Source organism: Pinus tabuliformis, chromosome 9 (genome assembly GCF_031772625.1).
Source record: "Pinus tabuliformis cultivar Carrire ecotype Pingquan chromosome 9, CPIR1, whole genome shotgun sequence".
Classification (NCBI taxonomy): domain Eukaryota; kingdom Viridiplantae; phylum Streptophyta; class Pinopsida; order Pinales; family Pinaceae; genus Pinus; species Pinus tabuliformis.
Window position 1 is genome coordinate 357301057 of NC_142307.1, and position 72089 is coordinate 357373145.

General features: G+C 39.8%; 1 protein-coding gene and 1 pseudogene across 1 annotated transcript; both read right to left on the reverse strand.

Annotated features, from left to right (window-relative positions):
- Window positions 1-18857: 18857 nt before the first annotated feature.
- Window positions 18858-19292, reverse strand: LOC149148678 (uncharacterized). The gene has a single exon (XM_089442249.1). The coding sequence runs from the start codon at window positions 19290-19292 to the stop codon at window positions 18858-18860; it is 435 nt and encodes a 144-aa protein (XP_089298375.1).
- Window positions 19293-42488: 23196 nt separating this feature from the next.
- Window positions 42489-45428, reverse strand: LOC149148679 (pentatricopeptide repeat-containing protein At1g11290, chloroplastic pseudogene; annotated as a pseudogene).
- Between the last annotated feature and the right edge of the window lie 26661 nt (window positions 45429-72089).

The following is a 72089-nucleotide window of genomic DNA, read 5'->3' on the forward strand; positions in this document are numbered from 1 at the left end:
GGCTGAAGCAAGCACCTCGAGCGTGGTATGAGAGGATCAATAGCTACTTGATGAAGTTGGGATTCACTAGGAGTGAAGCCGACCCTAACCTTTACTTTAAGGTTGAAGATGACAAACCTCTCATACTGGTGTTGTACGTTGACGACCTCTTTCTGACAGGTGCAGACCCTCTCATTCACAAATGTAAGAGGGAGTTGGCTTCTGAGTTTGAGATGAAGGACCTAGGACTGATCCACTATTTCCAAGACTGGGATTCTGGCAGAAAATAGGGGAGATTTTCCTATGTCAAGGAAAATATGTGGTGAAGATATTGGAGAGATTCGGTATGGTGGACTGCAAGCCCGTGACTACCCCGATGGAGCTTGACTTCAATAAGTTAAGCAGTAGTGTTGCCAAACCTGTTTTACAAAATGCTACCGAGTATCGTCAACTCATCGGAGCATTGATGTTCTTGGTGAACTCCTGTCCAGATATATGTTTTGCAGTCAACATATGGTTGAGCCTCACCACACACATTGGATTGGTGCCAAGAATCTATTGAGATATCTTCGAGGCAAAATCACTCATGGGTTGAGATACACTGCCGAAGATGTGAGACTACATGGATAGACCGATGTTGATTGGGTAGGCAGTGTGGTGGACTGAAAGAGAACTTCTGGGTGTTGTTTCTCTTTGGGATCTGCCTCGATATCCTGGATGAGCAGGAAGTAGAAGTTAGTGGTTTTGAGCACCGCCGAGGCCGGGTACATTGCTACTAGTATGGCCACTTGTGAGGTGTTCTGGTTGCGAAAGCTCTTCAATGAGTTATTTGGATTTACATTGGATACTACCATGATCCTGTGTGACAACCAGAGCGGGATTCGTTTATCATAGAATCTTGTATTTCATGATCGCTCCAAGCATATCGATATCAATTACCACTATATCCGGGATATGGTGCAGTGAGGAGAAATAAGGCTCCAATATATTGGCATAGATGAACAGGTCACCGACATTTTGATGAATCCCCTGGGAAAGGTCAAATTCTTGACTTTTTGAGAACGACTTGGTGTCGTTCAGAGACCCTCTTATGAGGGTCAAGTGTGATGCATACATTGAGCTCTGGGAGCTCCAGGGGGGCGCGGGGTACTTCTTGGAGCGACATGCGACCACAGGGCGACTCACCCTCCCCTGGTGGTGCGCTATGTATAGGGTGAAAGGTTCAACCTTCCCCTGTGACACCCCGTGGCAACTGTGGGATAGGATGATTAGTTCTCTTGTGGACCAGGATGATTAGTTCTCCCATGGTGACTGTTGGACAGGATGATTCATTCTCCTGTGGACAGGATGATTAGTTCTCCTGTCGAGGCATCCTACCCATGCAGTCTAGGACTCATGGGAAGTACCTCTCATCTAATCAATAAGTATGGAAATGGGGTTAGGGACCATTAGCAGTATTATCGATGGACGCATCATTGTATCTACCATACTCCCTATGCTAGGATGACCTCCATTGATCTGGGATCAGTGAGAGTGGTATGACACACTCTAAGACTGACTTCGGGTCAGTGGAGGATGGTATGATACATCCTCAATCTTTTCTTCTTCTTCATAGTTCAGCAGAGCAGAGTCGAGCAGTGCAGCGCAGTGCATTTGATGGTAGAGATAGTACCAACGGTTTGACAGATCAGCAGATGGAGTTCTCCCTAGTTGAGAGGGAGTGTTAAAATTGGAAACTAGGGCCAAAATCCATGTGGGTCACCTTATTTATGGCAGATGATATTTTTCCTAGATTCCTCTCATCGAGAGGTGTAGGATTGATCTAAAGATCATCCGATTCCAACAAGTAATTATGGAGATATGAATTTGTTTGTATTTACTTGACAAATTTTCAAAGTCGGCCAGCAGCTAAATGTGTGGCAAACATGCCCAGCGAATCATATAAGTACAAGTGAGGTTGAGTCATTATCAACTCATCTCATCTTACATCTTCTCTCTCTCCTACGCATTAGAAGGGCCTCTCTCTCTTACACGTGTGGCTGAAGAAGGAAGACAATGATTTCTGGTTAGGGTAGCGTTGACTTAGGTTGACTAGCTGCAAGTGGGCAAATTGGATTTCGTTGACCAGTGTGGAGGCCTTCTTGACTGCGGTTTGGGTTGGGCAACCTCTCCTAAGCTAGCAGCAGTTCTGTTAAGCTCTTTTGACTGGGTTTGACCACTCCTTTGACTTGCATTCACTGTCAAGACGCTGCCGCAGGTTTGACCAGATGTTGACCAAATGTTGACTAAGTATTGTGGACTGTTTCGAGCTGCTAAAGCTGGTTGTTGAAGACCGAGTTATTCAAGGTTGACTAGAAGTCAATTCGAGGCTGTTTTGACCAAGTTTGACTTTGCTGATTTAGGGTTTGTTACTGTTGTTATAAAATTACAGAATTTTAAATTGTGTTATTTCTCTCTGTTGAACTATTGAAGATTAAAGAAGAATTGATCAAAGGGTGGGGTTTGTCCCTAGCTAGCCGCCACATCTTGTGTCTCTTGTCTTGGCTTGTTTTCTGTCGATCATTTAATGTTCTATTTGCACTTTACTTTATGTTTATGTGATTGCTAATCAGTGGCTAATAAAAGGATTTGAAGTAAACTGCTCTAAGCATAGAACATACCATAATTTAACAGGGGTGTACGAATGGTTATTTTTAGAAAGATGGGAAAAATCCACGGCAGGTTATGGAAATAATGGCGAACCATTATCTCTATAGACTCGAAAGAGATTGGTTCATTAAATCCAGTATCTATTGATAAATTTGCAGAGTAAGGTAAGAATCATGGAGTGGACGTATTGGCACAAGATTTTTATGATGACCTCGACGAATCATTGTTGAAATTGATTACGTCGCCGTTTTTAAATATAGTTGTACCTCCCCGCAACTGAAAAATGATCGTCTGCGGTCACCTCAAGTCATGTCAAAAGAATTACTAATAAAAGTCGCAAAGTCTGCTCGAGGACATACCTGGCACTTACCTGGCAGAGTGACAGTCATTGAGGAGTAACCGCATTGATGGTGTAACGGCATCCGGGGAGTAACAACATCAGGTACTTAGAAGATTTTGTACCACGAAGTAGCAGCACCAGAGGAGTAACAGCGTCAGAGGAGTAATAGCATTGAAGGAGTAACAACACCAGGTACTTAGAAAAATTTTCACCACGGAGTAGCAGCACTGGAGGAGTAATAGCATCGGAGGAGTAACAACACCGAAGGAGTAACAACACCAGGTACTTAGAAAAATTTTCACCACGGAGTAGCAGCACTGGAGGAGTAACAACATTGGAGAAGTAACAGCACCGAAGGAGTACCAAATCCAGGTACTTAGAAAAAAATTCACCATGGAGTAGCAACATTGAAGGAGTAACGACATCAAAGGAGTAACAACACTGGGTACTTAGAAAAATTTTCACCACAGAGTAGCAGCACCAGAGGACTAACAGCATCGGAGGAGTAATAGCACCGAAGGAGTAACAGCATTGGGTACTTAGAAAAAATTTCTTGCCTCCATAGGATATAAACATCAGTGGTAGTACCTGCAAAAAAACAATTGAGTGGTAACAGTATTTATTTATATGTATATCTGCATATGTATTTATTTATTTTATGTATTTATTTTTAATTTTAATCAAAAGATGCAGAGGAGGAATTCTCTGCACTGACAACCTTCAAACCAAATTTATCAGAGAGATGTTTGATGAAGGCATCTTTAGAGGCTAGACGATGATACAGTCTGAGACGATGTCCATTTACAATAAAAGAAGCATGTGTATCATCAATCGTGACAAGTCTGACAGTTCCATTATCAAATACCTCATCAATCTCATAAGGCCCCATCCAACGAGAGCAAAGCTTTCCCTTAAAGTCCTTAAAACGAGAATCATACAGTAATGCCTAATCCCCTTTATGAAACACCTTATTCTTAATAAATTTATCATGCCATTTTGTCCTCTGTTGTTGAATCGCAGTAGTTCTCTGGACAACCATTAAACGAATTTCATCTAGTTCATTTAGTTGTTCCAGCCAGTGTTTCTAAGCTTCCGAAAGGTCCAATCCTACTTCAAGAGTCGTTCTAAGCATATTGATCTCAAATTCTATTGGAAACAACAGAGATTTACTGTAGACAAGCTCAAACGGTGAAAACCATGTTGTATCCTGCCATGATGTTTTGTACGCCCAAAGAGCTTCAGGAAGTTTTTCATCCCAATCTCGGCGATGCTTTGCCACAGTCTTTGTGAGAATGTTTTCTAATACCTTGTTCGTGCTTTCCACTTGACCGTTCGCCTGAGGGTGGTATGGAGATGTTATTCTGTGCTTGATCCCATACTTGTTCATAAGCCTTGCTATCATATGTGATGTAAATTGTGTTCCCCCATCTAAAACTATCTCTCTCGGGGTGCCATATCGAGCAAAAATCTCTTCAAACAAAAAGTCTGAGACAACCTGTTCTGTGGCTTTCGCCACAGCCCTGGCCTCAACCCACTTTGTCAGATAATTTGTGTAGACTAAAATATAAACTTTCTGATGTGAAGACGGATTAAATGGGCCAATGAAATCAATAGCCCATTTCTCAAAAGGTTCAAGGACCACTTGAGGCTGTAACGACATTTCATCTGATCGACCAGGCTGACCCATCCGCTGGCAGCTATCACATCTTTGGACATAATCTCTCGCATCCCAAAAGATGGAGGGCCAATAATATCCCATCTGTAACACCTTATGTCTAGTCCATTTGTCTGCAAAATGTCCCCCATGAGGGTCAGCATGAGCATCCTTCAGGACATCATAGATGTCATCTTTTGCTACACAGCGTCGAATCCGTTGGTCAATTCCTAAATAAAACAAATATCATGTTATCCATGAATAACAAGTACTATGACAAATGATCTTCCATTGTTCCCTATATGACAAATGATTGGGTACCTTCCCTGTAGCAAGATAATTAGCAATACCTGCATACCACGAAGTGTGAGCAGAAATTGCAAAAAGATATTCATCTAGAAAATTATCTTCTATAGGTGTACCTTCATCATTAGTATCTAATCTAAACAGGAATTCAGCAACTACATTATCCTTGCCTGGTTTATCTATGATGGTAATGTCAAATTCTTGAAGTAATAATAACCACCTTGTGACACGCCCAAGAGTTACAAGTTTATTCATCAAGTACCTGATTGTTGTGTGGTCAGTATGCACAAAAGTAGGATATCCAGTAATGTAATGCGAAATTTATTAACAGCATAAATAACAACCAAAAACTCATTTTCTGTTACCATATAGTTTAATTCAATAGGTGTCAAATTCTTGCTGACATAGTATACCGCATACGGCTTCTTGTCCTCTTGCTATCCCAAAACTACCCCTATTGTTGTTTGAGAGGCATCAATGTGGATGTGAAACGGGAGTTCCCAATTAGGACCTCGCAAGATCGGAGCTTGGCAGATTAGTTCCTTGATTTTTGCAAAAGCCTCTTCACACTCATCTGTCCACAAAAATTCTGCATCTTTAGTTAACAGCTGAAAAAGTGGGAATGCTATTCTAGAAAAAAATTCTATAAAACGTCTATAATAGCCAGCGCAACCAATAAAACTACGTACCTGCGTCGATGTCTTTGGTACAGGAAAATGAAATATTACCTCTACCTTGGTCGGATCAACTTGAATTCCAGCAGCTGAAAGCAAGTGTCCCAACACTATACCCTCTTCTCTCATCATATGACACTTAACTGTACTTAGAGAAACATGCATTTGTATGCATCTTTTAAGCACCTTCTCCAAGTTTTCCAACCCTTCCTCAAATGATCCCCCATATGGTGTAAAATCATCCATATAAATCTCAACACTGTCATCGACTAGATCAGAGAAAATCCCTAATATTTCCCTCTGGAAGGTAGCAGGGGCATTACAAAGACCAAATGGAAGGACCCAGTATGCGAAAGTCCCCCAAGGGCATGTAAAAGTGGTTTTATCCTGATCTTCAGGAGCTATTCGGATTTGGTTATACCCACTAAACCCATCCAAGAAGGAAAAAAACTTCTTCCCAGCTAAGGTATCAAGGACTTGGTCAATGAAGGGTAAGGGAAAATGATCCTTCAAGGTTGCTTTGTTCAACTCCCTATAGTCCACACAAATCTGCCACTTACCATTATTTTTAGGAACAATAACTAGCGGAGACACCCATTGACTATCCGAGATAGGGTAAATAAATCCTACACCTAACAACTTCTAAAGTTCGTCTTTGACAATGTTTTTCAGGGCAGGGTTCATTCTTCTCTGGGGCTATCTCACAAGTTCACAGTCTTATTTAATGTATATATGATGAGTGCATAAATCAGCAGGGATACCCTTCATATCTGTATAATCCCATGTGAATGCTTCCTTATGTTCATGAAGGACTTTCAGGAGTTGTTCGGTCTAGGATGGTGAAAGATTCGGGTTAATATTCAATGTCTTCCCTGGCTCAATTTCTATAGGGATATTGTCACAAGGTGCAATTACAGGAATATCTTCATCTTCAATTCCTGATTCAATAGTTTCCTGTGTTTCACAGCTCATAATAGATTCTAGAAATTGACGAGTTGTATCAAAAACGGCATGGGGGCTACTGATAAAAGTATTAATAGTGTCATCTTCTGTTTCATTTTTAAAACAAAGGACCTGACTAATAGTAAGGACTGGTCTGGTTTCCTCGCTTTTGGTTTCAAGTCCTTCTAAAGGTAGGGAATTTTGTTTAAATGTTGTTTTACCTAATGAACTTGGTTGCGCAGGGGGGTAAAGAATAAGGTTATTTGTACTTTCCCCATTAGATATCACCATATTTCTTGACTGACATCCGATATAGGCGTCTGCAGTTGTTAAAATTGTTAACTAGGGCCAAACTCCATGTGGGTCATCTTATTAATGGAAGCTGATATTTTTCGTGGATCCCTCTCATCGAGAGGTGTAGGATTGATCTAAATATCATCCGATTCCGATAAGTATTCATGGAGATATTAATTTATTTGTGTTATGGGACAATTCGTCAAGGTCGACCAGCAACCAAATAAACCCCACTTGTGCTCAACATTTTAGTATAAATAGAGGTGGCCTTCAAGTCATTTCAACACACTTGGGATCTCTTCCTCTCTACTTGTCTTTGGGTTTTAGTAGGAGGAGAGATTCTAAGGGATAATGCTGCCCTAATCCAGAAGGAAGAAGCCGGAACTGCCGGGAATAGCCAGAATTGCTGGAACTGTCGGATCTGCTGGAACTGCCGGAACTGCTAGGAAAAGACGAAACTACCGAAACTGCTGGAACTACCAGGAATTGTCGGGATCTGCCGGAACTACTGGAACTGCCGGGAAAAGTTGGAACTACCGGAACTGCTAGAACTGCTGGAACTGTCCGAACTGCCGAAACTGCCGGGAATTTCCGGAATTGTCAGAACTGCTGAGAACTGTTGGGAACTGCCGGGAAAAGCTGGAACTTCTGGGAAAACCTGGAACTGTCAGAACTGTCGATAAAAGACGGAATTTCCAGAATTGTTGGGAACTACCGGAACTGTCGGTAACAGTTGGAATTGTCGAAACTGCTGGAACTATCGGGAACTGCCGGAACAGGCAGGAAAGCCAACGCATAGGACAGAAGCCGGAATTTCCGGGAACAGCCGGAATTATTGGAACTGCTAGAACAGCTGGAATTTCTGGAACTACCAAGAACAACCAGAATTGCCAGAACTGCTAGGAACAATCGGAACTACCAGGAACTGCCAGAACAGCCAGAGCATCTGTCTCCGAAGGAGAGAAGCATGCAAGGGACAACTAACTAACATTGGGACAGTTGTATGGTACTTAGCAGCAAATACACCAAGCATGCAATGTTACAGCTAGCATGCAACAACAAGCATGCTAGGGACAACAAGCAAGAAAGATGCAGCCAGCACATAGGTCAGTATGGCAACGTGGTGCAGCAATGGCACATAATGCAGTACAGTGATGGGTACAATCATGATTAATGAAGCATGATGAGATGCAGCATAGTGATGATGGGTGCAGCACGGTGAGGTGCAACATGATGACAAAATGCAGCACAACGATAGGTCAAGGAGTCGCCTTGGAGAATCAATTGAAGCAGCATGTCTTCAACTGATCTCATGTATCATCTTCTTAGAGATGATCTATGCTCTTATCTAGATAGGTCAAAGTGTTGACCTCTGTTGTAAACTTACTATCTCTCTCTCTCTCTGCTGAACTATTGAAGAACATATAAGAAGAATTGATCAAGGGTTCCCCACATTGGGGTTTGTCCCTGGCTAGTGCCACATCTTGTGTCCTCTCGTCTTGGCTTGTCTTTTGCAATTTATGTTTATGTTATATCTGCAGTTTACTTTAATGCTGATGTGATTTCTAATCTGGAAAAGATATTGAGCTAACTGTGAAAATTGAAATAAATTGCTCTAAGCATAGAACACACCTAAAAATAACATGGTATCAGAGCTGAGGTGAAGACAATGCCCAAGCAAGAGTGAAAGAGCAATCACCGAAGACAGTTGGGAAAGGAGAAAAGGATCAGTGGATTCCTCATTCCTCTTCAAATTCACCGAGGGTGAAGTTGAAGCAGGGAATATTATCATAATAGCGCAGCAGAAGTTTCTGATGGCCTACCTAAAGATCACTTCATTGGGAAGTCCGGATCTAAGGGTGGAAGGAAAGGCAAATGCCTTGGTTGTAATAATTTCAGCCATTATGCGAAGGAGTGTCCAAATGGCAGAGACACATCTCTTGATGAACATAACAATCATTCTAGGGACATCTTCAATGATAAGAGGAATGACAGGTAATGCAGGTCATCAAGGAAACAGTCGACTCTTCAGAGAAAGCAAGGAATCGCGGGTATGAAGAATCAAATGTTGTTTCTGATAAGATAAAGAAGCATTATCTTGTATTGGACCTCTCCTTCAGATTCTTTGGGAATCTGGCTTATTGATTGTAGTGCTTCAAGGCACTTCATTGGATAGAAGGGTGCACTCTCTAATTTGATAGAGATGGAAACAATCATGGGATTATACTTGGAGCCGATGCCACCTATTCCACAAAGGGTGTAGGGAATGTTACCCCTCAATTGAATGAGGGTAACTCGATTCATTTACAAAATCTCTTTTATGTACCTGATCGCAAGAAGAACTTGGTGTCCATTTCGACAATGGAGGTCAAAGGTTACATGGTGGCACTCATCAATGGAAAGGTATGTGTTTGAAAATAGAATTTTCAAAGATGTTTTTGAGTTCAGGGTTGTATCAAGTTGCAGGATGGTCCATTGGGGATCATGTCAAATGACATATCGCATCTATAACACCAGAGGTCTACCTATGGGGCCCTACCCGATGTGAGTCAGATGGTGATAGGGATGCCTGAATTCAAGAAGAGCGTGAAGGTACATGTCTGATATGTATCGAAGGAAAATCTTATAAGGGGACCATTCCCCTCATGTAGTAGGTCCACAGGTTTGGAACAACCCGAGGAGTTTGAGATTCATGATCGGGAATCTCATGTATACAGGTGGAAGAAAACCCTCTATGGCTTGAAGCAAAACACCCTGAGCGTAGTATGAGAGGATTGATAGATGTCTGAGGAAGCTGATATTCACTAGGAGTGAAACCGATCCAAACCATTACCAGAAGGTTGTGGATGCTAGACCTCTCATACCGGCACCTTATGAGGACAACCTATTTCTGACAGGTGCAGACCCTCTCATTTGCATAAGAGGGAGTTGGATTCCGGATGTGGAATGATAAACTGCAAGCCAATGACTACCTCGAGGATCTTAACTTTCAGAAGTTATATGGTAGTGATGTCGAACCAGATTTGGGAAATGCCTCTGAGTTTCATAAACTCATTCGCGTTAATGTTCTTGGTGAACTTCTATCTGGACATATGTTTTGCAGTTAGCATGGTGAGCTCATATTTGGTTGAGCCTCACTGGATTGGTGCTAAGAATCTTCTGAGATATCTTCGGGGCACAATCTCTCATGGATTGAGATACACTGCCAGAAATATGAAACTGCATGATTATTCGAATGCTGACTGGGCAGGCAGTGTGGAGGATCACTAGAGCACTTCTTAGTGCTGGTTCTCTTTGGATTCTGCTTCAATATCATGGATGAGCAGGAAGCAGAAGTCGGTTGCTATAAGCACCGCCAAGACCGAATACATAGCTACGAGTATGATCTTGTGTGAAGCTGCATGGTTGCAGAAGCTCTTAAGTGAGTTGTTTGTACACATGATGAATACCACTGTGATTCTCTGTGACAACCAGAGGGGGGATTCGATTATTGAGGAATCCCGTATTTGATGATTTCTCCAGCAGATAGACATCAGACACTGCCTTATCAGGGATATGGTAAGTCAATGAGCGAGGAGGCTCCATAGCATTGAGATTGATGTACATGTCGCAATCATTTTTTCAAAGCCCCGGGGAAAGGTCAAATCTGTGACTTTCCCGAATGACTTAGAGTCGTTGAGAGACATTCTTATAAGGGTCCTGCATTTTGCATGCATTGAGCTCTGGGAGCTTTGGGGCGCTAGGGGTACTTACTGGAGCAACATACAACCATAGGGCGACTCACCCTCCCCTGGTGGTACGCTATGTACAGGATGACAGGTTCAACCTTCCCCTGTGATACCCCGTGGCAACTGTGAAACAGGATGATTAGTTCTCCTATGGGCCGAGATGATTAGTTCTCCTGTGGCAACTGTGAAATAGGATGATTAGTTCCCCTGTGGGCCGGGATGATTAGTTCTCCCATGGCGACTTTGGGGTAGGATGATTCGTTTTCCTATGGGCTGGGATGATTAGTTCTCCCATGGCGACTTTGGGGCAGGATGATTCATTCTCCTGTGGACAGAAGATTAGTTCTCTTTTCGAGGCATCCTACCCATGCAGTATGGGACTCATGGGACGTACCTCTCATCTGATCAATGAGCAGGGAAATGGGGTTAGGGACCATAGTAGTACTATCAATGGATGCATCGATTTATCTACCGTACTCCCTATGTTAGGATGACCTCTATTGATCTGGGATTAGTGAGTGGTTTGCGACACTCTCTTGTGATATTGATCTGGGATCAATAAAACTGACTTCGGTCAGTAAGAGTGATGTGACACACTCTCTTCAGATGAAATTGACTTCAGGTCAGTAGAGAATGGTATGAGACATTCTCAATCAATTCTTCTTCTTCATGGTTCAACAGAGCAAAGGAGAGCTCAGTAGAGTAGAGAAGTGCAAGGCATTGATGGCAGAGATAGTGTAGTCGGACATATGGATCAGCAGATGGAGTTCTCCCTAGTTGAGAGGGAGTGTTAAAATTGGCAACTAGGGCCAAACTCCATGTGGGTCATCTTATTAATGGAAGTTGATATTTTTCTTGGATCCCTTTCATCGAGAGGTGTAGGATTGATCTAAATATCATCCGATTATGATAAGTATTCATGGAGATATGAATTTATTTGTGTTATGGGACAATTCATCAAGGTCGGCTAGCAACCAAATAAACCCCACTTGTGCTCAACGTTTTAGTATAAATAGAGGTGGCCTTCAAGTCATTTCAACACACTTGGGATCTCTTCCTCTCTACTTGTCTTTGGGTTCTAGTAGGATGAGAAATCCTAAGGGATAACGCTACCCTAATCTAGAGGGAAGAAGCCAGAACTGCCAGGAATAGCCGGAATCATCGGAACTACCGGGAAAAGCCGGAACTGCCGAAACTACCAGAACTACTGGGAATTGCCGGAATTGTCGGGATTTGTCGGAATTGTCGGGATCTGCCGGAACTGCCGAAACTACTGGAACTGCAGGGAAAAGTCGGAACTATCAGAACTGCTGGAATTGCCGGGAACTGCCGGAACTGCCAGGAACAGCCGGAATTTCCAAAAATGCCGAAACTGTCGGAACTGTTGGGAACTGCATGAACATGCAAGAAAGCTAATGCAAAGGGCAAAAGCCGGAATTGCCAGGAACAGCGAGAATTGCCGGAACTGCCGAAACAGCCGACACTGCCGGGAATAGCCGGAATTGTCGGAACTGCCGGAACTGCTAGGAACAGCTGGAATTGACGGAACTGCCAGAACTGTTGGGAATAGCCGGAACTGCCAGGAACTACCAGAACAGCTAGAGCATCTGTCTCCAAAGGAGAGCAGCATGCAAGGGACAACTAAGTAACATTGGAACAGTTGTATGGTACTTAGCAGCAAATACACCAAGTATGCAATGTTACAACTAGCATGCAAGGGACAGCTAGCATGCAAAGGACAACAAGCATGCTAGGGACAACAAGCAAGCAAGATGCAGCCAGCACATAGGTCAGTATAGCAACATGGTGCAGCAATGGCACATAATGCAGTACAGTGATGGGTACAATCATGATTAATGAAGCATGATGAGATGCAGCATAGTGATGATGGGTGCAGCACGGTGAGGTGCAGCATGATGACGAAATGCAACACAACAATAGGTGAAGGAGTCACCTTGGAGAATTAGTTGAAGCAGCATGTCTTCAATGGATCTCATGTATCATCTTCTTAGAGATGATCTATGCTCTTATCTAGATAAGTCAAAGTGTTGAATTCTGTTGTAAACGTACTATCTCTCTCTCTCTCTCTCTGCTGAACTATTGAAGAACATATAAGAAGAATTGATGAAGGGTTCCCCACATTGGGGTTTGTCCCTAGCTAGCGCCACATCTTGTGTCCTCTTGTTTTGGCTTGTCTTCTATGATTTATGTTTATGTTCTATCTGCGGTTTACTTTAATGCTGATGTGATTTCTAATCTAGAAAAGATATTGAGCTCACTGTGAAAATTGAAATAAATTGATTTAAGCATAGAACATACCTAAAATTAACAACAGTTTCTGTTAGGATATTCCGACACATAGGATATAGTTAAGTTCAACTTGGTCTAGTATAGAGTTAGGTTAGAGTTAGGTAAAGTGTGTTTCTTTACCGTTGTACATTTTGTAACTTACAATCCGACGGTTCACTCTCACCTCGGTATTACCAACACTTGATCCGTGGCTTGACACCCGATTGGTCCATGAGTTCTATTTAAAGCGCATGGAGGGTCATTGTTCGGGTAATCCGTGCATGAGAGAAGCTTATGTAAATTTTCATTCTTTGATTAATAAATTGCCTGTAGTACCCACGTTGGGACAGGCCGTGGACTGTTTCCCTCCTTGCACTCTGAGGGTTTTAACCACGTCAAAAATACTGGTGTATTGATTTGAGATCTGGTTGTGAGTGGTGTCCTTTTGGTATTCTTTCTATGGAACTTACCCTGTAAATTCCTACATGGTATCAGAGCTATTTGAGGGCCGTGTCCGTTGGTGATCCAAATCTGAAGCCGGTAGAACTGCATGCGGCTGTCGTTTCCTAGATCTGCTGTTTCTGACTGCTTTCAGGCCGAGAGGACTGCTCTGTTGCGTTCGGAGCATCTGTTCCAGTGAGGAACCCCTTTCGTTTCACGCGAAAAGGTTTCCGGTAGCCCTAGCTGCGTCATTTTTCAGATCGGGAGGTATACAGTGTTTTTTTTTGCAGTTTACTGTTATTTTCTCTCTGCTTATTTCGGTCTCAGTTTATTTAGCCTTTTTTTTAACCGGATCTATACCTTTCATTTCTGCGTATGCTCTTTGCCCTGCGACTCTGTGCGATCTGGGCAAATCAGAAACAGAAAGGAAGGATTTTTCTCATGCGTATGCTCTTTTCCCTGCACCTTAGTGTGATCTCGGAAAATCAGAAACATTGAGAAAAATATTTAGTTTTTCGGCTAAAGCTAACTTTGAGTTTTTTTTTTTTTAAATTTCTCGTTTTTTGGCTAAAGCTAACTTCGAGCCGCAAGGTTCGTTTTTCTTTGCATATTCGTGTTGGGTTTTGTGTTTTGTGTTTTGTAGGGAAAAAGAGCTTTCTCAAGGCAAGCACGCAAACCAAGGCCCCCCCCCTCCCCCCTCTCTCTCTCTCTCAAATTTTTTGTATAGATCAATTGGTTCAAAGCTATTTTAAGAGAGTAGAGGTCTTGGGTTCAAGTCTCCATTTTGTGGGGGCGGATTTTTTCATTCCCGCACATTCGCGCACTTTGCCGGCAACATCAACAATTTTTTTTCAAAAAGCCATAACTTCTTCATCCGGAAGCCTTTTTCAGAGCCGTTTTTTTTAAAACTGCCTATTTTTTCGAGATCTATCCGTTGGAACACTTACTTTCAGCATCTTCAGCTTCAGTTTTTTTTTTTAAATGGAAAGTCCATGCCAAGTCATTCTTGACAGCACTAACTACTTCCAATGGGTAGAATACATGGAAGATTTACTTAGAAGTAAAGGTCTCTTCAGAATAGCCACAGACCAAGAGAAGAAACCAAAAGATGAAGACAAGGCGGCAAAATGGGAAAATAGACAAGATCAAGCACGTGGTTTGATAGGGATGTCTATTTCTCCTGATCTTAGATTCCACATTGCAGGACTTGAGACTCCTCATGAAGCATTAGAAAAACTTGCTAAAGTTTCTGGGATTAAAAATGAAATTAGAGCCCATCAACTTGAAAATGAGCTGCTTACTTTGGATCCTAATAATTTTTCTTGCATTGAAGATTTCTTGTCCAAATTCAAGACCCTTAGATATCTCTTGGAAGGTGTTAAAGTTAAGAAAGAAGATGGTAACCTTATTTATTCCATCCTTACTAAGTTGGGACCAGCCTACTCTGTATTTTTTTCCACTTTCCATTCTACAAGGGAAGCTTTCATTTGTCAAGGACAAGACTACAAGGCCCCTTCCTTTGACTCCTTTTGTGATTCCTTAATAAGAGAACAAGAAAAACTCTTACACCTTGGTCTTCTTAATCTTGGAAACTCTTCCACGAAAGCGTTAGCCGCCCAGCAGCAACCAAATTCAAAGAATCCTAAGAAGTCATATCTTCAAAAGAATGGTCCTAAACCATCTCAGCCTCAAAATGAAAGATCATTTCAGCAAAATGATAAGACCAATAAAAACAAATGGAAGAAGACTGATAGACATTGTAACTTTTGTAATCGAGATGGCCACTTAGAATCTAAATGCTTTAAGAAGATGGAAGCCTTGGAAGCCGCAATGAAGAAACATAACATCCATGTGGAGCCTACTTCAACTTCAACTTCCGGAATGGCACTTTCTGCATGTCATTGTCAATCATCTCAGTCTGGTTATGCATTAAATGTATCTTCTTCTTCTTCTCATTCTCATGAGTGGCTCATTGATTCTGGAGCCTCTTGTCACATGGCCAAAAACCAAGCCATGTTTTCTTCTTTAAATGATTGTAACACCAAAAATATATATATTGGTGATGATAGATCTCTTAATGTTGTAGGGATTGGAACTGTTCATGTAGACAATGGTCAGTTTAATGATGTATTATGTGTTCCAACCTTATCCTGCAACCTTCTATCTGTCTATCAGATAACTCATTCAGGTGAAGGTAAAATTGTTGAATTTTCACCTCATGATGTTGTAATCAAGGATCTAAAAGATCCTAAACAGATTCTAGCTACTGGTCTTGCTGATGATTCCAAAAGGTTGTATAAGTTTCACAACTTTGGGTCATCCAATCTTCCCTCAGTATTTGTTGCTCATAATGATGAAGTGAGCAAACTTTGGCATGAGCGATTTGGTCACTTAAACTATCGCTCCCTTCAGCATCTATGTAAAGAAAATATGGTGACAGGTCTTCCTATGGTATCTTGCAGAGATGGTGTTTGTTCCGGATGTGTACTCGGAAAACATCATCGGGACAGTTTTGACAAACGTGCCTCTTGGCACGCCTCAGCCCCTTTACAGCTTGTGCACAGTGATTTATGTGGTCCTCTTCCTGTTGCTTCATTCTCTGGCTACAAGTACTTCTTAACTTTCATTGATGATTTCTCCAGACGCACTTGGGTATACTTCTTAAAACTCAAGAGCGAAGTATTTAACACTTTTTTGGCCTTCAAAGCCTTTGTTGAAAAACAATCTGGACATCAAATTCTTAAGCTAAGAACTGATAATGGTGGAGAATATGTTAAAAACACATTCATCAACTTTTGCACCGAAAATGGAATTCAAATGCAACATACTGTTCCATACACTCCACAACAAAATGGTGTAGCTGAAAGGAAAAATCGCACCTTAAAGGAAATGGCTAATTGTATGCTGCAATCTAAAGGACTCAGTCTTAGTTTTTGGGCCGAAGCAATTAATTGTGCAAATTATATAATCAATCGCACTCCTACTAAGGTTCTAGAGAATATCACTCCAGAAGAAGCTTGGAGTTCCATTAACCCAGATGTAAGTCACTTTCGTGTGTTTGGAAGTGAAGCATGGGCCCATATTCCAGATGAAAAGCATAAAGCTTTAGAACCTAAGAGTGAGAAATGTACTTTTGTTGGATATTCTGAAGATGTAAAAGGTTATAGACTTATTCCATTTAAGTCCAAAAATGTTATCATTAGAAGAGATGTAAAATTTGATGAAAATAAATCGGCCTGCGAGCCTAGTCCGGCGGATGTGCCACCTCTTCCTATCTCTTCTACTTTTGAAAACATTTCTTCTTCAGATGATGAAAGCGAGGATGATAATCCTCCCCCACCTTCTCAGGATCCTCAACTTCCAAGATGGGTCCATGCTACTCGGGATGCAGCAGGTGATCTTGCCGGTGATCCTACAGATCAGCGACGTACACGTTCTCAGTTTGAAAGAGCCTCTTCTTTACTGGCTCAAGCTCCAGTAAATCATGATCCTGACACTTTTGCAGAAGCTTCAGGCCATCCACATTGGGAAGCAGCTATGAATGAAGAATATCATTCATTAATGACAAATGATACATGGGATCTTGTTCCTCTACCAAAGGGACGCAAACTTGTTAGATGTAAATGGGTTTACAGAACCAAGTATGGACCAGATGAGAAAGTTGATAAACATAAAGCTCGTCTCGTTGCTAAGGGCTTTTCACAGGTTGAAGGCATTGACTACACTGAAACCTTCTCCCCTGTTGCCAAAATGAACTCTATCCGCCTTGTTCTTTCCCTTGCTGCCTCTTTAAAATGGGAAGTCCATCAGATGGATGTTAAATCTGCCTTCTTGCATGGGGACTTGCAGGAAGAAATCTATATGGAACAACCCATTGGCTTCATACAAACAGACTCCAGCCTTGTTTGTCGACTTAAGAAATCCCTTTATGGCCTCAAGCAAGCTCCTTGGGCTTGGTATGCCAAAATGGATAACTTTCTTTTAGAATCTGGCTTTTCTAGGTGTCATTCTGACAATACTGTCTACACCAAGAAAGTGGGCAACTCTCTTATCATCCTTGTTCTTTATGTTGATGATCTTATTCTTACTGGTAGTGATCCCAACCTTATAAACCATGTGAAGTCCAGCCTTAAAAAGAAATTTGAAATGACAGACTTAGGACATTTACACTATTTTCTCGGTCTTCAAGTCTTGCAATCCCAAGAGGGTATTTTCCTTTCCCAGTCCAAGTATGCTTGTGATATTCTTCGTCATTTTCACATGGAAGACTGTAAGCCAGCCCCTTCTCCCTTTCAGTCTGGAGTCAAACTTTCAGTCTCTTGTACTTCTCCTGAAGTTGATGCTACCTTATACCGTCAACTTGTCGGAAAACTCTTGTATTTAACCCATACTCGTCCTGATCTTTCCTTTGCTGTTGGCCTTGTTGCTCGTTTTATGCAAAACCCCCGTGAAAGTCATTGGAAAGCAGCTAAAAGAATACTTCGTTATGTTCGAGGTACAGTACAGTTTGGGATTCATTACAGTGCCAAAGCAGCTCCTCTGTTAGTTGATTTCACTGATTCTGATTGGGCTGGTGACCCTGATGATCGGAAGTCTACTGCCGGTTATGTCTTCACTCTTGGTTCAGGACCTATTACATGGGCTTGTAAGAAACAGGCTGCCATTTCTCTTTCGTCAGCAGAAGCAGAGTATCGTGGTGCCGTGGAAGCTAGTAAGGAAGCCTTGTGGCTTCGTCAGATCCTATCAGAGTTTGGCTTTGAGCAGCAGCATCCAACCACACTTTGGTGTGATAATCAAAGTGCCATTCAGCTATGCAAAAATCCAGTCCAGCATCAGCACAGCAAACACATTGAACTACACATGCACTTCATCAGAAAGCTCATTCATGACCATGTTCTTGAAGTGCAATATTGTCCAACAGATGATCAGGTTGCAGACATCTTCACAAAGGCTCTCACAGAGGCGAAGTTCACTAAACTTCGATATATGCTTGGAGTTCAGGAAGTTGTCACTAAGGGGGGATAGGCTCTAGTGCCTCCTTCCTTATCCTATTGTGTCATATTTGTAAATCCTTCAATCCTATCCCAAGTTGTTCTTAAGGGGGGATGTTAGGATATTCCGACACATAGGATATAGTTAAGTTCAACTTGGTCTAGTATAGAGTTAGGTTAGAGTTAGGTAAAGTGTGTTTCTTTACCGTTGTACATTTTGTAACTTACAATCCGACGGTCACGATATGTAGTGATCCGACGGTTCACTCTCACCTCGGTATTACCGACACTTGATCCGTGGCTTGACACCCGATTGGTCCATGAGTTCTATTTAAAGCGCATGGAGGGTCATTGTTCGGGTAATCCGTGCATGAGAGAAGCTTATGTAAATTTTCATTCTTTGATTAATAAATTGCCTGTAGTACCCACGTTGGGACAGGCCGTGGACTGTTTCCATCCTTGCACTCTGAGGGTTTTAACCACGTCAAAAATACTGGTGTATTGATTTGAGATCTGGTTGTGAGCGGTGTCATTTTGGTATTCTTTCTGTGGAACTTACCCTGTAAATTCCTACATTAGAGGGCGACCACCAACTGGGGATTGTGTATGTAATACCAGAAGATCAACAAGATAACGCCATGAGTCTACTGAAATGGTTTTGTCTTCCAATATTCTTATCGGCCTTACTGTAGATCTATCTGCTAATTCCAAGATAGTAGGAGTTGGTTTTAAATTTCGTAGACCTAATGTAAGCATAGTTTTAGATGTGATAACATTAATTGTAGCCCCCAAATCTACCAGTACATTCAGGATGTCAACCCCGTTAATATGCATTGTCAGAATTGGGTTCCCTGGATCTCCATATTTCATAGGTACATATTTTCCCAGCATAATGTCTGATAGCTTCCCCATAACATGAATGGTAAGCAGATCCTTTGTTTTCTTTCCAGGTTTCTTGGAACAATATTCTCTAATTGTCTTAGCATAAATAGGCACATCCTTCATAGCTTGGAGTAAGGGAATTTTGACAAACAGGTTTTGCAGTTCCCCTAAAAGGTCAAATTATGGTTGAGGATTCTGTTTACTCAAGGCTAATCTCTCGGGATAAGGTGGATCAGTTGGGTAGCCCTAAGTAACACTCGAACGAGGAGGGGGGTGTTTGACAAAATTCTGATTTGACTCATTCTCAGCTACTTGGGATTCTGGTTCTGGATCTTCATCACCAATATGTTCAACGATAATTGGTGAAGTCTGAGCATTCACCACCCAACCAGATCACAGATTTATCTCATTACATTATGCAGTAGAAATGTTATATGAAGGAAGGTTGAGTGTGTCAATTTGTTGAACACCCTTATTATTGGGATTTGGATTAGGTTGGATAGGAAGCCGAGGGTGAGGAGGAGTACAGGAAGGAATGTTGGAAGGCAATTGTAACTATTGTTGTTGCATCGTTTGAGGAAATTGACCAAGAGAAGGGGAAGGCCCTCGCCAATTCTGACACCATGAAGGGTTTGAACTAGACCAAGGGAACCAAGACTACCAGGGTGGATATTGATAAAATTGAGGCCATGATTGTGGAAAAGGTATTGAGTGAGGGCCCATATTTAAATTGCTAAAATACTGAGAAAGATCCTGAGACATACCTTGATTTGAGCTTGGTGGTCATGGCTGCCATGGTTTCTTGGAACCCATAAAGCATAGTTGCTCTACTCCTTCACTTTTTCCCTGGAATACTACCTTTAGCCCAGGAAGAGATGGACATGAACTAGTGGAGTGAGCATGTTCACATATTGCACACGTCTCCACAGTATTTAATGGACATTTCTTTAATGGATGTTTCTTCCTGCATTGAGGGCAGAAGATGGCCATGGTCCTTTCTAACTCCATTTTCTTTTGTTTTTCCTGTAACGTGTCCATCTGAGAGGAAAGTGTACTCAGGATGTTGGTTTTCAAGTTATCCAGCAAGTTCCCAATTTCTTCCTTTGTAATTCCTCTATTGGATGTTTTGGAAGTTTGAATCCCTTGCTTATTCCTTACAGCCCCTCGTGAAAACTGAATGCATAACTCGCAAATAGAGTCAAATTCCTCCTTAGATATATCACCCCTTCCTACTATGTTCAAAAGGTCTAGAGAGTCCTCCCTCAGGGCCCGGAGAAAAATAATTTTCAATATATCCTTATGCAGGTCACTGTGGTCGGATCTCTGTAGGGTATATTTGAAACGTTCCACACAATCCTCCATATTCTCATCCTCCTTCTGCATAAATTTAAAAATTTCTTCCTTTATATCCCGGGATTTACAATAATCCTGGTACTTCTCCAGAAAATATTTCTTCATCTCCTCCCATGAGGAGATAGATTTTCCACCCAGACCCATAAACCATCGCAGAGTTGTCCCTTTTAGAGTAGCAGGGAATATTTTCAATTTCTGAGCATCAGCCACGTAGTCATATCCCCTATAGACAATATCAAATTTGAACAGAAATGTATCTGGATCTTTTGAGGAAAGCCCATGGAAGTTAGGCAAAGCGGTCAGTGGAATGGGCTTCATCGACGCATCACCTCTAATGTCTCCAATTGGAAATTCAATCAAGGAGGTTGGACATGCCATGAATACCCTCCAATAGTCACTCGGAATTTCAATAGGTTCCTACTGTATGAAAATTGATGATTGAGGTCGCTTAACAACACTTCCCTAATCACGTGGTGAAGCAAATCCCCCCAAATTTCCTTCTGCAGGTGCACTTGGATTGATTTATTTTTCTGACCCTCTGCTTGCTACTTCCTCTTCTTTTGTTGTTGAAAGGGGTACTTCTATTTTCTCTGATGCTTTGCTCTCTACTTCTTCTCCTTCTTCCATTGAAAGGGGTATCCTCACTCCCGAGGGTAATATTGGTTGTTCAACAGACTACCCCTCAGACTGCGTGTGAGTCCTTATCCTAACAGCGGCTTGTGAAGATGCTTCAGCTTCGGCTTTCACAATGATTTCTTGGATGTAGGTGTTCCTACCTAAATCCTTCCTTCCTTTCTTTGGGGGTCCTCCTCTGCCCCTTTTATTCGGATCTTTATTCATGCAATTAAAGCATTAAAAGTTCTCACAGCTCAGGGCCTAGAGTAGGGTAAGAGAACTTCCCTCCCCAGGGCGAGAGAATGGTTTGGAACAGAAAAGAAAACAAAAGAAAAAGTAAAGAAAACTGTAAGCTCGGGGCCTGGAGCAAGGTAAGAAAACTTCCTTCCCTAGGGCGAGAGAGTGATTCTTAAGAAAAATTAAAAATAAATAAACCAATTAAGAAAATTCTAGATTCAAGACCTGGAGCAGGGTAAGAAAGCTTCCCTCCCCAGGGAAAGAGAAAGGTTTTAAGAGAAAAGAAAAAGAAAAGCAAAATAAGCAAAGAAATCTTAAGCTCAGGGCCTGGAGTAAGGTAAGAAAACTTCCTTCCCCAAGGTGAGAGAGCGGCCCCTACGCAATCAATCAAAATAAAGACAGAAAAACCAAAAATAATAAAGCTCAGAACCTGGAGCAGAGTAAGAAAACTTCTCTCCCTAGGACATGAGATTGATCCAGCGACCAACGTCGATTGTGCTCTTGTACCTTTGATAGCCTCCCCGGCAACAGTGCGAAAATGTTGGTGTCCAAGTGTGAATAAAACTATTCAACCCTTTCCCACATTAATTATCAATCTGAGATCTACTGGTTATTTCAAGGCTAACGAGCAAAATATTTTCAGGTAACAATTGTACAGCCCAAAATTGACTGAGAATTCATCAACGAATAATAAACAATTGTAACAACAAATGGAAATGACAGCAATAACTAATGTGTAACAGTAATGCAAATGATAGCAATAATTAACTGTAACAACAATTCGATTCACAGCAATTACATCAAACCATCACAGCAAGGAAAAGAATACATACATGGAAAATAAACTAGCACACACTATCTCAACAGCACCTGATCAGGAGAGTGGGACCAACTCCCTGATCAGGGCTGTGATGAACTCACAAACTCAAAGAAAGATCATAACGCTATAAATTTCATTAATGTAAAAGTCTCTGTTACAAATTCAATGAGTCTGAAGAGAAATCGCGAGCGCGCCCCTGCTGCTAGGTCATCCACGATTGCGCCCCTGCTTCGGCCCTCGTCCCCTTGTCATGGCCCCTCCGGAGGCTCCACCGGAGGAGGCTATCCTTCAACAAGCCTTTTCAGCACTAGTCAGATCCTTACCCCCTCAGAGACCTCACCCAACAATCTCCAAATTCGTGAAAAAGCTCGATGTTTTACAGGAAGTTAACTTGCCCCCAACTCTGCCTCACATGGCTGCCCTTGCTCTAGTAGAACGAGGACTTATTGAGCAATTTACTGGACTCTGGCCATCTCCGAAAACAGTGCAAAGATGGGTGGAAAGGAATTGGTCTGATAAAACTCAAGGCAAAATCTCCATACGATTCTGTGGAAAAGGGTATTTTACCTTTCATTTTGAAACAAAAGAGGATAAAGACTTGATATTCCGGAATGGGCCCTATTTCATGGATTCAAGAGGATTATACCTCAACAAATGGACTCCGGATTTCGATCCCGAGTTGGACATACCGAGTGTTGTTCCTGTTTGGGTTTGGCTTCCTCACCTTCCTCTTCACTGTTGGGGCGATGAATCAATTCGAGCTATTGGGAATGTTGTTGGAAGATACATCGATCGCAGTGAACCTAAAGACAACATGCAGGCCTATGCTCGCATTTGCGTAGAAGTCGACCTAAGCAAAGGACTGCCAGAAGCCATCAAGCTCAAGGTAGATGATTGGACCCACATCCAACAATTAGACTACGAGCAGATCCCATTCAAGTGCAAGGTATGTCATGAATATGGCCATTTTGCCAATCACTGTACTAAACTAGTAGATGTAGAAAATACTTTGCAAGAAGAGCAATGGGAAACAGTTAAGAAAAAGAAAGCTACCCCTAATCCCAAGCCAAACCCTAAAGCTGGACCTTCTTCTCGTATGCCCCCCATTCCATCCTCCTCTTCCCTCCCTAACTCCACTCCACTGGACCAACCTGATCCTCAACCTCCTTCTCCATCCTCCAACCCTTTCCATATCCTCACTCCCCCTGAAGATATTCCCACACCCGTAGCCCAAACCGATCCCTCAGAATCTCCTCTCCCTCTGATTATCTCCTCCTCCCTCCCTCCTGACCCACCCTCAGCCAGAATCACCAGAAGCAACTCAAAGGAGCATGGTGCAACCCTTGACAATCAAAAGAAAAACGGGCCAGGAAGGAAATCAGCTAAACAACAAAGAGATGAAAATGCCCAGAAGGATATAGCCATGGGCATCCAGAATCCCATAGAGTCCTACATCTTAGGACATATTGACAAAGATTCAGTAAATAAGGAGCAGGGAGGGCGAGCAACTCTCTGCAATCCCCACTTGAAATGATGAAAGTCCTCTCATGGAATAGTAGGGGACTAGGGCACCCCTCCAAAACAATTGCCTTAAAAGACCTAATAAACCAAGAGAAACCAGAAGTTGTTTTAGTCCAAGAAACAAAGCAGGGACAGCAAGAAATGAACAAAATCATTGCTCAACATAAGCAGTACAAAGGATGTGTTTGTGAATCAAGAGGAGCCTCCAGGGGAATTGCAACGCTTTGGAACCAAAACATTTGGAGTATCACAGCAGAAACAATCAATCATCACTGGATAAAGACCGTTTTGGAGAGCACTTCAAATAACCATCAGATAGTCATTTACAATGTATAAACATAAGCATGTGAGCAAGTTTCCTCCAGAGTTCAAGCTCATCCAGAAAAAATGAACCGGTAAATAACCATTTGAGACCGTAAATTCATCAGCCATAAAAGCCTTGGTCGTGTTTGTGCACCGTCACCTCCACTTTTCATTTGGCCGATCATTCACATCCACTTGATTGTTTACCTATTTTGAGGAACAGCTGCGAAGAGTGATTTCACCTAGCCATCCTTGTGACACTGCCGTGATTGGAAAATTCCAACCTGTACCTGGAATCTGCTGCTATCCCTGTTTATCACTCGTTCCTCAAAATACGAGTCTTCTTTGAGCTCTTTTCACTGACTCGTAAAATATGAAAAGTTTGCCGAGTTTTGGCCTTCCAGCTCGTTAAAAGGACCGGAAGAGCTATCCCTCCTCTAGATTTTAATCTTTTTGGACCTGAGGGATTATTGCACAAAAAGATCGAGCGCTTGTCTAGTTCGGCTCGATAAAGATATCGAACATTCATCCCTTCTGTATTGTTTTATACTTTTTAGGACTTAAGGGATTAGATGACGAAAAAGGACCCCTGGAGTCCACTTTATGTACGCTTTTCAGACTCTCTAAAAATGAAAAGGACCAAGTTGTCTTTGTCGCTAGGCTCGTTAAAAATATTTAATAGCGACAAACTTGTCTTTAGACGAGAACGAGTTTCCCTATCGCTAGGCTCGTTAAAACATAGCGATGGGCTTGCCCGAAGGGCAGGTTATAGAACAAGCATATGTTATCCTCCTCAAGCTTGACAAAAATAAAGAGGTACTGGTCAGAAATGACTGGGGAAAAATTGGGAGAACCTCAAAGCTTAATGGTAGCAAGTCGCTCTTGAACATGACACTTTTGCCTCCGTAAATATCGGGTTGGGTTATTATCATTCACCGGTCCCTTCACCATGGTCTCGCCATACCATCCATACATGGGGTAATGCTACCGATCCATCACATCAGTGTCGTTATATGTTCAAGAGATGTCATTCAGAAAGTGTCAACCGGGTCCCATCCACTACCGTACATCATTTTTCATCCTTCCATGACCGCCACCCTGAATCATATTTCACAAATCGTTTTCACCATCATCACTAGCTCCGTTCCGTGTCACTGATGTGGGATTCATTAAGGCCCTCCTTTGACGGATCACTTCTTGTCGACATCAGCTCATTATCCAAGAAGTTGATCTAGGAACACCCCCTCAGTACTTTGAAGCTTGCATGCCTCAATGGCAAGTTTCTCACTCCCGGCGATAGGTATACATTAATGACCTTCGACCAGGAGACTTTGCGTGGTGTTCGACGTCAGATCCTATATTCACGCCACGTGAATTGTGTGCAGTACCTTGAGGGTCATCATCATTATCGGTGATTCCTCTCGCGCTTGTTAACAGTTTACATTATTGACTGGTAATCAAGCGATGTCTTTCCATGTTCGACTTCAAGAAATTTTCACATGGATCGACTTGTACTAGAGTGAAGATCGGACAAGTTTGAAGACCCCGGATCTAGTTTCATCCATCCGGGCTGCGATATATATTCAGGAGATAAAAACATAGACATGTGCAGCAGATGATCATCCTACTAAAGGATGATAATTAAAAGCAGAGAATTATCAGTCTATTATTAGACGATCGTCTGTCTATGTACAGCAAATGTATTTATAAAGCTGAGCATGGGAAATGCCCGCATCAGCTAGATCATGAAAAGAAAGTATGAAAAGATAATGTATTGTATTGTATTTTGTTACAGGTCACCTCCCAACAATTGAATGAACTTCGGATCCTCCTAATAAAGCATTTCACCTGATAAACGACCTCATACTTTAGGGGGCAACTGTTATAGACATTTTTGTGCCTTACAGCATGGAGCATGAAATGTCAATAATCCAAGGGATCCAAAGTCCCTAAACATGTTGTTCTTACCCTTAGAGGAACAAGGTCAGCAAACCACAGCACTTCAGATCAGTTCTCCACTGAAAAACACTCAGAAACAGGTCAATTTTGGATCAAAGCAGCTGCTCCAAAGGCTACCTGCGTTGCATAGCAAGTGCAACAAGGGCTACCTGCGCTGCATAGCAGGTACAACACAAGCTACCTGCGCTGGGCGTACTTTGACATGTGGAGGAATCTTTTCTCAATGTGCCAGTGCCCAGGAAGCTTCCAAAATGACACTTGGATCAGAAGATTCGCCTAATGATGAGTTAAGAGCTTCTAAAACTCCAAGTGGAAGGTAGAAACTCCGAGTGGACTCAAGGACTAAAGAACAACTGGAGTTGAAGAGGACAACAAGTCACACATCAAGCTGACTTATCTTCACTCCAAAACTCTATATAAGGATCTCATCCCATGGGATCTGGAGGCCGGAATTTAGTGCAAAGAATTGCTGTTGGTTTACCGTTGTGAGTATTGGGTGATTGCTTGAGGGAGGTGAAGAGGAGATTTCTTTCCGTCGGGAAGGTGATGCTGGATTGGACCTCTCACGGTTGTATCACCGCCTGAACCTTACTTCCTTATATTAATAAAGCATTTGAGGTTCTTCTATTCGCATGTGTTTCAATGGTGTATTGTCTTACTTGCGTATTTGATTTATGCTAATCCTTGAATCAATTATGAATGCATGCTTCTTGTAGTTCCATTTTCTTGTCTTGTTCGCAGGATCTCGTGTAGCTGGGCCCGTGAAAAGACTTGGAGCTGGGAGCAAGCGGCAAATAGAGGAGATTGGATCGACCATTTGCGCAAGACATCGGTAAGTGGATCTCTTCCTTTCGTCTCTTGCATGTCATAAAGAAGTAACTTTAGATAGCTTTGCTTCAGCTGTTGCTAAGGAACTATCACCCTTAGAGTGGGATAGGGTCATTCCGTGTTGGATACTTTTCCCCACAACAATGACAAAAGCTTAAGAGAATTTTGTCTGCCAAACCATCTCCTAGCTTCGCCTATGGGCCTTAAAATCTTGTATCTCAGGAGCTCAATCTCCCACTCTTTTTTTGGAATATAAATAGCAACCGACTATGTTAAAAATAAATAAATAAATAAAAATAAAAAATAAAAAATCTCTGTTACAAAGATCAACTCTCTTATCTCCAACCCCCTATTTCAAACTCTTTATCCCTTCTTATACAAAAACAGTTCATGAGATTAAGGTAATTGTTGCCTGCAATTTACATGAAGGTTGTAATAAGCCCAACACTGAATACAAAAGATAAAAAGAGGAAGTCTTGATCAGTTTTGTCATTACATCTGCAGTTCGATAATAGTTATGCCATCTCGATGTGTAAACTTAGCCATTTGACTTGGAAATTTGCACATAAGATGAAGTTTAGCAAGCGCTTTGGTCATAATCCCCTAGACTATGCTTCAATGATTAATTAATTTATAAAGACATGATTAGAGGTATACCTGAACGATTTAGGATATGAAATGACTTAGTTAGGAGTGCAAATGTGAAGGAAAATAGGATAAAAAGGTAAGTAAAAACATGCAAGTTTAGCTCCCAATAGTGGTCAAAACTTTCCTCCAAGAAATTTGTATTTTTGACCTTGGGCCTAAACCAAGATTAGAGAAGACAAAGGACATGGACTTGGATGCCTTGGACCTCCCTAGCATTGTAAAATCCTGGAAAGGAAAGGACCCTAATTGAATCCCAGAACACCAAGTCAAAATCCTCAACAAGGCCTTCTTAAAATCAGACCTATTTACAAGCTCAAAAAGAAGTAATGGGAACTACCAACTCCAGCCTCTTGGAGTTTAGATGCACCTCCTAAAAGACCCACCCAAACTATGCAAAGAAGCAAATAGGTAAGGACATGAAAGTAACCAACAAATTTTAGAAGGACTAGGTAAAGTGTTGGTGAACTCAAGTAGAATCAAGCTAATCTCGGAGGTATTTCCCTCCAACAACCCTTCACCCCCCAATGAAAGTGATGTCCATGAATACAAGGGGCCTCAATTGCAAAGGGAAATAGAGGATCCTCAAAACTAAATGGACCTCCCACCATCCCACGTTTTTATGGTACAAGAAACTAAAAATTCCAATGACATCATAGAAAAGATGACCTCAAGATGGAGAAAAGGTTTCCAATCATTAGAGAAATTTAGAGGTCTAAAATAGGCCTCCTAAGAAAAACGTACAACCAAAATAAACTTTATAAGAACCAATAGGATTCAAGATGATGATGTCAACCATGGGGGATGATTCACCAATTTTGGGGTAAAAAAGTAAAAAGATTAAACATAATAAAATAATAAAACTACTTTTCCAACTTGTATTTTCAACTTATCTCCTTAAGGTTTTACTCAAATTTCGAGTCGGAGTACTCGTTGGATGAAATATTTAATTTTTCATCCAAGGAGTACCTATGTTGAATATTTTCAAATGACCATGCTACACAAAAAATGAAAAATACATGAAAAAACATGATTGCAATCATGTTTTTCATGTATTTTTCATTTTTCGTGTAGCAGGGTCCATCGAAAGTATGCAACATGGGTACTCCTTGGATGAGGAATCAAATTATGCATCCAACGAGTGTTCTTGCTCGAAATTTGAGTAAACCCATAGGGAGATAAGTTGAAAATAAGAGTTGAAAAAATAGTTTTTTATTTTTTTCCCTCTAAAATTTGATGATGTAATCTAATCTTATTTTACTTTTTCCACTATTATTTTATAATTTCCTTAGGAGGCCCATTTTAGACCTCAAAATTCCCCTAATTCTACAACAATCGATTCCTAAGGACAATCTAGAGGCATAGCCATATTTTAGAACGAAGTCTTTTTCCTTAATATGTTTGCCACTTACAAATTCCTCGCAGTCCAATTCAAAATCATTGTATCTACATAAGTTTGTTTTCTCTCTAATGTATATGGCTCGACAATGCCTAATGACAAAGCCTTTCTCTTAAACTCCATATGCTAAATCAAACTTATGGTTTCTCCTACCCCTTAGATCCATGGCGGTGACTTCAATCTCATCTAATTTCTCGTAGAAAAATGCGGAAATTTTGGCATTTAGATGCCAAATACTCTATCTTCTAGGATTTTTTAGAATTGGTTCACCTCCTCGACCTAGACATGATCAATGGTCTCCACACTTGGAATAAGCGGTGAGGGGGTGCCCAACAATTTGCCTCCGGGCTATACCACTTTCTTATCTTTGAAGACATAATGGAGTGTGATATATTCATGGAGGCTTCTATCCTCCCAAGTTAGGACTCAAATCACGAGCCCATTAATTTGGAGATTCAAACATCAAACCCTGACCCAATAATAGGTCATTCCGCTTTGAATAGTTTTGATTTTGCATTGTCGATTTTTAGAAAAAAGTTAAAAGAGTGGTGGGAAGAGGTTAAAGGTCTAGAAGAATTTGTGTTGTATTACATACAACATAAAATAAGCATGTAAAATCTCAGATAAAATAATGGAATAAGGAGGAATTCAGCGATATCCTTCAAGCAAAGATGCCATTAGAAGCCCAGATGGAGGAAATACAATTAGAGGTTATCCAACAAGGTAGGTTGGAGGCATTAATTCAACAAGAAGTCATGCTCCTCACTCAACTAAAAGAGAAAAGAAAGTAGGAGGAGATTCTCTGACAACAAAAATAAACAACATGGTGGCTTAAGGAGGGGGAAAGAAATAAATCCTTATTTCATAACTCGACGTTGTAGCATTGACATCACGATCACATATCCTCCCTTAAAAACAACACTAGACTTGAGCTCCACAACCACAATGACATGGAGCAAGAACTGGTGCACTTTAATAAAGACCTTCTCTTAGAGCGTAACACAAAAGCAAAGATGTCATCCAATGAATCATTCAACATATACTTCCGTTTGTCTCCCAGGATCAAAATGAAGCTTTGATGTGATCCATCTAAATAAAGGAAGTTGAAGCAGTAATCAATTCCATGCCCAAGAACAAGGCACTGAGTCTCAATTGCTTTACCATAGAATTATTCCAAGCTTGTTGGCCAATCGTTGGAAAGGATCTTTAGGTAGTTATTGAAGAATATTGCAAATCTCATACCATTCTCCCCATTCTAGATGCAACTTTTATCACAGTACTCCCCAAAAAGGAAAATGTGAAGGATCCTAGGGGATTTGGGCCCATTGCACTTTGCAATGTGGTGTACAAGGTAATTATGAATATTATTGCCAACTAGCTTAAGCCAATTATCTAATCTCGTTGGAACAAAATGGTTATGTTGAAGGTAGACAAATCTTGGAAAACATGATGGTGGCACATAACGTAATCCATTATTTGAAACTCTCAAAAAATCATGGTTGTTCCTCAAACTGAACCTTTCAAAAGCATTTGAAAATCTAAATTGGTCTTACTTTTTTCAAATTTGGCTTCCCTCATGAATAGATTTCCTGGATTAAATCCAACCCTCATATCCTCAACCTTCTTCTCCATTCTTCTTAACATATCAACTTCATGCCCATTCTATCCCATCCCTGGAATTTGTCAAGGCGATGCCTTATCCATCTTCCTTTTCATCCTTGCTTTGAAAGTCTTAGGATGGGCTTTAAAGCAGTAGTGGCTCAGTAAAGAATCAAAGGGATTTGGCTCTTCAAGGATGACCTTCCCATTAACCATCAACAATTCATAGACAATACCATGAGCATGGGCATACCAATTGTTTATAAATCTAGAAGCATCCTACAAGTTTTAAATGATTTCTCTCAATCTTCAAGTACGGACATCAATAATTCTAAATCACAGTTTTTTCCTTTAACACATCATTGGCTTCTTCAGGTTTACGACATTCACCTTGGAATACCCCCCACCTATGTTTTGCATCTTGGTAGACCCCTCCATCAAATTTCCTGAAGCTAAATTTTGATGTAGCCTCCAAAGGAATTCCCAACCCTGCAAGACATGGTAGAGAATTTTCGAGACCATTAAAGCTCTCTCCTTCACATATTTTTGGGTCCTCTAAGAATCTCTAGCAACAATGGTGTAGAGTTAAAAGCCTTAAAAGAAGGCCTTTGTATATCTTACTCCTTGGGCTACTAGTGGTGGAGGGTGACTCTCAAGTGGTTATCAACATGCTTAATCAAATTTTAAATGTATGATATTCTCTAAGCAAAATGTGTCATAGTTGATGGTTGGAAATACCTTGGACATAGTAACTATTCTTCGCAAATCTATACAAGGCATCATCCCTTCCAATGCCCACATAAGAGACAACAGAATAGTAGACCACTTAGCTACTGAGGGATGTGAAGAACAACCCACCTTGATCTCTACTTCCAACACTTGCTCTCAACATTGCCTCTCAAGTGATTATGTCTAGAATTGACCCAATCAAAACCAAGAATCTCTAGAAAAACATGGTTCAAAAATAGAAAACCATTGTTTAGGCATACCTTGATTTGGTTACCTATTTCACCTGTGTAACCAATCACAAATATTAAGGTGTTTAAATCCTCTTCATGATTATCTTCAAAATCGACACCAAAACTTAAGCCTTAAATAGTAGTGATCCACAGATCTAGGCACAAATGGAAAAAAATCTCATTGGAAATGATGTATTTGAAACCAATTAAAAAGAAGCAAAAAAATATAGGAGACGAAGGAAACCCATTTAATGTAGAAATAGATTCAACATGCTCAAATACCCCTAATGCAATCTAATTATGCAATGTTAATGTGGAATCTTATCCGCGAACGTTGATGACGGTGATCTATTAACTAGGTAACATGCAGTATCCATCGCCTCTACCCAGATTTCGTGTCCTAACCCAGCACCATTGAGTCTGCTCTTTGCCTTTTCCATTAGTGTCATATTCATCCTTTCTGCAACTCCATTTTTTTATGTGTGTATGGAGCAATTTTATGCCATGTTATACCACACTTCCTGTAGAACTCTTCAAATTCCTTCCCACAAAACTCATCACCATTACCTGTCCTCAACACCTTATCTTCTTCTCTATCTGGTTTTCCAGCAGAACTTTATATTCTTTAAACTTGTCAAAGACTTCAAATTTCTTCCTAAGGAAATATCCATGAATTCCTCGAGAATTTATCTATAAATGAGGCATAATACACAGATTTACCCAATTATGAAACCAACATAGATCCAAGCACATCATTGTGCACTAGTTATAATATTTTTTTTATCTTCTTAACACCAGAAGAGAACCTCACCCGATTTTTCTTCCCAATTACAAATGTTCACAGAAATCAAAATCTAGAGAGCAAGTAGACATGCCTTCTACCATATCATTACCTTGTAGTATTTGAAGGCCCTTCTCTCCATGTCCCAGTATTTGATGCCACAACATAGTATTTTCTCCAAAGACTACATTTTTTTTCCTTCTTCTGCTCCACTCTCAAGAACAACAGAATTGTTGCATTCATCAATAAAAATATTTCCCAATAGCTTGTACATGGTTCATATCCAAACTCCCTTCATCAATACCAATGCTCCTCGAACCATCTTGTAGGTATCTTTCTCAAAAACTGTTTCACACATGCATCATCATTTTGCTTACAAAAATTAGATTTCCAGCCAATCCTGGGATATTCAAAACACCACAGAATGTTCTGATCCTTCCACCTATCAACTTCAACTTGACTTCTTTGTGTCTACGATTTTGGTTTTCCTTTCATCACCTAAGAAGTCATCACCACCATCATATTTCTCATACTCGCAGAACCATTTTCTATGTGGAGTAATATGAAAGGATGCACATAAACCAATAAACCATGCCTCATGATCTCCATGTGTACTTGAAAAAGCCAAAGTACACATCCCCACCTTCATCTCAGGTGGTTTTCACTTCTACAAAAGGAGCATCATCAGAGCCCTTTCCTTTCTTATTAGTTTTGGATCTACAATCTTTCTTGTAGTTCCCTTCTTTTTTGTGTTTCCAACGTACCTTTACAAATTTCCCTGGATGTTTAAATCTGTAATTTTGGACTTGTTTATATTTATATTCTGGGAGCATCCTCTAACAGACAAGGCATCTCCATTCTAACCTTCCATGTTTTTCCATCTCATCTCCTTGTTTCTAAAAACAAAGATAAGACTATATCGTCGAAGTTTAAAGTCATTGAGTTACTACCTATGACGACAACCAGACTATCTCACAAGTTTGGTAGAGAACATGCCCATTAGGATAATTTTGAGGCCTAAAATGGGCCTCCTAAGGAAATTATAAAATAATAGTGGAAATAATAAAATAAGATTAGATTAGAACATCAAATTTAAGAGGGAAAAAAAAAAAAAAACTATTTTTTCAACTCGTATTTTCAACTTATCTCCCTATGGGTTTACTCAAATTTCGAGCAGAAACACTCATTAGATTCAAAATTTGATTCCTCATCCAAGGAATACCCATGTTCCATACTTTCGATGGACCCTGCTACACAAAAAATGAGAAATACATGAAAAACATTATTGCAATCACGTTTTTTCATGTATTTCTCATTTTTCATATAACAAAGTTTATCAAAAGTATGCAACATGGATACTCTTTGGATGAGGAATTAAATTTTACACCCAATGAGTACTCCCGCTCGAAATTTGAGTAAAACCTTAGGGAGATAAGTTGAAAATACGACTTGAAAATACAAGTTGAAAAAATAGTTTTATTATTTTATTATCTTTTTACTTCTTTACTCCAAAAATAGTGAATCGTCCCCCATGGTTCACATCATCATCTTGAATCCTATTAGTTCTTATAAAGTTTATTTTGGTTGTACGTTTTTCTTAGGAGGCCCATTTTAGACTTCAAAATTTCTCTAATGAAACGGATACACTTATGTTCATCTGAAATCTTAATATCCACAAAGAATAATTGACTTATCAAAGTATTGAATGTGTTCAGATGCTCTATCATCGAGTGTCCATCCTTCATCCTCAAGTTATACAACTTCTTCCATATGAACAATTTATTTACTAGGGACTTAGACTGATATAGAGTCCCTAACTTGTCCCACAAAACTATTTTTATAAGTTCTCTTGAAACATTCAGTAATAATGAATCAAAGACACACAATCGTATTGTGCTCTTTGCCTTCCAAGCCAACTTGGTCCAATCTTTTATTGACAATGTCATTAGTTTAATATCTAAATCTACAACAATCTAGTGATCTTTATCTACTAATAGATTCTTCATCGTGAGCTTCCAAAGCTCAAAACTCTATCTATTAAATCTACAACAATCCAGTGATCTTTATCTACTAATAGATTCTTCATCATGAGTTTCCAAAGCTCAAAACTCTATCTATTGAATTTCTCGATCTCTCTCTCCACATTGTTCACCATTTCCTTTCACCAAAAGAATTGATCCTGCAGGTCTCCCACTGTAACAGGGTCTACCACATGCCCGAGCAAAAAACCCCTTAGCCACAAAGGCATCCCCTTCAAGCCAAAACTACTTTGATACCAAAATTAGGTTTTAACCAAGTACAAATAATACATGCAAACAAATTCTTAAAAACTAACAAAAAAGATACAATGTTAATCACAAAAAATATACACAGATTTTTCTCCTTGAACCCAAAATCGGGAAAACCAAATTGATTTTTCATTATGTTTATTTACAATGTTACAATACATTATATACATTCCATAGCATTCATAAACTCTCAATCCATTAACCCTGGATTAGAATATAATCATAGTTCCTTTGACCAGATCTACAAAACCATGGGCAAAACCACCCTACACTTGCGAATTGTTAATAACGAAAACCGTCAAAAAATGAATGCAAAAAGCTACCCATTTTTTTCGAACCGTTGCCCCAAACCCCATGCAAGGGGGCTACCACCCCTTGTCACGCTTAGCGCATACGTATTGTGCATAGGGATAGTCATGCAAAGAATATGACACATACCCAACAAATTCGCACAGTTATTACAAGAAATCATGCTAACATAAACGGCTCTAGCTTTTACTTGATTTCATTTCTAAGCCCCCTACAAATCAATCATATTTTTTACTATACCTTCATAGTCTTCCATTGTGGAATTTAGCATACTCTTCATTAAATTCTCTGCTTCAACAAAAATGGACCATTCCATCTTTGCTCCACTCCATCCAACAAAAATGGAGACTCTATCAATCATGACAACTGCATTTGTAAAACCAAACTTTATTTTCATGATCAATGATATGTTGATATCCTATGAATTTAAATACGTCAGCCTCTTATACTCTACAACACACCTTTATCTCTCTTTCTTTCCAAAATTTGAAAGGTCAAACTCCTATCATTATTGTTAATATGTTGCCTCTTATTCAATATCTATCCAACACTAGTGATAGTCATTGATTAATTGTCTTTCTCATCATCCCAATCCACAAAGTGCAACACCAAGTTCACTCAAGGGCAATTATGCTTTCTGAGTTGAAATACAACAAGAACATAATGTATAGTTGACCATAAACATTTGATATTTGTTTAATTAACATTTCGTGTTGTCTTCAAACTCCATCAAGTTCCTTCAATTAGTCATGAGATACGTTGTGCAAAATGACAACAAAATTATGGCTTTATGTGAAGTCAATATTACAAAATATTTAGTGCAACACTTTATTTACATTGTTGTGGTGAACTCTAATAATGAATTTGGGAATGTTATGCAAATATTTTATTAATTTTGACTTAGGCTTTAAAGTGCATATCAATTAAAAGAACTTGGCTTTGTCAGCACACAATCTTGGAAAAAGGACCTTATGTGTTGATTTACAACTCAATGGATGTAGCATTCAAAATAGCTTTACCTTTAGTGAATTTTTCTGCCTAATGTTCATGTTAATTGCATAGGCTTGAGGTGGCACTAAATAAAAAGGAAATGCGCCAACAGTGTAGCAACGTGGCTACATTGATCCAAGAAAGCATCAAATAGTGCAACAACATGGTTGCATTCATGTAAGAAAGCATTAATTTAATTAGTGCAACTATTGCAAAAAATCATTAGTTGGTGTTGCAATGTGGCCACATTGATGCAAGAAAGCACTAGTTAGTGCAGTTATTGCAAAAAAGCATGCTAGCATAAACTAGAATTGGCTTTGACATGATTCCAATTCTAGAGCCTCGTGTAGATTTATCATGTTTTTTTCGACACCTTCATTCTCTTGTCTTCGAGAGTAGTTTGACTTGACTGAAGAGAGTGTTAGTTTTTTGTAGCATTGGATGTGCTTTAGCCATGAAAATTGGTGGAGAGGTTAAGGCATATGAGTTCTAAAGAACCCAAAAACCGTTTGGTGAAATTCCACCCGGATTGTACTTTATTAAAATAATTAATATTTTTAATGGGGTTCCTAAGTCTAAACTTACGAAACTTAAAGTATTAATGGATATTAATCAAAATATGGGTGAGAATGTTCTAAAAAGCGGATCAAGTCAAACTTTTAATCTTAGTCGATGATTAGAGACTTAATTTCGGTTGTTGAAGTCCCAACGAGAAAAGTCTAAGGAGGCTTGGGGTTCATTTAGAAACATAAACCAAGAGAACGAATTGATCTAGAGTTCGAAATTTATGGGGCTTGGAAGCTGAGAAATTCGAACTAAGTGATCATTCTGCCGCAGACGGGTAGGGATAGTTTGGGAATACTAGGCAGAGAGGCGGAGAGCCACTAGTGGAGGCAGTGTAACACCTAGAGGGACTGACGTTGGGCTAGTTTGGGCCCACGTAAACTTGACGTTGAACTAGGGAGAGCTAGCGCAGAGGAGAAGTTGTCCTCACGTAGAAATTCGGAATTTTGTCGGGGCGCTGTCAGAACAATCGGGGAAGCTTCACGCAGAAGCTCCAGGAAGCAAAAGAGACAGCGCAGAGCTAACACAGAGCCTGTAAGGCTGAGGGCCAGCACAGGGATAGTCAGGGTTAGCCAGTTCTGCTATCAGATCAGCCGGAAACTATCGAGTGAAGTGAGGTAATCTCACTCAGTTTTCCACCATTATATTTTTCTCTGTAACTGGATTGTTAGGAAAGCATCCAACATTGTATTCAAAACTACTGCTTAATAATATAAAACCCTCAGAGTTGTTGCACTAGTTTTCCCACAATGGATTTTTCCGGGGACTATTTGTTCGAAAATAACGGTGTCATGTGTATCTTGTTCTTTGCTCAGTTTCTTGTTTCATGTAATTAAATTAAATTAGTGTAGGTTGCAGAAGTAATTTACTTAAATATTTTTCAGAAAATAACTTGATAATGTATATTAAAATCAAGTAGGAGAAGTAAATTCAGTTTTGCTGCAGTAGGGGTTCCTTGGAAGTATAGGAATTTTCACATGGTATCAGAGCATTGATTTTGGAACAGGAAGAGCAGATCCAGCGCTGAGCAGAGAGGCCAATAGCTACATTTAGCAACAATTCGAATCCCCTTGAAGGGATTGCACAGTCCTTGCCGGGAAAGCAGAGATTCCAAGGAAATCTCTCTCTGAGATAGTTGACAGAGAGGTACGATTTCCGATTCGCGAGCTTGCAGAGGTAGAGGGACTGACGCAGAGCCTCAGCGCAGTGATTGAAGGGCGCAGTTTCTGCCGAAACAGAAATCTGTCGAAAAAGAGCGAAGACACATAGAAGGGGAATTTTCTCCTCAATGGACTTTTCTCACCAAAAGTTCAAAATTTTCACTTGTCGAGCAGCAGACTAGTGTTGCACAATGACTAGAGGAGTCAATTCGACAAGTTGGAAGGAGCTTCCAACTATGTCATATGGAAGACCAGAGTCTTAGTTGTTCTGGAGGAGTACGATCTCGAAGCTTACGTTAAGAGTGTTGTGGATGTTCTCGTGGACAATGATCAAAAGAAGAAGTACAAGGCCAAGCAAGGAAAGGCGAAGAGGTTCATACTCGATGGATTTTGAGATCATGTGGTCTCACACTTGCAGGGCAAAGATACAACGCGAGAAATGTGGGAAGCTTTGTCTTCACTATATGAAGGTTCTTCCGAACAGCGGAAGATGTACTTAGAACAAAAGTTGCAGCAGACATTGATGCAGAAGGGAGAAGGGGTTAACTCTTATCTTCAACATCTTCAGGACACCAGAGACCAACTTGATGCAGTGGGGTCTACTCCTCAGTCTACCACGATGGTAAGGACGGCCCTTAATGGAGTCTTGGATGAATGGTAAGTCTTCGTCCAAAGATTATTGGGCAAGGAAAGACTACCTTCTTGGGAGGAGATGTGGGCATCCCTTCAACAGGGAGAAATAAGGAGGGATCTGGTTAAGGTCAACCTCAATGGCAGCAATGGGAGTGGCACAAAGACCAAGGAGGAGGAGGAGAACGCAGCTCTAGCATCAAAGGGACAGCAGAAGCGAAAGGACATTTCGAAGGTGAAATGTTTCAGATGTGGCGAGATGGGCCACTTTGCATCCCAGTGTCCTTTGAAGCAAAAGGATAAGGATGAGAAACATGATCCTAAGGCTGCTCCAGCAAAAATTGACGAATATGAGTTTGCCATCAGTACCCATGCATCTCCATGAGGGAAATGGGGCGGTATAGAACTATAGCCAAAAGGACTACATATGGGTAGGATCATTGAGGAACCCAACTCTTGGATCAAATTCCTTGCTAAGGGAGCCCAAAATTCAGCAGTGGCGAGATGGACTTAGTGTCAGATGATGCGGTGGCTTGGTTGGAGAGACAGATGCAGTAGCCTGAGACCAGACACTGATCAGCACAGAGCAAGGTTGGCAGCAGTGCAGATGGCACAAGTGCAGAAGTCAGGAGCAGTGCAGAAGATTCAGAGGGTCAAAGACTAGTACAGTCAGATTCCAACATTCACATGGTATTATGTTTAACACAGTTAGTTCATAACTTGGGGATGCTTTTCCGTCGCTGAGCAACAGCAATTGGAAAATGACGCAATGCAAAACTAGCAGTGGCAGTGTTAGCAACAGATGCAAAGGGAGTTGTAGCACAGATGCAACAATGGCAGTGGCAGTGGCAGTGGCAATGTCATGGGCAGCAGTACAGTAGCAGCAGCAACACAGTATTGGTAGCAGCAACAGTGCGAAAAGGAGATGCTTCAGAGACAAAGCAGCATGCAGTTGGACATTGTTGCTAGAGCACATTCCTCGCTAAAAGGGAGTGTTAGTTTTTGGTAGCATCGAATGTGGTCTAGCCATGAAAATTATTGGAGAAGCTAAGGCACATGTTCTAAAGAACCCAGAAACCGTTTGGTGAAATTCCACCCAATTGTATTTTATTAAAATAATTAATATGTTTAATCGGGTTCCTAAGTATAAACTTTGGAAAATTAAAATATTAATGGGTATTAATCAAAATATGGGTGAGAATGTTCAAGTTTTTAACCTTAGCCGTTGATTAGAGACTTAATTTCGGTCGTTGAAGTCTCAACAAGGAAACTATAAGAAGGAGGCTTGGGGTTCATTTAGAAACACATGCCGAGAGAACGAATTGATCTAGAGTTCGAAATTTATGGGGCTTGGAAGCTGAGAAATTCGAACTAAGTGATCATTCGACAGCAGAGGGGAGGAGATAGTTCGGGAATACTAAGCAGAGAGGCGGAGAGCCACTAGTGGAGGCAACGCAACACCTAGAGGGACTAATGTTGGGCGAGTCTGGGCCCACGCAGGCTTGACGCTGAACCAGGGAGAGCCAACGCAGAGGAGAAGCTACCCTCACGCAAAAATCCGAAATTTTACCGAGGAGTTGCCGGAACAGCTAGGGAAGGTTGACACAGAAGCTCTAGGAGGCAAAAGAGACAGCGCAGAGCTTATGCAAAGCCTCTAAGGCTGACGCAGAGTCAGCACAGAGCTAGCTGGGGTTAGCAAGTTCTACTATTGGATCAGCAAGACACTGTCGGGTGAAGTGAGGTAATCTCACTCAGTGTTCTGCCATTATATTTTTCTTTGTAACCAGATTGTCGGGAAAGCATCCAACATTGTATTCAGAACTACTGCTTATTAATATAAAACCCTCAGAGCTGCTGCACCGGTTTTCCCGCATTGGGTTTTTCCGAAAACTATTTTGTCCAAAAATAACGGTGTCCTATGTATCTTGTTCTTTACTCAGTTTCTTGTTTCATGTAATCAAATTAAATTGGTGTAGGCTGCAGAAGTAATTACTTCAGTATTTTTTAGAAAATAACTTGATAATGTCTATTAAAATCAAGTAGGAGAAGTAAATTCAGTGTTGCTACAGTAGGGGTTCCTTGGAAGTATAGGAATTTTCACAGAGACACGGGATTTTTGCTAAGTGGAGGTCAAAAGGAAACATGTGGAGAGAGAGAGAGGGCCAAGGACAGACAGAAAGAAGGCTGAATTATTTGTTGAAGATAAATTGATTTAGTGGCCAGCTGAGCTCACACATGCGCAGGCCATACAGGCTTGACAAGGCCGAGTTAGGGGAGGAAAAGGGTGTCGTACAACGCTACTACAAGGCCATACAGCAGGGGTAAATAGGCTGAATTTATTGCAGAGAGGAGCCAAAATTTTTAAACATTTTAGAGACCGATTTTTTCCTACAGCGGGCTGATCAATTTCCTACAGCAAGCCGAGTTACAGGTTTTGCTACCGCTGATAATTTTTTGTGTAACATCCTCTAAGGGTCTGACCCTAATTTTCCTGATTAATATAAAAGTGAACGAGGATTGTTGTGTGTCATTTCTCCACTGTTTTTTGTCCAATTTCTCTTGTTATTTCCACTGCTAATTTATTTTCAAAAGTTAAAATACTAGGGTATTTATTTTACAGTGGTTTCAGAAATTGTATTTGGGTAAAATAATTTTCGGGGTTTTTGTAAATTGCTGCAATAAAATAGATGTGATCTGATATTAAAGAATTAACAATAAAGTCGACTCGACACCAATAGGCTTGCACAAGACTCAAGCCAATCTTGGTTCTAAAGGCAATTGTATGCAACAAGTGGAGTGATACTCTGGTATGATGCTTTACAAGTTATATGAAGACCTCAAGCCTAGTTTGTGGTTTGATTGAAGACCACAAGCCTGATTTGTGGGTTGATTGAAAACTGCAAACCCAATTTGCTGCATCCCTGAGAGGACCATAAAAGCAAGATTGAGCATCTCAAGAAGTCCACAAATGCACCAATGGTTGGTCTACAAATCACATGCTGCAGGCTACTAGTCCAGATTGCACAATGCTGGCAAATCACAATACTCAGAATGAACACATGGGATATGCACCTATGCAGAAGGTGAACTGTTGTGGATAAATATTGTTCTTACGCATTATATAGGCACCACTTCTCTTTGGACTCGGGCTCTCTTAAACTCTAGCTCTCTTGTTGGACTCCTGATGCTTATAGGAGATGTCAAGGTGACGAAAGAATTCTTGCTCGATAGCAGAAATAGCATTCTGATTAATAATATTTACTACTTTTTGGCAACCTATGACAACCTTCTGAAAATTAATCGAAAAAACTTTTGAAAACTGTTCAGAAACAAAAAAACTTTGTTTGCCCCAAATCGGACCTCCCCACATTGCCCTCTTAAATACTCTCCTTTGTCCGTGCAATCGTTTGGACTTTCTTTTGATCATAATAATGATGATATGTATTCTTGACAATCCACACTGTATTAATGCAACATTTTAATAAATAACAGAAAAAGTGTGTCCAGCCTGCGCATTCTTTAACCATATCTCTGAATTATCCCAGACTTAGTTGCAGGGAAAATCTCCTATGCAATATCCTCCTTTCATTAAAGTCCGTGTGTAACATATCTAAACCAAAACATTGATAAAGAAAGACCCAGAATCTCCGAGTCCAACACAGCAACTTGAAACAATATATGCTGAAAAACGTTCTCTCCTACGCCACAAACGGGAGACATAGACACCCTTCTTGATTCCATCTCCTCGAACCTCAATAAACACTGGATCTCTATACTTTAAGTAACACAATTAAAAAAAAAAATGTTGATGTAAGTTTCTCGTTATATGTTATGTCAACTCACACACCAGTAAACTCGTACACAGCATATATCCAGAAACTTACATCAACATGACTATGTGCGGTGGAAACATACACTCACAAAATTCTTTTGGTAAGGCATATTGCTACCAGACCCACTTAGCTATGAACTTATATCCAGCCTGCGAAAATAAATTGAGTTGAGATAAGAAATATCTTGGTAGAATTCCTTGGTTGTGAAATATGTATAACTGTCTTATCAGCCATAGGCCCCGCAGTAAGCAGAATTACATTCCTCCTTTTGGAAAAGGAGCTTTTCTCCTCTTCCAGCAGTTACGTCTCTCTTTGAAAAGGATCCTCTGGGATAACAATATCCTAGCTTCAAAGACTATTTAAGATTGGAAACAAGCACCATGCAAGAAATTTATATTATTATAAGAGAAGATTCCCAATACTAGAGAGACCAATCCTTCAGTAGCCTTAAATAATATCAGTTATGTTGCAACTTAGCGTCATGGAAATGCCAGTAAGGGGGACGTGGTTTACATTTGCTAAGTTTGCTGCGGTTTTTACTTATCTCAATTTACTATCAGAAAGTATTTTTCACCATCACAGATAGGCATTTGACAAATTTGGTGGGGATGCGAGTGAAGACATTTTTTGCACTCAACTTTGAAGGATTGGAGAAAGCTCTAAGGAAGGATCATTGGGATTCTATGAAAGCTTTCTCAGCCAAATAATTATGGGGATAGCCAAGTTTTTCATAGAATTATGGTTGTATGTACAAACAAACATGAACTGAGTTGTTACAGTTCTGGTCTTCAAATCGTATATTACATCACAAATTCCTAGTCCTCGGTAAGCTACTTAAAGTAAATAATATGCCAAAGTTGGAGTTAAACAAGCTTAAGCTTATTATTCAATTTAATTAGCATCACCAATAATCCCCACAAGAACAAAATCCTTCCTTAAAATGATGGAAACGCTTTGAATCCCTCACAATAATTTCTCTCCTAACAATCTTAGAGATGAACTTAGTAGCAGTGTGGCAATCGCCACACACACGAAGGTTTTTGGAGATTCGAATAGGGGTTTCTGAGCTTGTATTGATAAGCCCAAAAGCAATGGCTAGCTTCTCACTGTGACTGGATAGGTTGTGTTCCTTCACTTCCTCTTCCACATCATGCAGCGCAAAGTTTGTGTCAGGGACATATCCTGCTTCCTTCATTTTCCCAGCCAACGTATCCAACAGCGCATAAATTTTGTCTGATTGAGAATGTGACTTGTCTCCCACAACAAATGCGTAAACTTTTTTATTAAACTCAATCAGGCTACATCCCGGTGTCTTGTTCAATCTCCTTTTTTTCATCATTGTTCTCACCTTTTCTACGTCATCCCACCTACCAGCCGCAGCATAGATGTTTGACAGCAATACATAACGTCCAGGATTTTCTTGGTCTAGGTCAAGAAGATGCTCTGCCACAGACTCTCCTAACTCAGTATTGCCATGAATTCTGCAGGCACCAAGCAAGGCACCCCACACACTAGCACCAGGTTCAAAGGGCATCCTTTGGATAAAGTCTTGTGCTTCATCCAAATGCCCAGCACGACCAAGAAGGTCGACCATGCATGCATAGTGCTCCTCCTTAGGGGTAATGCGATATTGTGGAATCATGCAATCAAAGCATTGCCAGCCCTCATTTACAAGGCCTGCATGACTGCATGCAGACAAAACACAGACAAAGGTAATGCCGTCTGGCTCCAGGCCTTGCTGTTGCATTTGGGAAAATAAAGAAAGGGCGTTCTCACCTTGCCCATGCATCCCATACCCAGCCATCATTGCACTCCATGAGACAACATTTCTTTTCGGCATTCTGTCAAAAAATAGGCGTGCAATGCTTAGACTTCCACATTTGGCATACAGATCTATGAGGGTAGTCCCTATAACAATGTCTGACTCAAATCCACCTCTTAAAATGTAGGCATGAATGGATTTGCCTTGTAGTAGAGCTGCTAAATGCGCACATGCCGGAATCACACTCACAATTGTCAGTCTGTCAAGCTTCATATTTGTCAATATCATTTCACCAAAAAGATTCACAGCATGATGAGCATGTCCATTCTGCGCATAACCAGCAATCATAGTATTCCACGAGACTGCATCTCGTTTAGACATTCTGTCAAACAACTTGCGTGCAATCTTCACACTCCCACACTTTGCATACATACTGATAAGAGAATTGGCAACAAAAACATCCGATTCAAGCCCAACTCTGACCGCATGACCCTGAATCTTCATACCCTCTTGTAAATTTAACAGGCCAGCACATGCCTTGAGTACAAAAGGAAAGGTAAAGTTGTCTGGCCGAATACCAGCTTGTTGCATTTGGCAATACAATGCAACGGCTTCCTCGTGGGAACCATTCGTAGCATACCCTCCTATCATAACATTCCACAGTCCAATGTTCTGCTCAATTCTTCTGTCAAAAGTTAACCGTGCGTTCTCCATACTGTCACATTTGCAATACATGTCTATGAGAGCAGCCCCTACAACATCATCCTCTTCAAATCCATTTCGGATAACATATCCATGGATACTCTTACCCTGCTGCAGAGCTCCTAAGTCAGCGCACACTGGGAGAATGCTCAGAATGGTGACCTTGTTGGTCTTCGAATTCTCCACCTGCATTCGGTGGAAGAGACTCAAAGCCTCGTAGGGACATCCATTCTGAGCATACCCAGCTATCATCGCACTCCATGACACTACATTTCTTTCAGGCATTTTGTCAAACACTTGGCATGCATCTGCCAAGCGTCCACACTTAGCATACATGGTTGTAAGAGCGTTCCCCACAAACAAATCCGATTCAAACCCAGTTTTAACTACAAGATCGTGAATCTCTTTCCCTTCTTTTAAATCCAAGAGCAGAGAACATGATTTAAGTGCATAGGGAAACGTTAAATGGTTGGGCTGTATGCATTCCTGTTGCATTTGGTAATAAATTTTCAGAGCTTCTTCACAGAAGCCGTTGCTGGCATATCCTTTAATCATCACATTCCATACGACAATATCTCTGTTGCTTATTCTATCAAAAATTAGTCGAGCAGTGTCCATGCTACCCCACATGGTATAAAGGCTCAAAATTTTGGTTTGTAAAAATATATCATGTTTAAGTCCAGTTGTGAAGAGCTGGGCTTGAATATGGTTAAGTGAGTTGATGTTGGTACATGCCTGTAAGAGAGAAGCGTATGCATTGGAATCTATGGGAGTACCCCGCTGCTCGAAACCTTCCTTCAATGTGACCGGGATTTCCTTCCCGATGATTGCAGCTCCACTTCTAAACGTGCCGGGATAGAGCCACCCCGGTGCTTTCATGAGAGCGCGCTTAGACACTCTCCAAAATGGTTTAAGCTCATTTTACACAGTGAATTATAAAAGATCCAATCCTCGGACAAAAGCAGAGTAACCCTGAGGGTAAAAGCTTTCAGGATTCGTTTATAATCATACGATGGGGACGGGAGATATTGTTCCATGAATTAAAGGGTTGTGTGGAATTATAGATATCAATGAATTCAAAGATGTATCTCACACTCATTATGAAAGTTTGGTTTATGAAGTTATATAAATTGATTTAGTTGTTAATTTACGAGCGTATATTTTTTTTACTTTCGGATCTATTAAATGTCGAGAGATATTAATCGGTACTTTATAGATCAGGGTTTGCATTTCAAGAGATTTGATATTTCTCGGTACTTGATAGATTTACGCTAGTTTTTTATATACACGCATATTATATCTAGGCTAGATCCATCTCTCCCGCTATCTCTCTTCCCTCGGTTTGCACCTCAAGAGATTTGATACCTATCGACACTTGATAGATCTGAGGTTAAGATGGATCTAGGATGGTTTTTATATATACACATACCATATCTAGGTTGGACCCATCTCTTCCTCTCTCTCTCCTCTCTCTCTTCCCTCCCGCTATACTCTCTCCCTTTCTCTCCATCTCTCCCTTGTCACCCTCTCTCTCTCTCTCAACCTTTCTCTCTTTGTGTATTTCTTCTTTCCTCCCTCTCTCCCCTCCCCTCCAACTCCATCTCCCTCTCCCTCCCTCTCTCCTCTCTCTCAAATCCTCTTTATTTTCCTTCTTCTCTCCCCTCTCTTTCCCACCTCCCTTTGCCTCCCCCCCCATCACTCTCTCTTTGTCTCTTCCCTCTAACTTTGTCACTATCTCCCCCTTGTCACTCTCTTCTCTCCTCCATGTCTTCCTTCCTCTTCTCTCTCACTCACTATCTTTCCATCTCTCCCTTATCATTCTCCCCCCCCCCTCTCTCCACCTATATCTATATATGTCTTTGTTCTTCCCTCTCTCTCTCTCTACCCTTCAACTATGTCACTATCTCCCTCCCTCTCTCTCCCCTCCATCCCTCTCTCTCCCTCTCTCTCTTCCCTTTCTCTCCCTCTCTCCTCTCCTCTCCTCTCCTCTCCTCTCCTCTCTCCCTCATTCTCTCTCCATCTCTCCCTTGTCACTCCCTCTCTCTACATCTATGTCTCTATGTCTTTTTTATTTCTCTCTCTCCATATGATCAAGAATTTTCACTCTATGTAATCAATAATATAAATATGTTTACTTTTTATTGTGAAATGAATTATGGTTTTTGGGCATGTGATATTGATAAACCATGGTACTGTAGAAAAACATATTTACAAGTTAATAATATCCATGGTAAAGTGGGGGTGGATATCCATGGTTAAGAAACTTGTTATATTGTAAGTTTATTGTAAGTATTAAGTTTTTATGTTCTTATTAAGAAACTTGTTATATTGTAAGTTTATTGCAAGTATTAAGTTTTTATGTTCTTATTAATTAAATTTAAATATAGTTATGTAATAATTATGAGTCTCTTCCAAGACAGGACTTTAACAATTGATTTGTGAACAACTCCCTTTCACATTTTATACCATAATTTATGGATATGGTGATTTTTTTATTCTTAAGCTTTGTAGGAAAAATAATCCAAAAATAAAAGATGTAAATAAATATGCTTGCTAAGACTTACTTCCCACCATTATTTATGTTTTATGTAGGAGTACAATTGTAAATGTGTAGACTTATTAATGGTTACTAACCCACCAAAATTTATGCAAGTTCTTCTTCCTAACTAGTTATTTACTTATCCACTTCAAAAAATTGAATTTTATTATTTTGATTACTTTTAACTTTTTGTTATTAATTGAACCAAGATTTAAATATTTGCACTCATTTAAAGTCACTACAACATCTCCCCCATTTCTATATTGCTTTTAGCTTTTATTATTTTTAAATAGAGCTGACCAATAAATGTTAAATGTTAAATATCAAATTTTACAAGCATTTGCACCTACACATCCCCCCCTATACTAGGTTGTAGAGGGCCTAGAGGTATATGTTAAATATGTTAAATTTGTTTGTGTGGAGTTGAAGGTGGAAGTCAATTTTTTGGCTTACACTCTTTTTAAGGGTGTCCAAATTCAACCAAAGTTCACACAATTTTGGTGACAACATCTTACTCTTAATTAAATTATGAGAGGTAGTTGAAAGTAGGAGTCAATTGTGTGAGTTACACTCTTTGAAAGGTGTCTACATTTGGTCAAATTTCAATAATCCTGATGTGGCAACATCTTACTCTTAAATAAATTATATATAAGATTGGATATGTTTAGTTTGTATATTAGTTAATGTTATATATATATATATATATATATATATATATATATATTGAATTTCTTTTATTTTTTTTTAAGTTTTGCATATTGAGTGTTACACATCTCATTTATATTGGTTAAAAATAGCACATCACTTCTCTTAATACAAATATGTCTTCTATAGATATTGAGTTATTCACAATGCATAACATAAGAGGTTACAACTAAGACATATTTCTCAAAGTTTATCATTATCAATTTGACTTGACTCTTATTTTTACGTTGAAAGTGTTCTTATTTTGAGGTTCTTCTTACATACACTTTAGAGATTCGTCGTCCAACACTGTAGAGATTTGGATGACATAAGGATTCATCGTTGTCTTCTTTTTTATTTTATTTTTAGTTTGGATGATCTAAGGATTCATTGTCTTCTTCTTTTTTATTCATTTTTTAGCTTTATCTTTCACCTTATGCAACACTTATTTCTAATAGGGTGATCATCCTCATTTTAACCGTGGTGTTGAGCATCACTTATTACTGTTGTTTTTGTATGAATCGTTGCAGGTGTAGAAATTAATGTGTAGATTCAATATTGGTCATGAAATTTACTAAATCACATGACTTGAAGCTACTCCACTGATGTGCGGAAGTTAATTCACCATCTAAAACAAGAATCATAGACATGCAAAAGGAAACACCATACATGCACAAAGATTAATCTAGGGGGGAGAAACTGCTCAAAACCCCTTACTATCTATATTGCATTAATCAGATAATAGAGAAGAAATACAATGCTTGCTCAAGCCTGAGCACACCCTGCAAGTGTATAGTTTATCCCTCTGCCTAACTGACTGGACCTGGCCCAACACTTAGCCAATTTCAAGCCTTCCTAGGCTCCTATTTCCTTGCGTTATTCCCTTAGGAAATTTCCCCTATTTTTTAGGAATTTCACACCAAGGAATTGCGCAATAGCCTTAGGTCAATCTCTGACTACGTGCACCACCTGTACACATGGGAATATGCTACAATTGATAGGACACTGCCTTGGATTCTCCATCTCAACTGAGTAACTCGAATTATTTGCATGCAACAATTATTTTGGGTTGATTGATCAATTAACTAGTTGATCATTGAGTGTGGTTGAAGTTCCACTTCACAACTTGACCTCCACTAGTTCTTCTGACAATTAGAGCTAGTTAAACTGACAATAATTCAAATTTACTAAAATAGATTGTTGCAAATTAGAAATCAATCATGTAGAACTAAAATCAAGTGTCTCCAACTCAAATTTACTGAGTTAACTGAGTGACAAGAGCCATGTCACCTTAGTTAACTACCTCCAAGTATTCTACTGAAATAGAAATTTGAATTTTAATCTAGTTTGACTAAGGCAAAGTCAAAACTAGATTTTCTTGTTATGTTTTCAACACTACCTCTGAGAAAGAAAGGGATTATCAACCACCCCTATCCTGCACCTGTGGAACTCGAATTCTCCTCTTAACAAAACCTTTGTCAAAATATTTGCATCTTGTTCCTCTATCGAAATGTACTCCAACAACATAATCTGCCTCTACACACAATCCCGTAGATGATGATACCAGATATCAATATTCTTGGATCTATCGTGAAAAACAGGATTCTTAGAGAGTTTGATACAATTGTGATTATCACAGTAAATCACAGTAGGATCCATCATCTGACCAAATAACCCAACAAGAATCTTTCTCATCTAGATTACCTCACATGATGCTTGACTTGCAGCCATGTACTCTGCTTTTGCTGAGTTGAGTGCCATAGATCTCTGCTTCCTGCTATACCAAGAAACCGTTGCTAACCCAACACTGAAAATTCCTCCTGATGTGCTCTTCCTATCTCATGGAATCCCCACCCAATCTACATCTATGAAGCCTTACAGCTCCATTCCCTTTGTCTGTTTGTACCAAATACTAAACTGAGTAGTGCCTCGGAGGTATCTCAACAAATGCTTTGTTGCCTTCCAATACAGTTTGGTTGGATTAACCATTTCTTGACTAAGCTAGTTAACTTCATAACACATGTTTGGTTGCGTGTTCACCAAATACATAAGTGAACCCGCAAGCTTCCTCTAAATGGTAGCCACCACTACTTCACCAAAAGTAGCATCCTCTTTTCTCCAGTTTCCTGCTAGAGGAATCTCCATGGGTTTGCACTTGTCCATGCAGAACCACTAAAGCATCTCGTTGGCATACTTTCCCTAGGAGACAAATAGTTCCCGTTCACCTTGCCACACTTCCAATCCAAGAAAGTAGTGCATGAAGCTCGTGTCCTTCATCTCGAATTCTCTTGCAAAATCCTCTTTGCAAGAACTAATCAACTTCTCATCACCGGTTAAAATTAAATCATCAACATACAACACAATAATCAATAATTTACCTTCAACCACAATGTGATAAAGGTTTGCATCTGCTTCACTTTTGGTGAAGCCCAACCCAGTGAGATAGTTATTGATCCTAGTGTACCAAGCACGGGGTGCTTGCTTGAGTCCATACAACGCTCGCTTGAGTTTGCACACATGTGACTCTCTGTCAAAGGTCTCAAACCCCTCTGGTTGCTCAATATACACCTCCTCCTCAATAACTCCATTGAGGAATGTTGTCTTCACATCCATCTGGTGGATCTTCCACCCCATCTACGCTAACAGTGCTAGAATTGACCTGATGGATGAGTACCTTGCTACTAGAGCAAAGGTCTCCTCATAGTCAATTCCCTCAACCTAAGAGAACCCCTTGGCCACAAATATAGCCTTGTGTTTCTCTATGCTTCCATCTGCTACATGCTTTACCTTGTAAAGCCATCTTAAACCAACCACTGATTTGTTTGTTGGTCTTGGGACCACTTCCCAAACATTGTTTCTGACGATGGAATCATATTCCTCTACCATAGCATCAACCCATACTGGTTGCTCTACAGCTTCCTCAAATGAGGATGGCTCAGTCTGTACAAGCTCACTCATCTAATCCATGTAGCCACTGTACCAATCTGGTGACCTCCTTTGTTTGCGTTGTGATGTGGGTGCTCCCACATTCTCTCTAACATCATGCAATAATTTGTCAGCTTCCCTAGTTCGCTTCCTTCCTTCTCTAGATGTCTCTACTTGAGTGGATGTCTCCACTCTCTGCTCCTTTGCTTGTGGCTGCTCCACAACTTCCTGAGGTTCTTCCTTTGGAGCCAAAAGCTCTTGATCAGGCTGTAACTGAAGCTCCCTCTCAAGAGAACACCTCATTGCCTTCTCCTCATCAAATTTCACATCCCTTCTGATAACTATCATCCTGAGGGATGACAGGTACACACAATAGTTGTGAGGTGTTTTTGTGTACCCCACAAATATGTCCAACTCTGTTGTTGGCTCTAGCTTTTTCCTTACTTCCTTGGAAACATGACAGTAAACTAACAATCCAAAGATCCTGAAGCGTGACACATCTGGTTTCTTCCTTGAAAAAGCTTCCTCTGATGTACTCATGCCAAGAATCCTGTGAGGACTCTTATTTTGCAAATAGAACTCTGTGTTGCATGGTTTAGCCCACAAGTGCAGTGGTAGGCCTTAGTCATGCAACATTGCCCTTGCGGCTCCCACAATACTTATGTTATTGCTCTCAACCACCCCATTATGTTGTGGGTTATGGGGTGTTGTCAACTCTCATCAAATGCCTTCCTTTGCACAAAAAACTTTAAACTCATTCGACACGTACTCACCTTCGTTATCGCTCCTGGAGCCTTCACTTTCTTGCAAGTTTATTTCTCAACAAGTGCTTTAAATTCAACAAATTTGGAGAATGCCTAGTCTTTCTTTTACATGACGTAGATCCAGCACTTCCATGAGAAATCATCTACAAATATAACATAATACATGTGCTTGGCAGTGGAGGTTGTCGAGAAAGGTCCACAAACATCATAATGGGTCCTTTCAAGGACTGCATGTGCCTTGTCGTCCTGATCATTAAAGGTGGATTTTGTGTATTTCCCCAACGTACACCCTTTGCATGTATATTGATTCTCTAATGCTCCTTTGGGGAGGCATGTATAAATATGATGCATGATCTTCAAAGTGCTATGATGCAAATGTCCAAGACTTATATGCCATAATTCACCGACATCTCGGCTCTGCACCTTCACATCTCAGCTCTGCATCTTCTCTGATTTTGTGCTCAATGTTGCACAATATTCCACATCTAATTTGTAGAGGTTCTTCACTCTAATCTCGATCTTCTTCACTTGTCCTCTGGTGATGTGTCTCAAGAAAGCCTTCCCTTTGCCAAATATCACATCGTAGCCACAAACTTCCAACATAGCTACAGAAACTAGATTCTTCTTTAGACCCGGTACAAAAATCACATCCTTGAGCCTAAGAGGGAGCCATACTCCTTCTGAAAAGAAATTGTACCAATCTTGGTTGCATTATACCTTCCATCATGTCCCATCTCGATGTGCATCTGGAGATACTTCTCCTCTAAGTCACTGAAAAATTCTTTGTTTCCCGTCATGTCGAACGAGGCACCACTATCTAGATACCACACACTACCCATCACTGTGCTCGCCATGCTTGCAATGAGGATGAATTCCAACTAAAATTTTGATACCAAAGCTTCATCTGCCACTCTTCCTGAGGGCTTCTTGCCCACCTTCTTGTGTGGACACTTCGTGGTATATTGTCCCAATTTATGATAATGAAAGCACTTGATTCTGAGCAAGTCTTTCTTCTTGCCCCCTTGAATTGTTTCTGCTTTGGATTGGGATTTCTTCCCTTTCCCTTTCTTTGACTTTCTAGCCAAGGCACAGTTCTCCTCATCCTCACCCTTGAATGAGGTCTCGTATCTCGTGTTTTGCCTTATCTCCTCCTGTACCAAATCAAACCACAAGCATTCCCAATTTGGTAGTTTCTCCCTCTCGTTCACTAAATCTTGGTAGTTGTGCCAGCTCTTGGGAAGGCCTAGAAGGGCTAGGCTCACCAAATCATCCTCTTCTACAGTAACACCAACTTGACCAAGTTCATCACGACACTATGTGAACCTGCTCAGGTACTATGGAATGGTCTCGTTCCTCTGCATCTTGATATTTCGAAGCTTGTCCTTGAATGCCAATTTCCTGTGGTTACTATTATTCTGGAAAAAATTTGTTAGTGCTTGCCACATTTCATACGGAGTCTATTTCCCATGGAGATTAGAGACAATATGGTCCCATACTCGCTCCAATATGATCCTCGCCTTAGCAATACACTTCTTCCATTATGCTAGATCCCTCGCATCAGATGTTGTTGGTTTCGGAATATCATTATAAATGAATTCCTTCAACCCATTATCCTCTAGTACTACCTCCATGCGGTCCTTCCATCATAATTCGAGATTCCCTCAAGGGAATACTCGAGCCTTAGTCCATTGAAATCCATCTTCTCAGTCCTGAACTTATAATTTTATCTTCAAATTCGAATATCCTGCAATGACAACTTCGAAATCTTCATTCTACAATGATTCCAGCTCTTGATACCATGTAGAAATTAATGTGTAGATTCAATATTGCTCATGAAATTTACTAAATCACAAGACTTTAAACTGCTCTACTAATCTACGGAATTTAATTCACCATCTAAAATTAGAATCATAGACATGCAAAAGGAAACATCACACATGCACAAATATTTATCTAGGGGAAAGTAACTGCTCAAAACCCCTTACTATCTATATTGCATTAATCAGATAATAGAGAAGAAACACAATGCTTGCTCAATCTTGAGCACACCCTGCAACTATATAGTCTATCCCTCTATCTAACTGGTTGAACCTTACCCAAAACTTAACCAATTTCAAGCCTTCCCAAGCTCCTATTTCCTTCCATTATTCCCTTGGGAAATTGCCCCTTTTTTAGGAATTTTCACACCAATGAATTGCGCAATAGCCTTAGGTCAATGTCTGACTGCATGCACCACATGTACACATGGGAATATGCTACAACTGATAGTACACTACCTTGGAATCTCCATCTCAACTGGGTAACTCGAATTCTCTACATGAAATAATTATTTTGGGTTGATTGATTAGTTAATTGGTTGATCACTGAGTGTGGTTGAAGTTCCACTTCCACAACTTGACCTCCACTAGTTCTTCTGACAGTTAGAATTAGTTAAACTGGCAATAACTCAAATTAACTGAAAAAGATTGCTACAACTTAGAAATCAATCATGTAGAACTGAACTCAGGTGTCTCCAACTCAAATTTACTAAGTTAACTTAATGACAAGAGCAATGTCACCTCAGTTAACTACCTCCAAGTATTCTCTTGAAATAGAATTTTAATTTTAATCTGGTTTCACCAAAGCAAATTCAAAACTATATTTTCTTGTTGCATTTTCAACAGCAAGCGCCAATGACTTTGGCCATAGTTGTTGCTCTAGCTTGTCACTCGCACCTAACCCAAGATAATTATAACACATGTAGGTAAACCTTTATGGCATAGTTCTATTCAACAACGCCTATATCAATCTGAATGAAAACCTGAAAACACAGGGATATTATAAGAGTGCAAGCTATAAAGAAAAATAAGAGTTGTAGAAGAATATATGGTAGTGTTCATGGTTTTCAATGGCTTTGACATCTTTTAGATATTCTCATCTCTATGAATTGTGCAATTCGAATTCTAATTCTTCTGAAGATCTCCCTTAAATAGTTCTAATTCTACTGATGTTTTCAATCCTCAAATTTTTTTCAACAGGCATGAATATGTCACATTAATTTCTAAAGAATTCAAAGTAGGACATGTTACATATCATTAAGCAACTGAAAGGAAACAACCTACATTTCAAATGGATTTTCTCGACAATAAAATGAATTACAATTGAATATTTCATGTACTCAAATTTTTAGTGTAAAATAACACCAATGTGCTTGTCCTATGCAATCCTTTATCACCGTATAAATGGTGGCTTATTCAAAGTCACTATCTGATACAACTACAAGCAAACTTGAAGGAGATGTAGAGTTTACACTATTCCTTGTTGATGTTTTCAGACATTTAGAAGTGGCATTCACATCATCAAAAGTAGTTTTTCGATGCGTTTTGTGAACTTTGCCAATGGCTAAAGGTGTATCTCTTCCTCTCTTCTTAGCTCTCTTTCCTTTGGTTTCATGCTCTTTTTATTTTGTAGCTTTGAGGTTGATGATTATGTGGATACAAAAATTTTGTTACCATTTGCCTTTGAAATGATGGACCTGGCACTTTTCAATTAGCATCTCTAATCTCTAGGCGTTGTAATGTTTTTAAGAGTGCTTCAAGCTCCTTCAAATCACCATCCTGATCAACTAACATATTCTTCAAAATTTCTTCCGAGTAACGAGGATACTTGTTGTGAAGCTCCTTGATGGAATTTTCTTGATATGCATTCAAAGTGTTTCATTCACATGTGCTTGGATATTTTTATCACCAACTTCCTTAACCTCAAGACTCTTCTCATGTTTTGAATTTGTAGGGAATTCTAGTGTGCTGGCAAGTACAACATTGGGCTCCTCAAGACCTTATGTTTGTTGCAACTTTAAACATATTTCATCTACAAGTTCATCATTCATAATGTAATCACACTGATATTTATCCTCCTCATCACTGCTATCACTCTTATACCCATCCTCAACCCTACCTTTACGTGATCTTATTACATCCTCCATTTGTCTATTCACCTGAGGTTTTAAAAGAAAATTTGTAATGTCTCCCTAGAAAGATGGGCACTTCTTGACAATATTTTTTTTTCATAATGAACACCCACCAACACCACTACACTCTCGCACATATTTCTACACAGTAAAAATACCTTCTCAAATTAGAGGAACCAAACCTTCTCAAATTACAGGAACCAAAACAAACTAGTACAACTATCTGACACAAACCCTAACAAACTTCTTCTTCTGTTGGTTCTACATATGATTCAAACAATTTGTTTTCATGCTAAAAGAAACTCATTTGGTGGAATTTATAAGGGTGAAGGTGTTGAGGTCTCAAACATAGTGTATATGAGATCTCATCACACAACGTTTTTCCAGAGAAGAGTGGACATGAGTATACTTCTGGTAAAACTTGTAGGATGATAGAAACAACATGCATTTTATAAGTTTACATGTAGTGAGGCTAGTGCTTTGAATCATTAAAATAATTACGTGGAAGAATGGTTATAAGATCAAGAGTATATACGTTGATATTGAACTATTTAATTAAATCTTAAATTTCTTTGAAAAGTTTGCTAAATATTTAGCCATATTAACAACCACATTGTTGTTTTTCTTTTATTGATATTCTTCTAAGCATGTCGGGCAGCTAGTGGGGTTTTTCCATTGCAGAAGGAATGTTCCTTTTATAATGATAGTTAATAGGATTAATTTTCTATATAATACTTCTGTTGAAACCATCATTTTCCTTTCTCTATTCAAGGGATCCAAACAACCAACCTTGATAACAGAATGGTTTGGTGTGTGAAATTGTAAGATCTTTATATCTGTAGCACCACCTCCCACATTTACCCACTTTCACCGGCCTGTCGGGGTAAACATGAGTTGAGGGCTACTATGACATGACCTAACCTCCTAGATCCCATTAAGTAAGTGGGGCCAACTAATGACAACAAACTGACAACTCAACACCTCCTATAGGAGCCACGGGTCACTCAAGGGCTGAACAAACACCCCAGGTGGCCAAACCCTGAGCTAGGCCTCTATTTCTTAGCCTTGTGCCCTCAACCACTCCCACAACAAGGCCTCCATGTGGTTGGGATCCTCCAACCACATGCACAAGCCCACATCCAAGCAGTTGCAACCCAACTTTTCCAGTTCATAGGATACGGACCCAAATTCTAAGCCTAAATTATAGTTCAGCCTCCATACCACTGCCTAAAACTCAGTGAGACTTTCCAAAATCAGTAATCACATCAAGACAAAGCCATTCATACAAAACTTGATCAAGGACTTAACCTAACCATTCCTAACCATGATAGTCATTTCGTCAAACATATTGAGAACATGTAATCTATAGGTCATGAATGCATATCTGAACATAGGGGTCTGATACTTATCTGAGAATCATCAAGAAGGTCTAATTCCCTCTCATAATAGCTGCAATAACATTTATTAGCTCATGCATTCATTAATCATTCATCAACTAATCAAAACATGTCAAGATCCATAACTCGAACCTGTTATGAAACCATGCTTATAACCAGAATAATAACCATGATAGAACAACCATCAAATCCACTTAATGAAAAGTACAAGTACTCATGAAATACAATAGGAAAAGAACTTTGATTAACATATGAAAAATCCAATCAAGTTAGGGACTTCCACGTACCACTCAACCATAGATTGAGATGAAGCAAATATTTCTTTCAGTCAATCACCCTTGTGCCATATTCCAAGCATGCTCAAGACAAAATAACCAAGGCTTCTCGAATATTAAACCAGCTCCACCCTCGAAATTTACTGCAATCCTGCCAAAACTGGTCAAGGGATCACTAGGCCCAAAACAAGAACACAAATAAATAGGGATTCTCAGAGATTAAACCACCTCCACCCTCAGGCTTTAATGCAATCCTCTGGTCAAGGGATCACTAGGCCCAAAACAATCTTGGATGCCTCATAATTTCTTCACCATTACCTTGAATAATTTTCCCATCTCCACCCTCAAGCTTTATCACAATCCCACCAAAAATTGTTAAGGTATTTTGTAGGCCTTTGGGAATTTTACTGATACCACCTCACCCGATTCCAAAACCATCTAGAAATCCAAATCTCAACTAAGAAAAAGAACCCCAACACACCATGGTTATACGGGAATGGAAAGGCAAGGGTGAAACCATTTTCACACCTAGAAAAACCCATGTCAATGATAACAAGAGAACCAACTACACACTTGCATGTACCATGCATTCACAAACTATCTAGGAAATCACACATGCAACCTGTTACCTACAAGTATTCCTGCTGAAACTGCTTGATCCAAATTTTCCTTGCTTGTCCTTTGGTTTCCTTTGCCTTCTTGTCTTTCATTTGCTTTCCCTTTTCCAATGCTAGAGTGCTCTAAGAATGCTCTAAGTGTGCAAGAGTATGAGATAATAGAGAGAGCTCCAAAACTGAATAGACTAAAGGTTGTGAATTGGTCCTCATAAGCCTTTTTATCATTGAGGCCTCTATTTTCTTCAATTTCCTCTCATGAAAACCTGTGACTTTTCATCTCCCTTTTCTCCTATTTTCCTTTATTTTCATAAATAAAATGCTAATTAATGCCTCTTTGCCTTTTCCAATTTCCTTAGCCATAATAAATCAAATGACAGCCACTATGATGTTTTTCCTAACATTCAACTTGGAACACATGTCTCGTGACCTTGGTATTATTTTGCCTTTATTAAGATTATTACATGAAATTTTAACTCGGGGTTGTGGAAGAGCCCTCCCCTTTAGGAACATTATCCTCGATGTTCTATGACACCTATAACCAACAATACTGTTGAAAACCCAAACATCCTATCCCATGGAGAATCATAACTTAGCTCAATGCAGTATTTACAATGAACAACCTGCTGAAAAGCAAAACCAACATGACAAACATGACAACTATATCGCTTATTGGAGCTTTATAACACAACTTGTTGTAGTATTTACAATAACAACAATACACACACACACACACACACATATGTATATACCAAAACTCCTTTGCCTCAACCGACAAACAACGAAGGATACATAGCCCGCATCTTATCAACCATCTCCCATGTGGCTTCTTCGAGCACAAAGTGCTTCCACTACACTTTAACTTGCTCGGTTTCAGAGCATGAGATGTTTCCACTGCAAAATTCACTGAGGTTCCGACTATAATTCTCCTTCTAGATCCACCTGCAATATAGACCAATCAATCACATGATCAACATCTTTCACATATCTTTTAAGCAGTGAAACATGGAAAACATAATGGACTTTCATTGTCGGCAGTAGTACAAGTCTATAGGCCACTGTTCCAATCCTCTCAAGGATCTTGAAAGGCCCACAATATCGAGGTCCCAACTTGGCACATGACCCAATCCTCAAGGAGCTCTTCTCGGACTTGATGTGTAAGTGCACATGCTCCCCAACCTTAAACTCCTTAAACACCCTGTGCTGATCCGCATTCTTTTGTCTATCCTATGTTGCCTTTATATTCTTCTTGATAACTTGCATTTCTTATTTCCATTTCTGCCAACATGTCTAATCCTATCACTACCATGTTCACTGGATCACTCTAGCTGATGGGAGTATTGTTGAGCCCCAAACTTGCATCTTTCCTATACACCTTTCTAGACTTTTTCCATTTACCTGGACCTCCTAAGCTATCAACATCATTGCATATTAGTTTAAAAGAGCATATAAAGTGGTTTCCTAACTATGTTTTGTGTCTGCTGTTTGAATTAGATTTTTTCTCATTGAGCTGCGGAATCTTGTCACTTTCCGCAGCCAGTTCAACTTTCCGCAGCCTTTTTGTTAAAGTCTATATTGCAGGTGTCTTTAGGCAAATCAAGCCACATGGGCAAGTTGGAAATGACGTGGACATGGACCGAGTCCTATTGGCTCAGTCGAATTCACCAAAGAAGGCCGTGGTCAAAGGTAGTCAAGCGGTGGTCAACATAAGAGTCCTACGGTGATAGAACTCCATTTTTCACCACGTGAAGACTTGTGTGGCCGTTCCTAGATCTCAGGGGACATATCAACACCTGTGGACTGCTCCATAAGACGAATCCAATAGCCACCCTCAATATATTTAATCACCACGGCAACCATAATGCTAGATCCCTGGACGTCGATGTTCACGTGTCCTCTATCAGCACTGTTTTTAGGAAATTAGTTATGTCATCTTCTATTATAAATAATGTGTTCCCATACGCATAATAGTTAGCCTTTGTAATGTAATTTTAACTGTTAACGAGCCCACTGTGCCGTGACTTTATTTCTTTGTTATGACTGCATTTTGAATACATGAGAAGACTCTATTCATAAGCATAATTCGTGGTTGAGAGTTGTTGCCCGAGGTTGTGCAGAGGGCCCCTGTACACACCGAGGTTTTGTTTATTGCTGTATAGTTTCATGCTTTATTTCCTTACGTTCCTGATGCCATAATCATTCACTTGTATATATTGCATTTCTTATGGTATTAGCATGTTATTTTTGTCCATAATTTTACATGCTTTTATATTGTTGTTAACTTATCAGTGTGTTTGTTCCAGATTACAGTAGGCAGCCCGGGCATTTGCACATAGTTTTACAATGACTAATGACATGGAATCAATCTTGTCTTTCTGCTGATTTATTTTTCTTAGTTTTTAATTCCAGCACTGTTTTATTTATTTCAGTTTTGTTCATTTGCTTTATTAGTTAGATTAGATATTAAATTACTCATGTCATTTTCAGTTACCTCCGAAAGCCATAGCGAGACTAATGGTAAGGGATTGAAGTATGAGTGTGTAGTTTGATATTATTTTATTTTTCTGCAAATTAGTTATTGAATTGCTCATGTCATTTTCAGTTACCTCCGAAAGCCATAGCGAGACTAATAGTGAGGGATTGAAGTATGAGTGTGTAGTTTGATATTAGTTTATTTTTCTTGCAAGTTAGATATTAAGTTGCTCATGTCATTTTCAGTTACCTCCGAAACCCATAGCGAGACTAATGGTGAGGGATTGAAGTATGAGTGTGTAGTTTGATATTAGTTTATTTTTCTACAAATTAGTTATTGAATTGATCATGTCATTTTCAGTTACCTCTGAAAGCTATAGCGAGACTAATGGTGAGGGATTGAAGTATGAGTGTGTAGTTTGATATTAGTTTATCTTTCTGCAAGTTAGTTATTGAATTGCTCATGTCATTTTCAGTTACCTCCGAAAGCCATAGCGAGACTAATCGTGAGGGATTGAAGTATGAGTGTGTAATTTGATATTAGTTTATTTTTCTGCAATTTAGATATCAGATTGCTCAAGTTGTTTATGATTACCTCCGAAAGCCATAGCGAGACTAATGGTGAGGGGTCAGAATATGAGTTGATGTAATTTGATTTTAGCTTACTTTGCTTGCAAATTTTGGATTTCTTTGAGTTCAGTTTCTTTTGTATTTAGACAGCAGCAAGGATAATGGGTTTCCTGATCCAGTTCATTGTTTGTTTAATTAGAATAGTGGCACAGTTTCATTTTCTTTTAGGAATTAATTTCATCATTGCATGTTTTAAAACCTTTTTGAAAAGTTTGAAGTTTTGGAAATCATTTCAAAGGACATTATTGCCTTGAACATTTATATCCATACTTGTCTTTTAGGATTGCCATCTCACATTAGGGAATCAACGAAGATAAACCCAAAAACAAACTAAAAATCAAAAACGACAAAAAGTAAGAAATAGGTTACCTTGCACATATAGTGCGCCACACTTCAGTAGTTTACGACTCTCGGATTGACAATTAATATAGCAATTTAGGACACTTTAAATTGACCAAACAAGAATTACAACTCCACACATAAATTCCCTCAAACATACTCATTCTCAATGACTCCTGATACCCATTGTTGTAAGCAAACTCAACCAACGGAAGATACTCCTCCCACCTCCTCTGCTAGTGCATAACATACATTCTCAATGTTAGGCCCCTATAATACTAGTGATTCCCCCATTACTATTGTCATTGTATCCCTTATTGTTATTATTGTGCCCCTATTGTCCCCATATTGTTATTAGTATGCCCCATAGAAACCCACTATTGTTATTTTTGTGCCATTATGTTACTACTGTTATGTCGGCTTGATTACATTGTGACCCCTTAGACTCCTATATATAAAAGGGAGGTTTAGTCATTTGTATCATCCAAGAATTGTTCATTTGTGTATTGTAAAGGAGGTTGCCCCCTCGAAGAGGCTAAATTTTAAGGCATTGATATATCTTTTCTATCTTTTTGTGAGCTGGTTTCCTAACATTTGGTATCAGAGCTTTGGATTCTAGGGTTTCGCTACTCCAAACAGGTCATCGTGGCATTTTCGCTATAAAAAAAAAAATTGCGACGTTTCATAAGCTAAAAAAAAAAAAAACCATTTGGGCTGAAACCGTTCTAAATGTTGGGTCTGAATTTCAAAGCTTGTCTCGTGATATTCACGGAGATATGATCTGAGGAATTTGGCATTTTTACAGACTCCCGAATTGAATTCCAAACAGATGACCTGGTGAAAATCGTCATAACTTTTGTTTTTAGCATCAGATTGAAATTTCGTAAGAAGTTTCAGAAATATAACGGTCTGTAGTTTTATGTGTATCAGTTTCAGGTACTAAGGTCGAAACAATGAAATGTGGCACATTGTACAAGTTAGCTCTACTGAACTAGTCTATAATCAGGTCATGGGAGATTTGACATAACTCTTAATTAGTGAATCCAATCTTGATCAGACTTGCGGGGTTAGAAAGAGGACTCAAAGGGCTACTCCACGAAGAAATTTCAGATATTTGAGATCCATAGTTACATAGATACAACAGATTCAATATCGAGCACTTACAAAGTGAAAAATAAAGGTGTGTAGTTTTTTGAATTTTGCATAAGATTGGTTTGAAAAATTAGTTTGAAGGAATTCAAAGGGAATAGTGAAGAATTATTAGCATTAATTAATGCCTCGAAGAAAGAAAATGGAAACACCTAGTAAGAAACCTGAAAGCTTTAGCATGACTCGTGAAGAAGAGGAAGAAATGCAACATGATATATCAAAATTACAAGACCAAGTACAACAAATTTCACTCTCACTAAAGGTAAATGAAGCCAAGATGAATGGCGTGGAAGCTAATATGAATGGCGTGCAAGCTAAGATGGATGGTGTGGAAGCTAAGATGAATGGCATGGACGATAAGATGGAAGAATTGAAGATAAATTTGAATAAGTTGCTACAAGAAATGGTCACTAATGGTGAAAGGGTAGTAAAGGAAACTCATGATGAGAACAAAAGAAATGTTAATCATGATTTCATAGACTCTAATGTTGGATTGAAAACCCACCATGTTCCAAAAATCGATATGAGGAAGTTTGATGGCAAGGATCCCGGAACATGGATATTACAGATGGAGCAATTTTTCGATCTCCATAATGTGCAAAACACACAAAAGGTACGTATTGCAACTTTATATTTGGAACCAAATCAGTTTGTATGGTATCGATGGCTTTGCTCTCGTAAACAAATTGTCACTGGGGCAATTTTACGTAAGAAATGATAGCACATTATGAGGATACAAAAAGCAACACCTTTTTTAGCCAATTGATAAATCTCAAACAAAAGGTTTCAATGATGAAGCACATTGAGGACTTCTAAAAATTGAACATAAGGGTAAAAGATATTCCAGAGGAGCATAGGATTGATGTGTTCATAGGGACTTTAAAGAATAATATCCAACATGATGTTTGCCTTTGGGAACCTGATTTATTGGAGAAGGCATTCATGTTAGCAAGAAAAATGGAAAGCAAAATTATGGAAACGAGGAAGCCTACCACTCAAAACTATAAAGATGGAAGTATTGTTAACCCTAGCCTTCCACAACCTACAAGGTTGACACCACAATAATGGGAAGAAAAAAGAGCGAAAGGGCTTTGTTAGCAAATATAGTAAAGGTCATAAGTGTGTTGAGAAGAAATTATTCTACATAGATTATGAAGAGGAGGAAGAAAAGGAACAAGAAATGTCAAAAGAAGAGGATATACTCCAGGAACAAACCCTAGATAAAGAAGAAATGAATCCGACCATATCTTGTAATGCATTGGCTGGAATTACCATTCCTCAAACTATCAAGAGAGAAGGACATATCAAGAAGAAAAAGGTAATAGTGTTGATTGATTCGGGAAGTACCCATAATTTTATTCATTGTAAGATAGCAAAGGAATTGAATTGATTCCTATATCCAGCACCAGAGTGTCAAGTGATGGTTGCAAGTGAAGGAACCATAAATTGCTCTAGAAAGTGCCATAATATCAAGCTATCTATGGGAGAATATGTATTGAATAGCCCAATGCTTTCCAATGGGTGGTGCTGATGTTGTACTAGGATTCCAATGGCTACAATCCTTGGGTACAATAGCTTTTAATTTTCAAGAACTTTTCATGAAATTTTGTGTAGAAGGAAAGGAAGTTGAATTAAGGGGTATTGCAGGGAAATTGGGAAAGATAATCAGCTCTAATTTTATGATAAAGCTTCTAAAGAAGGAACAACGAGGTGTAATTGAACAATTATGTTCGCTAGAGGTTCCCACATCGAAATCATCTATTTCTCCATATATCCAAAAAGTCTTGGACAATCATTCCACGGTATTTGAGACTCCCAAAGGTATCCCACCTATTCATGATCATGATCATGCTATTCATTTGATTCCAAGAAGTGTTCCTTCAAACATCAGGCCGTACAGATATCCCTATGCCTAAAAGAGTGAAATTGAACATATGGTCACAGAAATGCTAGAGGTTGGTATAATTCAACCTAGTCAAAGTTCTTTCTCTGATTCAGTAGTATTGGTGCACAAGAAGGATGGATCATGGTGCATCTGTCTGGATTATAGGGAGCTTAAAAATATCACTATTAAAGATAAATTTCCCATTCTTGTCATTGATGAATTATTGGATGAATTGCATGGATCAATTTACTTCACTAAGTTGGATCTTCATTCAGGATATCATCAAATTAGAATGAAGACTGAAGACATTCCAAAAACAGAATTTAGAACTCATGAGGGTCATTATGAATTTTTGGTCATGCCTTTTAGCCTTATCAATGCACCTTCTACATTTCAAGGTTTGATGAATTCCATTTTCAAACCCTTCCTTAGAAAATTTGTGTTAGTATTTTTTAATGATATACTAATCTACAGCAAGTCTTGGAAGGATCATGTTGAACATGTTGACAGGGTGCTCAAACTATTGAAGGAGAAACAATTATATGCAAAAAGCTCCAAATGTTTCTTTGGAGTACAAGAGGTGGAATATCTGGGTCATATTGTATCTCATGAAGGTGTTAAGGTAGACCCTAGCAAAATTAAAGCCATTAAGGAATGGAAAATCCCCACATCGATAAAGAATCTGGGTGGATTTCTCTGGTTGACAGGGTATTATCACAAGTTTGTTAAGAATTACGGGAGAATAGCAGCACCTCTAACACCATTATTGAAGAAATATGCATTTTCATGGACTCCAGAAGCAACAAAGACCTTCGAACATCTTAAAGAGGCAATGTGCCAAGCACTGGTCTTAGCTACTCCGGACTTCACAAAAACCTTCATTGTGGAATTTGATGCTTCAGGAAATGGAATTGGTGCTGTTTTAATGCAAGATGAAAGACCCATTGCTTTCGAAATTTTTCCAATCAAGGGAAAGTATTTACACAAATCTATTTATGAGAAGGAAATGTTGGCAATACTACATGCACTTAAGAAATGGCAACCCTACCTAATGGGAAGACACTTCAAGGTAAAAACGGATCATGATAGTCTTAAATACTTTTTAAAACAAAGATTATCCTATGAAAAGCAACAAAAATGGGTCACAAAGATGTTCGGTTATGACTTTGAAATCATCTACAAAAAAGGGAAGCAAAATGTTGTGGCAAATGCACTCTCAAGAAAGGATGAGGATGTGGAAGCATTGTTGTGCGCCATTTCTATTATCCAACCAGATTGGATAAACGAAGCAAGGGAGGAATGGAAGAATGACAAAGAAGTGTGGGAACTCATTCGAAAGTTACAACAAGATCCCAGTCCATTTGATACATTTAGCTGGAAAAATGATTTGTTATGGTACAAATATCTCTTATACCTATGTAAAAATTCCCAACTCAAACAAAAGATTCTTATGGAATCGCACACTTCTCCCTTAGGAGGGCACTGAAGATTTTTAAAAACTTACCACAGGGTTAAGAAGGAATTTTTTTGGGATGGCCTTAAATCAGATATTCAAAAGTTTGTGGCAGAATGTTTGGTTTGCCAACAAAATAAAGTTGAAACAATTAAGACCTCGGGTCTATTACAACCTTTATCCCTTCCAAGCCAGCGTTGGGAGGATGTTTCAATGGATTTTATCACAGGTTTACCCAAGTCCAAAGGAAAGAGTGTCATCATGGTGGTAGTTGACAGACTTACCAAGTATGCACGCTTTTGTGCATTATCACATCCATTCAAAGCCAGTACAGTTTCTACTGCATTTATGGAAACAATTCAAAAGCTACATGGAAACCCAAAGATTATTGTAAGCGACAGAGATCCCATTTTCACTAGAAATTTTTGGACAGAATTATTTTCTTGTCTCGGTACTCAGTTAGCTCATATCTCATCTTGTCATCCTCAACCTGATGGGAAAACGGAGATAGTAAACAAATGTTTGGAAGGATATCTCCGTTGCTTTGTATCTGATAAATAGACACAATGGGTCAAATGGTTGCTTCTGGCTGAATGGTGGTATAACACTTCCTTCCATACTGCAACAAAAATGACCCCATTTATGGCACTTTATGGATATCATCCACCATCCATCACATCATATTTAAGAGAAAATTCTAAGGTTCAAGTAGTGGAACATCACATCGAGCATCAACAACAAGTTCTGCAACTCTTAAAGGATAACCTCACGTTAGCGCATAATAGAATGAAACAACAGGTAGATCAACATCGCAGCGAAAGAAGTGTTGATGTAGGTGACTAGGTATTCCTACAACTACAACCATATAACCAAATGTCCCTCAAGCAAGCTAAGAAGGATAATAAATTATCACCAAAGTATTATGGTCCGTACAAGGTGTTGCAAAAGATTGGTACTATGGCATACAAATTGGAGCTTCCTACAGCTTCCCGAGTGCACCCAGATTTCCATGTTTCATGTTTAAAGAAGGTTATAGGTGACAATATCCCAGTTCAAACAATATTGCCAGAACTTGACGAGGAAGGAAAAATCATATTGGAACCGAAAGCAGTCACAGAAACAAGAACTCGACAACTACAGAATCGATCAATTTCGGAGCATCCCATCAAGTGGAAGAACTTATCTGCTGAAGATTCCACATGGGAGGATGAGAATTTTATACAGAAGCATCCATAACTACTCAAGCGTTGAGGACAACACTTTTTGGAAGGAGAAGGGCATGTTAGGCCCCTATAATACTAGTGATTCCCCCATTACTATTATCATTGTATCCCTTATTGTTATTATTGTGCCCCTATTGTCACCATATTGTTATTAGTATGCCCCATAGAAACCCACTATTGTTATTTTTGTGCCATTATGTTATTACTGTTATGTTGGCTTGATTACATTGTGACCCCTTAGATTCCTATATATAGAAGGGATGTTTATTCATTTGTATCATCCAAGAATTATTCATTTGTTTAATGTAAAGGAGGTTGCCCCCTCGAAGAGGCTGAATTCTAAGGCGTTGATCTATCTTTTCAATCTTTTTGTGAGCTGGTTTGCTAACACTCAACATGTCCTCTAGAATCATGTTGATCCTCTCTATCTATCCATCTGTCTACGAATGATAAGTTGTAATAAAATCCAACTTTGCACCCAAGCCTACAAATAACTCCTTCCAAAACCTGAAAGTGAACTTGGCATCTCTGTCAGATAGAATCTTCTTAGGAATACCATGCAATCTAACTATGTCCCTGATGAAGACATGTGCTATCTCACTAGCTGAATAAGTAGACTTAATCGCTATGAAGTGAGCTACCTTAGCCAACTTGTCAACCACGACCATGATGGAATCATGTTGTATATAATTCATAGGGAAAGATGTAATGAAATCCATGGAAATGGCCTCCCATTTCCACTCTGGAATTGGAATTGGATGCAATAGACCACCCAGATTCTTACACTCTACTTTTACTAGTTGACAATCCAAACACCTGGCGACAAACTCAGCTACCTCTTTCTTCAGATTCGGCCAATAGTAGAACTTCTTCACAACTGTTAGAGTCTTCTGATATCCTCGATGACTTGAATACGAGTTGACCTGAAATTCCCGCAAGATAAGATTCTTCAGTCCATTGTTGTTTGACACATAAATTATATTCCTAAATCTCACCAAACCATCTACCATGAGATGATAATCCACATCCTTTTTACCTATACCCTATTGTTGTAACCTGTGCCTAAGCTCCCTATACCTGTCAACCTATTGTCCTGTTTGTAAGATGTGGTCCTATAAATCTGTCCCATATGAACTCATAGTTTCTATGTGATTTATTTTCACTCTTCTATTAAGAGCATCTGCAACCCTATTGTCTTTACCCTTAATGTACCTTATCTCGAAGTCAAACTCATGAAGCGTAGCTAACCAGCTAGCTTGTCTAACATTCATATTAGGTTGATCAAATAAGTATCTCGACCCACTGTGATCACTCATCAACACAAACCTCATGTTAAGAAGATAGTGCCTCCACATCTTCGATGCATGAATGATCCCTGCCAACTCAAGATCATGTGTCACATAGATCTGCTCATTCTCATTCAGTTTCCTTGACTCATAACATACCAGTTATCCCTCCTGCATAAAAACTCTACCAATTCCTTTCTTGCAAGCATTTGAACAACCACAAACTCTTTATCTGGATTTGCAATCTTTAGAATTGGAGCATTTGTAAGCAATTGCTTCAACTGCTCAAAACTAGCTGCACATTCCTCTATCCATTCAAATTTCTTTCCTTTCCTCTGCAAGGATGTGATAGGATAGGTAATCCGTGAGAAGTTCCTGATTAACCTCCTGTAATAACCTGCTAATCCCATGAATTATCTAACCTCATCCACATTCCTAGGAGCTTTTGTTGTAGTGACTACAACCAACCTCCAAAATTTTTCCTTAGCCTAGTTTGGAGCCTCCCTACCAACCTTACACAGCACTTTGTCTTCCTTCGTTAAGTACTCAAGCTTCAGTGCTTTCCTCGCACAAAGGTAGCCTATCAAACACAGTCGATCCATTCCCCTCATAGGCTGCTTACCCGGACTTAGCCTAGTTGTAGGTTGAGTAGCTTCCCCATAAAAATTGTGCATTCCTAGAGGGAAACTAGCAGTTCCCTCCAGGAATTGCACAATCCTATCTATCAACCTGTTCATCTCCAGGATTGCGCAATCCTGCCAGCCAACCCTCCTAGCAGGGATTGTGCAAATTTTCCCACCAACAGGTAGTTAAGCCCCGGATTTGCACAAATCTGGGCAGCAATCAGCTGCTGGGCCCAAAAATTGCACAATCCCCTTGGGCAGTCAGCCCAGCTTACAGTCAAAAATGCTCATTTTTCTCCAGCAATCGAGCAGTCGCTCACATGTGCAACTGAGTTGACCGGTTCCCTCTGAGAACGAGAAAAACAAACTTGCATGCATAGGCTTCTTCTCCCAAGGCAACATGCAAAGGCATCCCTTGTTTCAGGGATTTATGTTTAGCAATTGGAGGTTACATGCAAGGAGTAATTCCGAAACCTCCTACCAAGTGTCGCTTCCTCCTAGTTTTGTGGCATGAGTGTCATAACCTTGATGTTATCAAAACTCGTCAACCGGATGCTTCAAACTTAATTCCTCACATCAACCTTGTAGCTCTAACATCCCACATCACATCTAGGAGCAGTTGGCACATTCAGCTCAGTTGTTTTGGGGTAAATTCGCTCCCCATGCCTTATGCTGCATTTCTATCGCTTTTTGTGTATTCGCTTGTGTGAGTGTTGTTTGCTTGATTTCTTTAAATGCCTGTTGTCATTTACATATATTCTAGCTTGTCCTAGCTCTATTTCAATTTTCATTGTTATCTCACTGTTGTCGCATGCATGAAACTATTTTGCACAGACTTTCGCCCAAACGGCGAACGACCTCACCCACATGCATGTTGATCTATTTTTTCAATCCTCCATTCATGTTTTGCATGCACTATTTATCACTTCTACTATCACTAAGTGTCACCATACATTTCATGACTTACTTGCCTTCAGTTGCCCGTCGGCAAGTCGGGCCAACCTTGGCCCAGTCTCTACCTTCACCAAGGCTGCATTGCGCAATATGGAGAAGGAAGGCTCACCTTCCTCTCCAGATTTGCGCAATCTAGCCCAACATTGGCCTCCTGGACTGAATTGTGCATTTTTGGAGGTCAGTGGCTGCTTGGCCCAAAAATTTGCGCAAATCTATCCCTGGGCCAGTAATCTTTCCCAATTGGAATCGCGCATTCCGCAATCCCAGCAACCAACTGTCCAACTGGATTACGCATTTTGCAGTTCCAGCAGCCAGTTAGTCTCCCAGTAGCCCGGACTATGCCTTGAACAGTCTTGGCAGTCGGTCTCCCGACCTTCCGGCCGAAATTGCACAACCTTCACGATCATTCACCCAGGTATGTTGCAAGTCAGTTCTCATGTTCATTTTGGTTTTCAACTGACAGATTGCTTGCTATGAGTGTTGTTATGTCTCCAGGTATCACATGTGTTCATCTGCCTCTCACTAGTACAGGTACAACAGTTTCCGAGAGAGTAAAGACGAAGACATTGTTAGAGCACACTTTGGGATGCAGTCGATCAAGTGTCCATGGGCTTACCTACTCACGACAACAACAAGTTGTCCATGGACAAGGACATCAAGTAACAACAATCACAATGAGTAGCATCATGAACAACAGCTGAAGGCAGCATACCGAATACAACGAGCACAGCGAATGCAACAGATTCAAGAGGAAGGTTGTTGACAACATAGAGGCAGAGCAAAGTTGCAAGATCAAGCAGATCCACTGATAATGAAAGCAACTTTGGAGACTGAGACTATGAAGTGACAATGCAACATGAAGATCGTGCGAAGGCAAAATATGGAACAAAGGAGTTGCATGTGCTGAAGCAGCAACTTAGGAATAACATGACGCTGCATAGACTATCCATGAGTTGCAGCAGGAACATGAACAACAGTGGGCGCAACATGCACTCACGGATGAAATTGCGCCAGTACAAGTTAAGGATCCATCCTAGCAACAAACACAGAGCAAACATGGTGAGCATTGTTGTTGATCGCATGCAAAGGATCCAGCACCATGCATGTCATTGAGCGCATGCATGCAATCCAACCCATTCAACACACTCACCAAGGCGAAAACAAGAAACAAGTCCAACTGGGGTTGAACATGCACTTTGGTAAGTTGATGCACATGACCACTAACACACACTTGAATATTAGCATGGGAACTATGCATCAGTGTGTTGTCGGTTCAACCATACCCAAAAAGACCATGCACATGTTAGCAGATGATTTGTATGAAGAGGCCGAACCAATGCACCGGTCGCAACGAAGACAAGAGTTCGCTTCAACAAGATGTCACCATGACATGCATGCACACCATCACGGACGACCAAGCTTAGCATCAACTCACCGACTTCACCATCACAAGCATGTCAAAGAGTTGGTCTCACCATAGCGGACTGAGTGTCAGTGATGTCTTGCAAGGCTTTCTCAAGCCATGTTGTCTCACATGAGTACATGTGCATTGTAATGTTGAGTCATGTCAAGTGTAAGTCAAGTGTCAACAGTTGGATGTAACAGTCATAGAGTAGGTGAAGAGTCATGAGGGTAGTTGAATTGACACAAAGGGGAATGTCAAGGGTCACCCCACCCTTTGCTATAAATATTCCCTCATAACTCATTGTATAGGCTTTTGGTCAGCCAAGCTTCTACTAAGACTATCTTGAAGAAGGCTTGGACAGTATTGTAACACGCCTTGGCTTCTCCACTACACGGAGCTAGTACATCTCTTTATAGGAAGCAGGCGGATGTGGCTGAAACATTCTACTGATAGGGCTAGCAGGTTTACATGGTGTAGTGTATGATTGTGACTTACACTTCTTTATATAATAAATCGAGCACATTTTCATGCATATGTTGTTATTGTAGCTGGACTGCTACGGTTGCCTTAATGATATATGTTGTTTAACTTACGTACTTGTGTATGAACTGATTCACATGCAATTATATGAATCTTGTTGTTAATGTGTTGCATATGTTGTTAATGTTGTCACCACCCGTGTTGACTGCTCTGCCGGACACCAGAGAGACCTTTCTCTAAACCTTGTTATATCAACTGTCACACTTGTCTCAGACTCATCCGTGAGTGTTGTTTAGGTTATCTTACCTTGTATGTTGGGACTTCTGCATCCGTGTCGACTGCTTTGTCGGAAGCTGTGCATGTCTTTTGTGTGGTGTGTTCCTAGCATAGTTGGGATTGATCCCTTTCAACCTGGAACTCACCTTCACCTTCCTCCCCACATTTGAAGTGTTAGAACCTCTCATACTCATTCCTTGACTCACTGCATCAGTCACACCTTTGCTACTGCTAGATTTATCTTACTTTCCTCTGTGCAACATCGCGGTCAAGGCATTACTTTATGACCCACTGTTGGGACTCCTACACCAAACGGTCTAAGGTCTGATTGGGACTTCGTA

Excerpts from the sequence above, each read along its gene's own strand:
- LOC149148678 (XM_089442249.1), bottom strand. The coding sequence starts at position 19,292 with ATGAAGGATGTGCCTATTTATGCTAAGACAATTAGAGAATATTGTTCC.